At 46.3% G+C, this 72,089-nt stretch overlaps 2 protein-coding genes across 3 annotated transcripts; both read left to right on the top strand.

Moving 5' to 3' along the window:
* The first annotated feature begins 23,125 nt into the window (after positions 1-23,125).
* Positions 23,126-44,819, top strand: LOC120941694 (antibacterial peptide PMAP-37-like). 2 transcript variants are annotated; one of them, XM_040355250.1, is made up of 5 exons: positions 23,237-23,437; positions 38,254-38,355; positions 38,894-38,965; positions 43,150-43,827; positions 43,862-44,819. In XM_040355250.1, exons 4-5 carry the CDS (start codon positions 43,578-43,580, stop codon positions 44,236-44,238), a joined length of 627 nt encoding a protein of 208 aa, XP_040211184.1. In that variant the 5' UTR covers positions 23,237-23,437; positions 38,254-38,355; positions 38,894-38,965; positions 43,150-43,577; the 3' UTR covers positions 44,239-44,819. The 2 variants fall into 2 exon arrangements, with proteins under 2 accessions (XP_040211183.1, XP_040211184.1); XM_040355249.1 differs by having other exon boundaries at positions 23,126-23,437; positions 43,150-44,819.
* A 6,240-nt stretch (positions 44,820-51,059) lies between these two features.
* LOC120941693 lies at positions 51,060-69,724 on the top strand. The gene is made up of 4 exons (XM_040355248.1): positions 51,060-51,381; positions 57,289-57,390; positions 62,064-62,144; positions 69,357-69,724. The coding sequence occupies exons 1-4, from the start codon at positions 51,175-51,177 to the stop codon at positions 69,612-69,614; spliced, it is 648 nt and encodes a 215-aa protein (XP_040211182.1). The 5' UTR covers positions 51,060-51,174; the 3' UTR covers positions 69,615-69,724.
* The last annotated feature ends 2,365 nt before the right edge of the window (positions 69,725-72,089 follow it).

Raw genomic sequence — 72,089 nt, 5'->3', positions numbered from 1 at the left:
GCGCCCCCCTGTGGTTAACTCCCAAACTGCAACTGTCATTTTCACAATAAACAATGCAATTTAAATGCATTTTTTGCTGTGAAAATGACAATGGTCCCAAAAATGTGTCAAAATTGTCCAAAGTGTCCGCCATAATGTCGCAGTCACGAAAAAAATCGCTGATCGCCGCCATTAGTAGTAAACAAAATAATAATAATAGAACTATCCCCTATTTTGTAAACGCTATAAATTTTGCACAAACCAATCGATAAACGCTTATTGCGATTTTTTTTTACCAAAAATAGGTAGAAGAATACGTATCGGCCTAAACTGAGGAAAAAAAAATTATATATGTTTTTGGGGGATATTTATTATAGCAAAAAGTAAAAAATATTGAATTTTTTTAGAAATTGTCGCTCTATTTTTGTTTATAGCGCAAAAAATAAAAACCGCAGAGGTGATCAAATACCACCAAAAGAAATCTCTATTTGTGGGGAAAAAAGGACGCCAATTTTGTTTGGGAGCCACGTCGCACGACCGCGCAATTGTCTGTTAAAGCGACGCAGTGCCGAATTGTAAAAACCCCTTGGGTCATTTAGCAGCATATTGGTCCGGTCCTTAAGTGGTTAAAGTAGTTCAATAAAACCTATTCTTAAATAAAAAAAAAAAAAATAAGTCCCCTAATTAGTAGGGATGAGGGGTCATCCAGGAGGCATTTCCCAACCCCTTGATGACGTCTCATATGACGAAAACGCGTTGGGTGGAGCTTAGCTGTCACACCATTGCACGTGCCCGCTCTGCCAAGTGGATGCTGTTTCTCAATGCTCAGTATCTTTCTATTTAATAGAGTTTATACAAAATACTAAAAAAAAGAACCCAAAGAAAAACATTCAGAAAAACAAGGATTTTGTTCTGCTTTTCGTCAATTGTAAAAGGATTACATTTCTAGGGACACATTTAAAAAAAACTGAGACTTTTTTGGACATTAGAGATGGTATACCTGGTAGTAATGTTATGTACGGTGTAAACTTGGATTACTAGTATAATCCGTTCCAGGAGAATGCTCGTAATCCAAAGCACTCGCATATCAAAGCGAGTTTCCCCATAGAAATCAATGGAAACTAAAATAGTTTGTTCTGCAATACCGCATGTGGCCAGAGGTGGGGGGGGCACCGGAGAGCCTTGGAAACACTCGGAAAGGTCTAGTGACAGCTCGGCTGAACTCGGAAAACCTTGGAAAAGCTCAGGAACTACTCTGGGGCTCCCCCCCCCACCTCAGGCCAAATGCGGTACTGCACACCGATGTGGCTTGAATCCTGCTTGTTTTGCGAGACAACACTCGCAAATCGAGTCAGAATTTTTGCTCGTATTGCGAAAAAGCTTGTTACCCGCGTTACTCGCAATCCAAGGTTTCAGTGGGGTAGATTCAGAGAGCAATTACGCCTGCGTATCCATAGATACGCAGCGTAATTGCTAAGTAGCGCCGGCGTATCTACTTTCTGTATTAAGAAAGATAGATACGCCGACTGTAGCCTAAGATACGACTGGCATAAGTCTCTTACGCCGTCGTATCTTAGGGTGCATTCTGACGCTGGCCGCTAGGTGGTGCACCCGTAGTTGTCAGCGTAGAGTATGCAAATTGCATACTTACGCCGATTCACAAACGTACGCGCGGCCGGCGCTCGTTTTTTACGTCGTTTGCGTACGTCGTTTTCGCCGTAAGGCTGCTCCTGCTATTAGGAGGCGCAGCCAATGGTAAGTATGGACGTCGTTCCCGTGTCGCGATTTTCAAATTTTGCGTCGTTTGCATAACTCGTTCGTGAATGGCGCTGGACGCCATTTACGTTCACGTTGAAGCCAATGACGTCCTTGCGACGTCATTTACCGCAATGCACGTCGGGAAATTTTCCCGACGGAGCATGCGCAGTACGTTCGGCACGGGAACGCGCCTAATTTAAATGATCCACGCCCCCTAAGGGATCATTTAAATTACGCGCGCTTACGCCAGACCCTTTTTACGATACGCCGCCGCAAATTACGGAGCAAATGCTTCGTGAATGCAGCGTAGCTCCAGTAATTTACGGAGGCGTAGCGTAAAAACGATACGCTGCGCCGCCGTATCAGTGCGCGCCCCTACCTGAATCTGGGCCACTGTATACTGTATATTGTATGTCGGTGATGTAAAACATTTAATGATATGTGCTTGTACAGATCTGGGGTCACCTCCAGCCCTGACCACACTTTCTGTCCCCGTGTCTAAGATTCCGACCCACCAGGATAGTCCCAGACCCCCAAAAAAAGGCCAACAAAACCAAATCAAGGAGTAAGAACTTCTATAGATGTCTATGACATATATTTACTCTCTTATTATGCCTTTATATAATTATAATTGTATGGTGATGTAATAATATGTAATTCTATTGTATAATATTATGATGATAATGTGGTATTGTTGGAAGGCACCGTGATTTAATATCGTATTTCTGGAGTTTCACTTCCTGGTTGGTGCAGCCAAATAATTTTAGTATTTTTTTACAGGTATGTAAATCACAACTCTATATCCTCGTACGCTGCAAAAAAATAATGCGGTGATTTAATCCCGTGTGATCTTTTTACATTAATTATTGCCTGTGTTACTTTTAGATACACTGAGAGATTATTCAAAGCGAATTAACATTTTGTTCCGTGAGTGTTGCCTATTGTGCGTGGATCTATTTACAATATATACTGTATATACTTTGTTCCAAACATAATAGGTTACATACACCTTCTATTGTGTAACTAAGGACTCCCTTCTATTGTGTAACTAAGGACTCCCTTCTATTGTGTCTTGTGACCCCAGACTCCCTTCTATTGTGTTCTATAACCCGGGACTCCCTTCTATTGTGTCTTGTGACCCCAGACTCCCTTCTATTGTGTTCTATAACCCGGGACTCCCTTCTATTGTGTTGGGTAAATAAGGACTCCCTTCTATTGTGTCTTGTGACCCCAGACTCCCTTCTATTGTGTTCTATAACCCGGGAACCCTCTTCTATTGAGTTGTGTAACTAAGGACTCCCCTCTATTGGGTTTCCATAACCTGGGATTCCCTTCTATTGTGATGTGTAACCTAGGACTCCCTTCTATTGTGTTCTTTAACCCTGGACTCCCTTCCATTGTGTTGGGTAACTAAGGACTCCCTTCTATTGTGTCTTGTGACCCCAGACTCCCTTCTATTGTGTTCTATAGCCCGGGACTCCCTTCTATTATGTTGGGTAACTAAGGACTCCCTTCTATTGTGTTGGGTAACTAAGGACTCCATTCTATTGTGTTCTATAACCCAGGACTCCCTTCTATTGTGTTTTATAACCCAGGACTCCCTTCTATTGTGTTTTATAACCCAGGACTCCCTTCTATTGTGTTCTATAACCCAGGACTCCCTTCTATTGTGTTCTATAACCCAGGACTCCCTTCTATTGTGTTTTATAACCCGGGACTCCCTTCTATTGTGTTGTGTAACTAAGGACTCCCCTCTATTGGGTTTCCATAACCTGGGACTCCCTTATATTGTGTTCTATATCCCAGGACCCTCTTCTATTGTGTTGTGTAACTAAGGACTCCCCTCTATTGGGTTTCCCTAACCCAGGACCCCCTTCTATTGTGATGTGTAACCTAGGACTCCCTTCTAGTGTGTTCTATAACCCGGGACTCCCTTCTATTGTGTTGTGTAACTAAGGACTCCCCTCTATTGGGTTTCCATAACCTGGGACTCCCTTCTATTGTGTTCTATATCCCAGGACCCTCTTCTATTGTGTTGTGTAACTAAGGACTCCCCTCTATTGGGTTTCCCTAACCCAGGACCCCCTTCTATTGTGATGTGTAACCTAGGACTCCCTTCTAGTGTGTTCTTTAACCCCGGACTCCCTTCTATTGTGTTGTGTAACTAAGGACTCCCTTCTATTGTGTTCTATAACCCAGGACCCTCTTCTATTGTGTTGTGTAACTAAGGACTCCCTTATATTGTGTTCTATAACCCAGGACTCCCTTCTATTGTGTCTTATGACCCAAGACTCCCTTCTATTGTGTTTTTATAACCCGGGACTCCATTATATTGTGTTGTGTAACTAAGGACTCCCCTTTATTGTGTTTCCATAACCCAGGACTACCTTCTATTGTGTTATGTAACCTAGGACTCCCTTCTATTGTGTTTTTTAACCCTGGACTCCCTTATATTGTGTTGTGTAACCAAGGAACCTCTTCTATTGTGTTCTATAACCCAGGACTCCCTTCTATTGTGTTGTATAATCTATAGGTCACACAACACAATAGAAGTGAGTCATATGACTCACTTCTATTGTGTTGTGTAACCTATGACTACCATCTATTGTGTTCTATAACCTGGGACTCCCTTCTTTTGTGTTTTGTAACCCGGGCAGGGCCGCTGACAAGCCAGTACAACTGGCCCTGTTGTAGCGGGCCCCGGCCAGCAGGGGCCCGGATGGTAACACCCTTTAAAAAAAATGACAACCTAGGACTCCCTTCTATTGTGTTCTTTTACCCTGGACTCCCTTCCATTGTGTTGGGTAACTAAGGACTCCCTTCTATTGTGTCTTGTGACCCCAGACTCCCTTCTATTGTGTTCTATAGCCCGGGACTCCCTTCTATTATGTTGGGTAACTAAGGACTCCCTTCTATTGTGTTGGGTAACTAAGGACTCCATTCTATTGTGTTCTATAACCCAGGACTCCCTTCTATTGTGTCTTATAAACCAGGACTCCCTTCTATTGTGTTTTATAACCCAGGACTCCCTTCTATTGTGTCTTATAACCCAGGACTCCCTTCTATTGTGTTCTATAACCCGGGACTCCCTTTTATTGTGTTGTGTAACTAAGGACTCCCCTCTATTGGGTTTCCATAACCTGGGACTCCCTTCTATTGTGATGTGTAACCTAGGACTCCCTTCTAGTGTGTTCTTTAACCCCGGACTCCCTTCTATTGTGTTGTGTAACTAAGGACTCCCTTCTATTGTGTTCTATAACCCAGGACCCTCTTCTATTGTGTTGTGTAACTAAGGACTCCCTTATATTGTGTTCTATAACCCAGGACTCCCTTCTATTGTGTCTTATGACCCAAGACTCCCTTCTATTGTGTTTTTATAACCCGGGACTCCATTATATTGTGTTGTGTAACTAAGGACTCCCCTTTATTGTGTTTCCATAACCCAGGACTACCTTCTATTGTGTTATGTAACCTAGGACTCCCTTCTATTGTGTTTTTTAACCCTGGACTCCCTTATATTGTGTTGTGTAACCAAGGAACCTCTTCTATTGTGTTCTATAACCCAGGACTCCCTTCTATTGTGTTGTATAATCTATAGGTCACACAACACAATAGAAGTGAGTCATATGACTCACTTCTATTGTGTTGTGTAACCTATGACTCCCATCTATTGTGTTCTATAACCTGGGACTCCCTTCTTTTGTGTTTTGTAACCCGGGCAGGGCCGCTGACAAGCCAGTACAACTGGCCCTGTTGTAGCGGGCCCCGGCCAGCAGGGGCCCGGATGGTAACACCCTTTAAAAAAAATGACAACCTAGGACTCCCTTCTATTGTGTTCTTTTACCCTGGACTCCCTTCCATTGTGTTGGGTAACTAAGGACTCCCTTCTATTGTGTCTTGTGACCCCAGACTCCCTTCTATTGTGTTCTATAGCCCGGGACTCCCTTCTATTATGTTGGGTAACTAAGGACTCCCTTCTATTGTGTTGGGTAACTAAGGACTCCATTCTATTGTGTTCTATAACCCAGGACTCCCTTCTATTGTGTCTTATAAACCAGGACTCCCTTCTATTGTGTTTTATAACCCAGGACTCCCTTCTATTGTGTCTTATAACCCAGGACTCCCTTCTATTGTGTTCTATAACCCGGGACTCCCTTCTATTGTGTTGTGTAACTAAGGACTCCCCTCTATTGGGTTTCCATAACCTGGGACTCCCTTCTATTGTGATGTGTAACCTAGGACTCCCTTCTAGTGTGTTCTTTAACCCCGGACTCCCTTCTATTGTGTTGTGTAACTAAGGACTCCCTTCTATTGTGTTCTATAACCCAGGACCCTCTTCTATTGTGTTGTGTAACTAAGGACTCCCTTATATTGTGTTCTATAACCCAGGACTCCCTTCTATTGTGTCTTATGACCCAAGACTCCCTTCTATTGTGTTTTTATAACCCGTGACTCCATTATATTGTGTTGTGTAACTAAGGACTCCCCTTTATTGTGTTTCCATAACCCAGGACTCCCTTCTATTGTGTTATGTAACCTAGGACTCCCTTCTATTGTGTTTTTTAACCCTGGACTCCCTTATATTGTGTTGTGTAACCAAGGAACCTCTTCTATTGTGTTCTATAACCCAGGACTCCCTTCTATTGTGTTGTATAATCTATAGGTCACACAACACAATAGAAGTGAGTCATATGACTCACTTCTATTGTGTTGTGTAACCTATGACTCCCATCTATTGTGTTCTATAACCTGGGACTCCCTTCTTTTGTGTTTTGTAACCCGGGCATGGCCGCTGACAAGCCAGTACAACTGGCCCTGTTGTAGCGGGCCCCGGCCAGCAGGGGCCCGGATGGCAACCCCCTTTAAAAAAAATGGCAACTCCCCTTTTTTTTATGTATTTTTTATAAACAATATATATATTATTTTTTTATATATTTTTGTTTTATTTTTTATTAAAGGGCCATTTTTTTTTTTTTTTAGAGGTCCGGAGGTCCCCAGGGCCCCGGATGGCAACCCCCCTTTATTTATTTTTTATAAAAAATATATATTTTTTATAATATATATGTTTTTTATTTTTTTATTAAAGGGCCAATTTTTTTCCTTAGGGGTACGGGGGTCCCCAGGGGCCCGGAGATCCCCAGGGCCCGGGATGAAAACACCCCTTTTTGTAAAAAATAAATAAATACATTTTTATATATTTTTTTATTTCATATATATATATATATATATATATATATATATATATATATACATATATATATATTTTTTTTATTATTATTATTATTATTATTATTATTATTAAAGGGCCCAGAGATCCCCAGGGCCCCGGATGGCAACCCCCCTTTTTTTATAATTTTTTTATTATAATAATTTTTTTTTTATATATATATATATATATATATATATATATATATATATATATATATATATATATAAATATATATATATATAAAAAAACAAAACAAAAAAAAAGAATTATTATAATAAAAAAAATTATAAAAAAAGGGGGGTTGCCATCCGGGGCCCTGGGGATCTCTGGGCCCTTTAATAATAATAATAATAACCAAGGAACCTCTTCTTGTGTGTGTATATATATATGAAATAAAAAAATATATAAAAATGTATATGTGGCAAACCCCCCCTTTTTTTTATTTTTATTAAAGGGCCCAGAGGTCCCCAGGGCCCTGGGTGGCAACCCCCCCTTTTTTTTATAAATGTTTATTTATTTTATATATTTTTTTATTAAAGGGGCCAGAGGTCCCGGATGGCAACCCCCCTTTTTTGTAATTTCTTCTTATAAAAAAAATAATAATAATTTGTAAAGGGCCCCCCTCCCGCTTCTCAATTTCAGACGGCAGCAGCCCCCCCCCCCCGGTTCTCTGCTCCAGGGGGCCCATGAATGAAGCTGTGTAAGGGGCCCCATAATTCCTGATGGCGGCCCTGAACCCGGGACTCGTTTTATTTATGTTGTGTTACCCAAGGACTGCCTTCTATTGTGTTGTGTAATCCAGCACTGCCTTCTATTTTGTTATGTAACTGTGGGCTCCCTTCTTTTCTGTTGTGTAACATGGGACTGCCTTCTATTTTGTCTGATACCCCAACACACACAGGAGTCACTTTGGGTGGGGAGGGGGGTTGTGGAACTCAGCTTACCCTGGAGATCAATGGAAACTCTGTGTCCAGCTTCCCCGACTCCTCTTATGTGTACATCACCCTGTGTCTCAAATAGGGGCACAGGGTGAATGAGAACCCCACTATGATCTGTGCTAGTCAGACTCAATGTTGTATATATGTAGGGATGAGCTTCGAGTTCGAGTCGAACTCATGTTCGACTCGAACATTGCCTGTTCACCTGTTCGGCAAACAGCGAACAATTAGGGGTGTTTGCGGCAAATTCGAAAAGCCGCAGAACACCCTGTTAAAGTCTATGGGAGAAATCTAAAGTGCTCATTTTAAAGGCTAATATGCAATATATTGTCATAAAAAGTGTTTGGGGACCTGGGTCCTGTCCTGGGGGACATGTATCAATGCAAAAAAAGTTCGGGAGCAGTGAATTTAATAATGCTAAAAGTGAAACAATAAAAGTGAAATATTCCTTTAAATTTTGTACCTGGGGGGGGGGGGTGTAAAGTTAGCATGTGAAATAGCGCATGTTTCCCGAACATAGAACTGTCCCTGCACAAAGTGTCATTTCTGAAAGGAAAAAAAGTCTTTTAAAACCGGACTTGCGGCTATAATGAATTGTCAGCTCTGGCAATTCAGAGAGAATTCATTCATAAAAAAAAAAAAAAAAGCGTGGGGGTCCCCCCAAATTCCATTACCAGGCACTTCAGGTCTGGAATGGATATTAAGGGGAACTTCGCCGTAATTTTTTTTAAAAAAATTACGTGGGGTTCCCCCCAAATATCCATTTCAGACCCTTTGGGTCTGGTGTGGATTTTAAGGCGAATTCCACCCCAAATTTAAAAAAAAATGGCGTGGAGTTCCCCCAAAAATTCACACCAGACCCCTTATCCAAACACGTTAACCTGGACGGCCGCAGAAAAGAGGGGGGGACAGAGTGCGGCCCCCTCTCTCGTGAACCGTACCAGGCCACATGACCTCAACACAACGGCGGATCCGGGGGGGGGCAACAGGGCAATTGCCCCCCCCCCCCCGAGGCAATTATGTCACATTGGCTTTAAAAAAAAAAAAAAAAAATTTTTTTTTTTACCATTTTTTTTAAACTACTTTGTGGCAACGGTGGATCCAGGGGGGGGCAACATGGCAATTGCTCCCCCCCCCCGAGGCAATCATGTCATATTGGCTTTTAAACTGCTTTGTGGTGCCTGCAGCTCCCGCTGCCAAGTCTCTCACTCTCTCTCCCTCTCTCATCACCAGGGCTGGTAGGCTGCCTGTCCTGAGGCTGCTTTGAGCTGTAGCTGACTGCAGCGCTCCCCTCTCTCCTGCGTGTATGACATCGGGCATCTCTGGCTGTGTGTGAGAGCTGGGTCTGTGTTCGGCTTTGCTGCCTGTGCTAGATCTGCTCGTGTGATAGTAGATGGAGATGGGACACTGATTAAATCAGTGTTTTGTCAATCACACAAGCCCATCTAGGGGGGCACTTTGCTAGAGCCGAACACAGACCTACAGCTCCTGTTTGTTTCATGACACACGTCGGGAGAGGAGATACCTGCTGTGTGTGATCGAGGAAATGCCATGGTGAGTGCCATGCACAGTGTGGCTGCATTAATAGACAAAAGTGGGGCTGCATTCATATACAAAAGTGGGACTGCATTCATAGACAAAAGTGGGACTGCATTCATAGACAAAAGTGGGACTGCATTTATATACAAAAGTGGGACTGCATTTATATACAAAAGTGGGACTGCATTAATATACAAAAGTGGAGCTGCGTTCATATATACAGTGGGGCTGCATTCATATATACAGTGGGGCTGCATTCATATGTACAGTGAGGCTGCAATGATGGGCACTGATGAGGCTGCATTGATCTCTTGTACCATGTCTTCAGTCTCTGACCATCTCTTGTACCATGTCTCCAGTCTCTGACAATCCCTTGTACAATGACCATCCCTTGTACCATGTCTGCAGTCTCTGACCATCCCTTGTACCATGTCTGCAGTCTCTGACCATCCCTTGTACCATGTCTGCAGTCTCTGACCATCTCTTGTACCATGTCTGCAGTCTGACCATCCCTTGTACCATGTCTGCAGTCTCTGACCATCTCTTGTACCATATCTGCAGTCTCTGACCATCTCTTGTACCATGTTTGCAGTCTGACCATCCCTTGTACCATGTCTGCAGTCTCTGACCATCTCTTGTACCATGACCATCCCTTGTACCATGTCTGCAGTCTCTGACCATCTCTTGTACCATGACCATCCCTTGTACCATGTCTGGAGTCTCTGACCACCTCTTGTACCATGTCTGCAGTCTCTGACCATCCCTTGTACCATGTCTGCAGTCTCTGACCATCTCTTGTACCATGTCTGCAGTCTCTGACCATCCCTTGTACCATGTTTGCAGTCTCTGACCATCTCTTGTACCATATCTGCAGTCTCTGACCATCTCTTGTACCATGTCTGCAGTCTCTGACCATCTCTTGTACCATGTCTGCAGTCTCTGACCATCCCTTGTACCATGTCTGCAGTCTCTGACCATCTCTTGTACCATGTCTGCAGTCTCTGACCATCCCTTGTACCATGACCATCCCTTGTACCACATCTGCAGTCTCTGACCATCCCTTGTACCATGTCTGCAGTCTCTGACCATCTCTTGTACCATGTCTGCAGTCTCTGACCATCTCTTGTACCATGTCTGCAGTCTCTGACCATCCCTTGTACCGTATCTGCAGTCTCTGACCATCTCTTGTACCATGTCTGTAGTCTCTGACCATCTCTTGCACCATGTCTGCAGTCTCTGACCATCTCTTGTACCATGTCTGTAGTCTCTGACCATCTCTTGCACCATGTCTGCAGTCTCTGACCATCTCTTGTACCACGTCTGCAGTGTCTGACCATCTCTTGTACCATGTCTGCAGTCCCTGACAATCGTCTACAAACTATGGGATAGATTTATGGCATTTATATTTCAATTTTTTTTACTAGTAATGGCGGCGATCATTGATTTTTTAGCGGTACTGCAACATTGCAGCGGACACACCAGACACCTAATTGAGTTCTGTAAGCAACACCTTATTTTCTGGCAGTGCCCCTCCCGAGACTAGACTCTGGATCCGCCCTTGCCTCAACATGGGGAGGATGTTGATGGGGACGGGGCCTCATCCTCACAACCCTTGACCGGTGGTTGTGGGGGTCTGCGGGCAGGGGGCTTATCAGAATCTGGAAGACCCCTTTAACAAAGGGGACCCCAGATCCTGGCCCCCCCTATGTGAATTGGTTATGGGGTACATTGTACCCCTACCATTTCACGAAGGAAGTGTAAATAGTTGGAAAAAACACACACACACACCGTAGAAAAAAGTCATTTATTAATAAAAAAAGGAAAAAAAATCCAGCGGTGGTAATCTACTCGGTCCCAGCTCCCTGCTCCAACGTTGTCTGTATCCAGCGACGGTCGGTGATCTCCGGTCCAACGATGAGAAGATCCATCCATCCAGAGCGCAGCCACGCCGACCTCCTCTCTCCGCTGGACACAGCCCAGCAAATGACGCGGCTGAAGCTGTGACATTTCTTATATAGGGGAGGCGGGGCCACCCGTCACGTGACCCCGCACCCTCTGACGCACCCTCTGCTACGTCACTGTGGAAGCCCAGTCTTTCCCTTTGCTGGGCTTCCCCAGTGACGTAGCAGAGGGTGCGCCAGAGGGTGCGGGGTCACGTGACGGGTGGCCCCGCCTCCCCTATATAAGAAATGTCACAGCTTCAGCCGCGTCATTCGCTGGACTGTGTCCAGCGAGAGAGGAGGTCGGCGTGGCTGCGCTCTGGATGGATGGTCGGATAAGGGGTCTGGTGTGAATTTTGGGGGGAACTCCACGCCATTTTTTTTTTATTTGGGGTGGAGTTCCCCTTAAAATCCACACCAGACCTGAAGGGTCTGGAATGGATATTTGGGGGGACCCCGCACATCATTTTTTTTTTAATTGACGGCGGGGTTCCCCTTAATATCCATTCCAGACCTGAAGGGCCTGGTAATGGAATTTGGGGGGACCCCCACGCTATTTTTTTTTTTATGAATGAATTCTCTCTGAATTGCCAGAGCCGACAATTCATTATAGCCGCAAAGCCGGTTTTAAAATACTTTTTTTCCTTTCAGAAATGACACTTTGTGCAGGGACAGTTCTATGTACGGGAAACATGCGCTTTTTCACATGCTAACTTTACACCCCCCCTAGGTACGAAATTTAAAGTAATATTACACTTTTATTGTTTCACTTTTAGCATTATTAAATTCACTGCTCCCGAAAAAACTGCCGTTTTTAAAACTTTTTTTTGCATTGATACATGTCCCCTGGGGCAGGACCCGGGTCCCCAAACACTTTTTAGGACAATAACTTGCATATTAGCCTTTAAAATTAGCACTTTAGATTTCAAATGTTCGAGTCCCATAGACTTTAACGGGGTTCTAAAGTTCACACAAACATTTGGTGTGTTCGCAAGTTCTGGTGCGAACCGAACAGGGGGGTGTTCGGCTCATCCCTAATGTATATATTGTATATTGTCTCATGCTGTTGTGGACTCTTTGCTGTGATAGTTTGGGGTGTGACTGTATTCTATTGTTCTATTGTGGGTGTCTGCTACAAATATTATGGGATGTGTGTGTTTGCTGTGAGGAAAGAGGGAGGGGGACTCCTCCAGCAGCCCCCCTGCTGATAAGACTGTTTACTGATGAGAAGTTTGAATACACCTGACCTGTGTGTCTATTGTTATTGGACAGTTTAACCCGCCCTGTTTCCAAGAGTGGGGGAGTTTCTGAGTTATTTATCTGTTGTGTCCATGTGTGATAATAAATGAGTTTTGTTGTTTGCCACTCTACTCTGGTGTTGTCTGGTGACTGGGTGAGCTAAGGGGTCTTGGATAGTGCTAGTTCTGGACAGAGAAAGCATTGACGGCGGACATAAACCCGGAGATACTCAGTGTATGCGCATGTGCCGACGTCAATCGACACATGTGTACTGAAGAAACGGCTCACTCGTGCCGTTTCTTCAGCTCCTGTGCTTTTACCAAAGTGACCTCATCGCGCATGCGTGGGAGTGACGTAATCGCGCATGCGCGGGAGTGACGTAATCGCGCATGCGCGGGAGTGACGTCATTGCGGCCCTGGCTAATCACAGCGCTAGAGCCCACAAACCCATAAGTAACATTCCAGAGAGATGTCGCCTGTCACAGCGGTGTACGGGGACCACTGCAACAGCATCGTTCTAAAGTAAGTATTTCATAATGAGCTAGCATGCGGTCCATACTAGCTCATTATGCCTTTGTCTTGCTGTTTTTTCTCTCTACCACTTTAAACTGGCTGCTCTGTATGTAGCTTCTGACAGGCTGCGCAAAGGAGACCCATATCTCTGGAACCATAGGTCCCAGCAGCCCCAGTGGTGGGGTAGGACGTCAGCTACCTACTTCCCAAATTTGGGGTCTCTGTGACCCCAGGTCACTGAGCTATGATCCTTAAAGCTTGGTCGTTTTTTATTTTGTTGTTTTAATTATTTTTACCCGTTCTCCAACAAACCGAGCGGGATCTGGGAAAGGTAAGGGTTTCAGGGTGGGGAGAGTCACTAAGTGGAGATGCACTTAGGGTTAAAGTTCTTAGGTCAAAGGTCAGTTAGGGTTAGGGTTGGAACTTAGGGTCAGAACTTAGGGTTAGGGTTAGAACTTAGGGTTAGGGTTGGAACTTAGGGTTAGAACTTAGGGTTAGGGTTAGAACTTAGGGTTAGGGTTGGAACTTAGGGTTAGAACTTAGGGTTAGGGTTAGAACTTAGGGTTAGGGTTGGAACTTAGGGTTAGGGTTGATTTTCTGATATCTGGGAAAGGTAGGGGTTTTTAGGGTAAGGAGAGTCACTAAGTGGAGCTGCCCTTAGGGTTAGGGTTAAAGTTCATAAGTCAAAGGTCAATTAGAGTTAGGGTTAGAACTTAGGGTTAGGGTTGGAACTTAGGGTTAGGGTTGATTTTCTGACAAACCGATCTGGGAAAGGTAGGGGTTTTTAGGGTCGGGAGAGTCACTAAGTGGAGATGCACTTAGGGTTAAAGTTCATAGGTCAAAGGTCAGTTAGGGTTAGGGTTGGAACTTAGGGTTAGGGTTAGAACTTAGGGTTGGGGTTGACTTTCTGACAAACCGAGCGGGATCTGGGAAAGGTAGAGGTTTTAGGGTGGGAAGAGTCACAAAGTGGAGATGCACTTAGGCCGCGTACACACGATCAGTCCATCCGATGAGAAGGGTCCGATTAACCGATGAAGCTGACTGATGGTCTGATGTGCCTACACACTATCGGTTAAAAAAACGATCGTGTCAGAACGCGGTGACGTAAAACACACGATGTGCTGAAAAAAAATAAAGTTCAATGCTTCCAAGCATGCGTCGACTTGATTCTGAGCAGGCGCGGCTTTTTGATCGATGCTTTTGCATGCTAACGATTGGTTTTGACCTATCGGTTAGGCGTCCATCGGTTAAATTTTAAAGCAAATTCTCTTTTTTTTTTGACCGAAGGATAACTGACCGATGGGGCCACACGCGATCGGTTTGGATCGATGAAACGGTCCTTCAGTCCGTTTTCATCGGTTTTGACCGATCGTGTGTACGCGGCCTTAGGGTTAGGGTTAAAGGTCAAAGGTCAGTTAGGGTTAGCCGTTAGGGTTAGGGTTAGGTTTAGGGTTAGGGGGTTAGGGTTAGGGTTAGGATTAGGGTTAGGGTTAGGTTTAGGGTTAGGGTTAGAGGGTTAGGGTTAGGATTAGGGTTAGGTTTAGGGTTAGGGTTAGAGGGTTAGGGTTAGGATTAGGGTTAGGGTTAGGTTTAGGGTTAGGGTTAGAGGGTTAGGGTTAGGGCTACGGTTAGGGCTATGACTAGGGTTTGGTTTAGGGCTAGGGTTTGGGGGTTAGGGTCAGGGTTAGGGTTTGGGTTAGAGTTTGGGTTAGGGTTTCCCCTAATAATAAGGCTAGGACTCAGGAATTGGAATAGGGACCACCCCCAGAGGTCAAAGGTCAGAAAGCGGGTTCCCAGAGGTCAATGGTCACAAGTTTTGGCTGACCCACCACCACCAAAGTGTACCGCTTAACCCAAATAAGTCGGGGAATAAACAAGTCGGGGAAAGTGCTTAGCTCGCGATTCATAGAAGCTCTGCCTCCCCTGACTGCACGTCCCTGATGTACGGCCAGCCTAAGGGTCAGCTTCAACAAATTCAAAAAAAATTTCTGTTACAGGTCAGAGGTCGCACTGCATTTTGATTCCTCGCGCTGTAATATGAGGAATGAAATCCTGAGAGTGACAATGAGAATCGGTGTGTCTCAGGTATGTCTCAGGTGTGTCTCAGGTGTGTCTCAGGTGTCACCTTCCCAGGGAGGGAGTGACCCGTCTGTGTACATTGTATACGCATGGTTACCTCCGACAATCCCGCCTGACGCGTTGTGTACCCAGCAGATCATTCCCGGCTCAGGTTGGGTGTCTGAGGTTTGTCTCTCTATCTGGGATTTTCAGTAAAAGGACTCCCAGGTGTCGGGACATTCGATATCCTTCAGGACAAACACAGCTGCGGCTTAAAGGGGATTTAAGAACAAGAACAGCAGTGGGCCGTGCCTGTTTAACCACTTGCCTACTGGCCAGTTTTACCCCCCCCCCCTCTTTTCAAGCCCAGGCCAATTTTCAGCTTTCAGCGCTGTCACACTTTGAATGACAATTGCGCGGTCATGCTACACTGTACACATATAAGATTTTTTTTTTTTTTTTTGTTTATTTTTGTTAGGAAAGAGGCCCACATGGGCCGCAACAGTAACAATCAAGGCATAAGAAGAAAAATACGGGTACATATATACAAGCATGACACTGCTAATCAATCAGGGATGGAACAGGCAGCGCAGCAACACAGCCAGGCACGTATAGACAATATACAACATCATGGGCTAGATTCAGATACATTTCCGCAGGCGTAGCGTATCTCAGATACACTACGCCGCCGTAAGTTCGAGCGGCAGGTCCTGTATTCACAAAGAAGTTGCGCTGTAACTTACGGCGGCGCAGTGTAACTGAGCCGGCGTAAGCCCGCCTAATTCAAAATAGGCTGGTTGGGGGCGTGTTCTATGCAAAATACTAGTGACCCCACGTATCTGACGTTTCTAACGTGGACGTATCCCAGTGCGCATGCTCCAAATGACGTCGGCAAATCGTCAATGCTTTCGACGTGAGCGTAAATTATGGCCAGCCCCATTCACGGACGAGTTACACAGACGACGTAAAATTTGAAAAATTTGACGCGGTCCCGACGTCCATACTTAACATTGGCTGCGCCATCTTTTTGGTGGTTTATCTTTACGCCTGAAAACCCCTTACGTAAACGGCGTATCTTTACTGCGATGGCCGGGCGTACGTTCGTGAATAGGCGTATCTAGCAGATTTACATATTCTAGGCGTAAAAATCAGCGTACACGCCCCTAGCGGCCAGCGTAAATATGCAGTTAAGATACGACGGCGCAGGAGACTTACGCCGGTCGTATCTTAGCAACATTTAAGCGTATCTCAGTTTGAGCATACGCTTAAACTTGCGACGGCGCGGATTCGGACTTACGATGGCGTATCTACTGATACGCCCGTCGTAAGTCTTTATGAATCTGGCCCCATGTGTTCCCACTTTGCCTCCGATGTATCCCATATATGGTCATGGTCCGGTGTTCTGTAGTGTGGCTAGAGCTGATGTCGTTCTCCCCTCTCGGGGGACCTTGCTTGTGCCATCACAGTGGCGTCACTAGGGTTGGTTTCACCCGGTGCGGTAAAACATGGTGTCTCCCCCCTCTGTCTAGGCTGCCCAGCACCAAGCAGGCAGCGCACGGGCATGGGGCGCACCCCAAACCAGCCCCTGTAAATGATAGGGCAGTATAGTGGCAGGTTAGGGTAGTATAGAGTGGTATAGTGGCAGGTTGGTGTAGTGGGGTGGTATAGGACAGGTTAAGGTGGTATAGGGCATGTTGGGGTGATATAGGGTAGTTTGGGGTGGTATAGGGCAAGTTAGGGTTGCATAGGGCAGGTTGGGGTGGTATAGGGCAAGTTAGGGTGGTACAGGGCAGGTTGGGGTGATATAGTGCAAGTTAGGGTGGCATAGGGCAAGTTGGGATGGCATGGGAAAGGTTGGGGTGGTACAGGGCAAGTTAGGGTGGCATTGGGCAGGTTAGGGTGGTATAGGGCAAGTTATGGTGGCATAGGGCAGATTGGGGTGGTACAGGGCAAGTTAAGGTGGCACAGGGCAAGTTGGGGTGGCATGGGAAAGTTTGGGGTGGTACAGGGCAGGCTGGGGTGGTACAGGGCAGGCTGTGGTGGCACAGGGCAGGCTGGGTGGTACAGGGCAGGCTGGGGTGGTACAGGGCAGGCTGGGGTGGTACAGGGCTGTTTGGGGGGTACAGGGCAGGCTGGGGTGGTAAAGGGCTGTTTGGGGTGGTACAGGGCAGGCTGGGTGATACAGGGCAGGCTGGGGTGGTACAGGGCAGGCTGGGATTGCACAGGGCAGGCTGGGCATGTCAGCTAAAAAAAAAAAACGGGATGGTGTCACCCCTCTAGCGGGTGTCACCCGGTGCGGACCGCACCCCCCGCACCCCCCTAGCAACGCCTCTGGCCATCAGGGTGATGAGGTAGGATAATGCAGTCCCGTGGGCTCCGTCCTCCGTCTTTTACTCTGTTTTACATGACTCCCCAGCGTGGGAGCCAGCGAAAAGGAGGAAGGAAAGAAAGAGAAAAGAGGAAGAGAGAAGAAGAAGGAGAGAAAAAAAAAGAGGGAAAGAAAAAGACAAAAAAAAAGGGGGGAGAGGTAGTCTAGAAGCGTAGAGAAGGGAGAGATCGGGGGGAGGATGGGGTGGGAGGGTTGTGGGTGCATGTGCCAACAAGCATGACACACCTGGATACCTTGCTCCTCGGGGTAGAGTCATTAGTCGACTCAGGTCTGACGACAAGACGCAGGGAGCGGCGCACGGGGTCCGCCGCGGTCACACAGCAGCGGAAGTACGCCGCAGTGCTTGGCCCTCATCTGAGAATATGAAGATGTTCCACAATTGCCAGGTTTCGGAAAATGTCTCTTGTCTATTTTGCGCCGTCGGGATGAGATCCTCCATGGCCCAGATTCTCAAAGGGCTTACGACGGCGCAACGCCATGTACGCCGTCGTAAGTCCTAATCTGGGCCGTCGTATCTATGCGACTGATTCTTAGAATCAGTTACGCATAGATATCCATTAGATCCGACAGGCGTAAGGCTCTTACGCTGTCGGATCTTAAATGCAATTTTTTTTTGTCCGCTAGGTGTCGCCTCCGTCGTTTTCCCCCGTCGAGTATGCAAATTAGCTAGATACACGAATTCTCGAACGTACGCGCGGTCGACGCAGTGAAGTTACGACGTTTACGTTAGGTTTGCGCGGCGTAAAGTTGCCCCTGCTATATGAGGGGCAACCAATGTTAAGTATGGTCGTCGTTCCCACGTTGAAATTTATAAATTTACGTTGTTTGCGTAAGTCGTCCGTGAATGGGGCTGGACGCCATTTACGTTCACGTCGAAACCAATGACGTCCTTGCGACGTCATTTGGAGCAATGCACCCTGGGATATTTTCTGGACGGCGCATTCGCAGTACGTTCGGCGCGTGAACGCGCTTAATTTAAATGCTCCACGCCCCCTACCCGCCTAATTTGAATTAGGCGGGCTTGCGCTGGGTGATTTACGCTACGCCGCGCAACTTTACAGGCAAGTCCTTTGTGAATAAAGCACTTGCCTGTAAAACTTGCGGCGGCGTAACGTAAATGAGATACGTTACGCCCGCGGAGTTTTACGCCCATCTACGAGAATCTGGGCCCATATGTTTAATGTCTTCCACTTTTTGGAGCCACTGAGCAATAGTGGGTGGTAGAGTGGACTTCCAGTAAAGTGGGATGCACGCTTTGGCAACGTCCAGTAGGTGGCGAATCACAGACTTTTTGTAGGCCCCATCTGGAAATGTGGATGCATGGAGTAGGAAGAACGCCGGGTCGTTGGGGATGGCGCGGTCCGTGAATTTCTGTATCGTTTCCCCCGACCACCCTCCAGAAGTGTGCTAGTCGGGGGCATGACCAGAAAATGTGAATTAGGGTTCCCCTGTCTTCTAGGCAACGCCGGCAAAGGTTCCACCGCACCCCCATTCTAATATCCTTCCAGACAGTTCCACCACCCCACCATTCTAATATCCTTCCAGACAGTTCTACCACTCCACCATTCTAATATCCTTCCAGACAGTTCTACCACCCACCATTCTAATATCCTTCCAGACAGTTCCACCACCCCACCATTCTAATATCCTTCCAGACAGTTCCACCACACCACCATTCTAATATCCTTCCAGACAGTTCCACCACACCACCATTCTAATATCCTTCCAGACAGTTCTACCACCCCACCATTCTAATATCCTTCCAGACAGTTCCACCACACCACCATTCTAATATCCTTCCAGACAGTTCTACCACCCCACCATTCTAATATCCTTCCAGACAGTTCCACCACTCACCATTCTAATATCCGTCCAGACAGTTCCACCACACCACCATTCTAATATCCTTCCAGACAGTTCCACCACCCCACCATTCTAATATCCTTCCAGACAGTTCCACCACCCCACCATTCTAATATCCTTCCAGACAGTTCCACCACATCACCATTCTAATATCCTTCCAGACAGTTCTACCACCCCACCATTCTAATATCCTTCCAGACAGTTCTACCGCCCCACCATTCTAATATCCTTCCAGACAGTTCCACCACATCACCATTCTAATATCCTTCCAGACAGTTCTACCACCCCACCATTCTAATATCCTTCCAGACAGTTCCACCACCCCACCATTCTAATATCCTTCCAGACAGTTCTACCACCCACCATTCTAATATCCTTCCAGACATTTCTATCACCCCACCATTCTAATATCCTTCCAGACATTTCTATCACCCCACCATTCTAATATCCTTCCAGACAGTTCTACCACACCACCATTCTAATATCCTTCCAGACAGTTCCACCACCCCACCATTCTAATATCCTTCCAGACAGTTCCACCACCCCACCATTCTAATATCCTTCCAGACATTTCTACCACCCCACCATTCTAATATCCTTCCAGACAGTTCCACCACCCCACCATTCTAATATCCTTCCAGACATTTCTATCACCCCACCATTCTAATATCCTTCCAGACAGTTCTACCACCCCACCATTCTAATATCCTTCCAGACAGTTCTATCACCCCACCATTCTAATATCCTTCCAGACAGTTCTATCACCCCACCATTCTAATATCCTTCCAGACATTTCTATCACCCCACCATTCTAATATCCTTCCAGACAGTTCTACCACCCCACCATTCTAATATCCTTCCAGACATTTCTACCACCCCACCATTCTAATATCCTTCCAGACAATTCCACCACCCCACCATTCTAATATCCTTCCAGACAGTTCTACCACCCCACCATTCTAATATCCTTCCAGACATTTCTACCACCCCACCATTCTAATATCCTTCCAGACAGTTCCACCACCCCACCATTCTAATATCCTTCCAGACAGTTCCACCACACCACTATTCTAATATCCTTCCAGACAGTTCTACCACCCCACCATTCTAATATCCTTCCAGACAGTTCCACCACCCCACCATTCTAATATCCTTCCAGACAGTTCCACCACCCCACCATTCTAATATCCTTCCAGACATTTCTACCACCCCACCATTCTAATATCCTTCCAGACAATTCCACCACCCCACCATTCTAATATCTTCCAGACAGTTCTACCACCCCACCATTCTAATATCCTTCCAGACAGTTCCACCACCCCATTCTAATATCCTTCCAGACAGTTCCACCACCCCACCATTCTAATATCCTTCCAGACAGTTCCACCACACCACCATTCTAATATACTTCCAGACAGTTCCACCACACCACCATTCTAATATCCTTCCAGACATTTCTACCACCCACCATTCTAATATCCTTCCAGACAGTTCCACCACCCCACCATTCTAATATCCTTCCAGACAGTTCCACCACACCACCATTCTAATATCCTTCCAGACAGTTCTACCACCCCACCATTCTAATTTCCTTCCAGACAGTTCTACCACCCCACCATTCTAATATCCTTCCAGACAGTTCCACCACCCCTCCATTCTAATATCCTTCCAGACAGTTCCACCACACCACCATTCTAATATCCTTCCAGACAGTTCCACCACACCACCATTCTAATATCCTTCCAGACAGTTCTACCACCCCACCATTCTAATTTCCTTCCAGACAGTTCTACCACCCCACCATTCTAATATCCTTCCAGACAGTTCCACCACCCCACCATTCTAATATCCTTCCAGACAGTTCCACCACACCCCCATTCTAATATCCTTCCAGACATTTCTACCCCACTATTCTAATATCCTTCCAGACAGTTCCACCACCCCACCATTCTAATATCCTTCCAGACAGTTCCACCACCCCACCATTCTAATATCCTTCCAGACAGTTCCACCACCCCTCCATTCTAATATCCTTCCAGACAGTTCCACCCCACCATTCTAATATCCTTCCAGACAGTTCTACCACCCCACCATTCTAATTTCCTTCCAGACAGTTCTACCACCCCACCATTCTAATATCCTTCCAGACAGTTCCACCACCCCACCATTCTAATATCCTTCCAGACAGTTCTATCACCCCACCATTCTAATATCCTTCCAGACATTTCTACCCCACTATTCTAATATCCTTCCAGACAGTTCCACCACACCACCATTCTAATATCCTTCCAGATAGTTCCACCACACCCCCATTCTAATATCCTTCCAGACATTTCTACCCCACTATTCTAATATCCTTCCAGACAGTTCCACCACACCACCATTCTAATATCCTTCCAGACAGTTCCACCACCCCACTATTCTAATATCTTTCCAGACAGTTCCACCACACCACCATTCTAATATCCTTCCAGATAGCGCCACCACACCCTCATTCTAACATTCTTCCAGATAGCACCACCGCAACACCGTTCTAATATCCTTCCAGGCAACACCACCCCACCATTCTAATATCCTTCCAGACAGTTCTACCACCCCACCATTCTAATATCCTTCCAGACAGTTCTACCACCCCACCATTCTAATATCCTTCCAGACATTTCTACCACCCCACCATTCTAATATCCTTCCAGACAATTCCACCACCCCACCATTCTAATATCCTTCCAGACAGTTCTACCACCCCACCATTCTAATATCCTTCCAGACAGTTCTATCACCCCACCATTCTAATATCTTTCTAGATAGTGCCACCACACCCTCATTCTAATATCCTTCCAGACATTTCTATCACCCCACCATTCTAATATCCTTCCAGACAGTTCTACCACCCCACCATTCTAATATCCTTCCAGACAGTTCCACCACCCCACCATTCTAATATCCTTCCAGACATTTCTACCACACCCTCATTCTAATATCCTTCCAGACAGTTCTATCACCCCACCATTCTAATATCTTTCTAGATAGTGCCACCACACCCTCATTCTAGCATTCTTCAAGATAGCACCACCGCAACACCGTTCAAATATCCTTCCAGGCAACACCACCAAGCCACCATTCTAATATCCTTCCTGGGTGAATCAGCAGAGCTGGGGGTTACTACTAAGTGGGAAATCAGCAATGTTGGGGTACTACTGTAGGGAGCATCAGCAGAGCTGGGGGTACTACTGAGCAGGAGATCAGTAAAATTGGAGTTACTACTACTACTAGTGAAGGAGGGTACTACAAAGCCTTAGATCTTCTAAACAGGGGGTGCTAATGAGCTGGGGACCTGCTGAATGGGGGTACTACTAAGCTGGGGTTTTACTGGGCCCCTTTAAAACAAATAGAAAATCAACACACACAGGGCATTTGCCAAGCTTCATTAAAGCTTCAAAAAAGCATCAAACATGATGTAAAGTGATGAAGGTGCTTTAAGGTCGAAGACGTGTAAATGAGCCCTTTAGTGATGCAACTTTTCTGTAGATTCTATAGATGGTTTTGTGGTTTAGCATTAGCCGGTTCACCGACACACCATACCCATGGCTGCCCTCCGGATCAGGCGTAGATCGGTGCCAAGCACGCACAGGTGAGGGATCAGCGTGTTTTGTTAATCTCTAAGCTCCGTGTCTTTGTTGGGTACATTGACGACGTCTCGCTCAGATTGCTGTGAATGGAAGGAGATTTGTTGGTACCGGTAGAAGGGGGCTGGAGTGACAAACAAAACAAGACGCCTCGCAGTGCCAACCATCACAGCGGGCGCAGAGCGGAGACCGTGAAGATGGCAGCCGTCCTCTGGGCACTCATAGCACTAGGTCTGGGTCCGGTCATCGATTCGGCACCGTTACCGTGGGCCGCGCTTGCCGCCGGTCACTCTGAACTGATATCGGAGGCCGTCGCCAATTACAACAAAGGATCCGACTCGGAGTTTGTGTTCACATTGCTTGCGGATGAGGATGGAGGGAAGACGGTGAGTACGGTGGTCACTGACATACTGACCATACCTTTACAGGCAGCAAATTTCCCCTCCTAACATAAATCCCCCCCCCCCAATCATCCTTCCTAGCACAAATCCCCCCAATCATCCCTCCTAGCACAAATCCCCCCAATCACCCCTCCTAGCACAAATCCCCCCTATCATCCCTCCTAGCACAAATCCCCCCTATCGTCCTTCCTAGCACAAATCCCCCCAATCATCCCTCCTAGCACAAATCCCCCCTATCGTCCTTCCTAGCACAAATCCCCCCAATCATCCCTACTAGCACAAATCCCCCCAATAATCCCTCCTAGCACAACCCCCCCCCCCCAAATTCCCCACCCTAGCACAAATCCCCCCAATCATCCCTCCTAGCACAAATCCCCTCGAAATTTCCCCATCCTAGCACAAATCCCCCCGATCATCCCTCCTAGCACAAAATCCCCCAAATTTCTCCTTCTAGCACAAATCCCTCCAATCATCCCCCCTAGCATAAATCCCACCAAATCTTCCCATGCTAACACAAATCCCCTCAATCATTCCTCCTAGCACAAATCCCCCCAATCATCCCTCCTAGCACAAATCCCCCCAATCATCCTCCTAGCACAAATCCCCCCAATCATCCTTCCTAGCACAAATCCCCCCAATCATCCCTCCTAGCACAAATCCCCCCAATCATCCCTCCTAGCACAAATCCCCCCAAATTTCTCCTTCTAGCACAAATCCCCCAAATTCCCCCATTCTAGCACAAATCCCCCCAATCATCCCTACTAGCACAACCCCCCCCCCCCCAATTCCCCACCCTAGCACAAATCCCCCCAATCATCCTTCCTAGCACAAATCCCCCCAATCATCCCTCCTAGCACAAATCCCCCCAATCATCCCTCCTAGCACAAATCCCCCCAAATTTCTCCTTCTAGCACAAATCCCCCAAATTCCCCCATTCTAGCACAAATCCCCCCAATCATCCCTACTAGCACAACCCCCCCCCCCCCCAATTCCCCACCCTAGCACAAATCCCCCCAATCATCCTTCCTAGCACAAATCCCCCCAATCATCCCTCCTAGCACAAATCCCCCCAATCATCCCTTCTAGCACAAATCCCCCCAATCACCCCCCCTAGCACAAATCCCCCCAAATGTCCCCATCTTAACACAAATCCCCCCAATCATCCCCATAGCACTCATCCCCCCTAGCACAAATCCCCCCCAAATTTCCCCATCCTAGCACAAATTCCCCTGATCATCCCTCCTAGCACAACCCCCCCCCCTCCAAATTCCCCTTCCTAGCACAAATCCTCCCAATCATCCCCCCTAGGGCAAATTCCCCCAGATCTCCCCATCCTATCACAAATCCCCCCAAAATTCCCCATCCTAGCACAAATGCCCCCAATCATCCCTCCTAGCACAAATCCCCCCAATCATCCCTCCTAGCACAAATCCCCTAAAATATCCCCATGCTAACACAAATCCCCCCAAACATCCATCCTAGCGCAAATCCCCGCAAATTCCCCCATCCTAGCACAAATCCCCTTAAATCTCCCCATGCTAACCCAAATCCCCCCAATCACCCCCCCCCCCCTAGCACAAATCCCCCCAATCATCCCTCCTAGCACAAATCCCCCCAAATGTCCCCATCTTAACCCAAATCCCCCCAATCATCCCTCCTAGCACAAATCCCCCCAATCATCCCCCCTAGCACAAATCCCCCCAAATGTCCCCATCTTAACACAAATCCCCCCAATCATCCCCATAGCACAAATCCCCCCTAGCACAAGTCCCCCCAATCATCCCTCCTAGCACAAATCCCCTCAAATGTCCCCATGCTAACCCAAATCCCCCCAATCATCCCTCCTAGCACAAATCCCCCCAAGCATCCCCCCTAGCACAAGTCCCCCCAATCATCCCTCCTAGCACAAATCCCCCCAATCATCCCTCCTAGCACAAATCCCCTCAAATGTCCCCATGCTAACCCAAATCCCCCCAATCATCCCTCCTAGCACAAATCCCCCCAATCATCCCCCCTAGCACAAATCCCCCCAAATTTCTCCTTCTAGCACAAATCCCCCAAATTCCCCCATTCTAGCACAAATCCCCCCAATCATCCCTACTAGCACATCCCCCCCCCCCAATTCCCCACCCTAGCACAAATCCCCCCAATCATCCTTCCTAGCACAAATCCCCCCAATCATCCCTTCTAGCACAAATCCCCCCAATCATCCCTCCTAGCACAAATCCCCCCAATCATCCCCCCTAGCACAAATCCCCCCAAATGTCCCCATCTTAACACAAATCCCCCCAATCATCCCCATAGCACTCATCCCCCCTAGCACAAATCCCCCCCAAATTTCCCCATCCTAGCACAAATTCCCCTGATCATCCCTCCTAGCACAACCCCCCCCCCCTCCAAATTCCCCTTCCTAGCACAAATCCTCCCAATCATCCCCCCTAGGGCAAATTCCCCCAGATCTCCCCATCCTATCACAAATCCCCCCAAAATTCCCCATCCTAGCACAAATGCCCCCAATCATCCCTCCTAGCACAAATCCCCCCAATCATCCCTCCTAGCACAAATCCCCTAAAATATCCCCATGCTAACACAAATCCCCCCAAACATCCAACCTAGCGCAAATCCCCGCAAATTCCCCCATCCTAGCACAAATCCCCTTAAATCTCCCCATGCTAACCCAAATCCCCCCAATCCCCCCCCCCCCTAGCACAAATCCCCCCAATCATCCCTCCTAGCACAAATCCCCCCAAATGTCCCCATCTTAACCCAAATCCCCCCAATCATCCCTCCTAGCACAAATCCCCCCAATCATCCCCCCTAGCACAAATCCCCCCAAATGTCCCCATCTTAACACAAATCCCCCCAATCATCCCCATAGCACAAATCCCCCCTAGCACAAGTCCCCCCAATCATCCCTCCTAGCACAAATCCCCTCAAATGTCCCCATGCTAACCCAAATCCCCCCAATCATCCCTCCTAGCACAAATCCCCCCAATCATCCCCCCTAGCACAAATCCCCCCAAATTTCTCCTTCTAGCACAAATCCCCCAAATTCCCCCATTCTAGCACAAATCCCCCCAATCATCCCTACTAGCACAACCCCCCCCCCCCAATTCCCCACCCTAGCACAAATCCCCCCAATCATCCTTCCTAGCACAAATCCCCCCAATCATCCCTCCTAGCACAAATCCCCCCAATCATCCCTCCTAGCACAAATCCCCCCAATCATCCCTCCTAGCACAAATCCCCCCAAATGTCCCCATCTTAACACAAATCCCCCCAATCATCCCCATAGCACAAATCCCCCCCAAATTTCCCCATCCTAGCACAAATTCCCCTGATCATCCCTCCTAGCACAACCCCCCCCCTCCAAATTCCCCTTCCTAGCACAAATCCTCCCAATCATCCCCCCTAGGGCAAATTCCCCCAGATCTCCCCATCCTATCACAAATCCCCCCAAAATTCCCCATCCTAGCACAAATGCCCCCAATCATCCCTCCTAGCACAAATCCCCCCAATCATCCCTCCTAGCACAAATCCCCCCAATCATCCCTCCTAGCACAAATCCCCCCAATCATCCCTCCTAGCACAAATCCCCCCAATCATCCCTCCTAGCACAAATCCCCCCAATCATCCCTCCTAGCACAAATCCCCTAAAATATCCCCATGCTAACACAAATCCCCCCAAACATCCATCCTAGCGCAAATCCCCGCAAATTCCCCCATCCTAGCACAAATCCCCTTAAATCTCCCCATGCTAACCCAAATCCCCCCAACCCCCCCCCCCCCTAGCACAAATCCCCTCAATCATCCCTCCTAGTGCAAATCCTCCTCCCTAAATCCCCCTTCCTAACACAAATCCCCCCCCCCCAAAAAAAATGTCCTTTTCAGCACAAATACCGCTAAATCCCCCCCCCCCCCCACCCTCCTAACATGAATCTCACCAAATGTACCCTGATAAAGCACAAGCCCCCCTTCATAACACAAATCCCCCCCCCAAAAAAACTTTTTTTTTACCTGGCACTGAAATGGTTTCCTCTGATTTCACTGCACACTGTGAGCTTCTCACCATGTGCATTAGAAGCTTCAGCAAGTCAGACAGAGCCCCGCCCCATTTTTCCTGGCTGGAGGACGTCCAGCATCATCTAGACTTTTCCTCCCTTCAATCGCTCGCCCCTTTTATTCGTTGGAATGCCGATCTTTCCATCATAGAGGTTCAGCATCACATGTGGGCGTTATCTAGGGAGGTCCGCATGCGAATACAACCTTCCTAGGAACGCCCACTCCTCCAGACTGACACCCACCCACCAAGGTGTTGTGCTATTTGCATAACTCCTCCCATGATCCCGCCCACTGCTTGAATCAGGACCGAGGAGGGCTCCTGAGAGGAGTCCCGGGATGTTTTAAGGAAGCTCTGCACAGTATCCTGCCGGCCCCTCCCACCAGCCATGATCTCCCCGCATTGCGTAGAGACCTACCGCACCCTGCCGGCTCCTCCCACCAGCCATGATCTCCCTGCATTGCATAGAGACCTACCGCACCCTTTCCGGCCCCTCCCATCAGCCATGATCTCCCTGCATTGCATAGAGACCTACCGCACCCTGCCGGCTCCTCCCACCAGCCATGATCTCCCTGCATTGCATAGAGACCTACCGCACCCTGCCGGCTCCTCCCACCAGCCATGATCTCCCTGCATTGCATAGAGACCTACCGCACCCTGCCGGCTCCTCCCACCAGCCATGATCTCCCTGCATTGCATAGAGACCTACCGCACCCTTTCCGGCCCCTCCCATCAGCCATGATCTCCCTGCATTGCATAGAGACCTACAGCCCCCTGCCAGGCCCCTCCCACCAGCCATGATCTGCCTGCATTGCATAGAGACCTACCGCACCCTTTCCGGCCCCTCCCACCAGCCATGATCTCCCTGCATTGCATAGAGACCTACCGCACCCTGCCGGCTCCTCCCACCAGCCATGATCTCCCTGCATTGCATAGAGACCTACCGCACCCTTTCCGGCCCCTCCCACCAGCCATGAACTCCCCGCATTGCATAGAGACCTACAGCACCATGCCAGGCCCCTCCCACCAGCCATGATCTCCCTGCATTGCATAGAGACCTACAGCCCCCTGCCAGGCCCCTCCCACCAGCCATGATCTCCCTGCATTGCATAGAGACCTACAGCACCCTGCCAGGCCCCTCCCTCCCTTGATCCCGACCCCTTACCACGTGATCAGCTGTCAGCCAATGACGGCGGATCATGTGTTGTAAACAGAAACTCGGTAATTGGTAAAAAAAAGCCGATCACCGGTTTATGTGAGAAGGACATCGGTCCCGCACACAGAATGCCCACCAGTGTCAGCTGCCAGTGCCCACTGTGCCACCTACCAGTGCCACCTATCAGTACCCACCAGTGCCAGCTACCAGTGCCACCTATCAGTACCCACCAGTGCCAGCTACCAGTGCCACCTATCAGTACCCACCAGTGCCAGCTACCAGTGCCACCTATCAGTACCCACCAGTGCCAGCTACCAGTGCCCACAGTGCCACCTACCAGTGCCTACAGTGCCACCCATCAATGCCCATTAGTGTTTCATAATCAGTGCCAAAGATCAGTGTCACCTACCAGTGCCCCCCATCAGTTATCATCAGTGCCACCTATCAGTGCCCTTTAGTGTCACCCATCCATGCCAACCATCAGTGCCACCCATCAGTACCCACCAGTGCCAGCTACCAGTCCCACCTATCAGTACCCACTAGTGCCAGCTACCAGTGCCCACAGTGCCACCCATCAATGCCCATCAGTGCCACCCATCAATGCCCATGAGTGTTTCATAATCAGTGCCAAAGATCAGTGTCACCTACCAGTGCCTACCAGTGCCCCCCATCAGTGACCATCAGTGCCCTTTAGTGTCACCCATCCGTGCCAACCATCAGTGCCACTCATCAGTACCCACCAGTGCCAGATACCAGTGCCACCTATCAGTACCCACCAGTGCCAGCTACCAGTGCCCACAGTGCCACCCATCAATGCCCATCAGTGCCACCCATCAATGCCCATCAGTGTTTCATAATCAGTGCCAAAGATCAGTGTCACCTACCAGTGCCTACCAGTGCCCCCATCAGTGATCATCAGTGCCCTTTAGTGTCACTCATCCGTGCCAACCATCAGTGCCACCCATCAGTACCCACCAGTGCCAAATACAAGTGCCACCTATCAGTACCCACCAGTGCCAGCTACCAGTGCCCACAGTGCCACCTACCAGTGCCTACAGTGCCACCCATCAATGGCCATCAGTGTTTCATAATCAATGCCAAAGATCAGAGTCACCTACCAGTGCCCCCCATCAGTGATCATCAGTGCCACCTATCAGTGCCTTTTAGTGTCACCCATCCGTGCCAACCATCAGTGCCACCCATCAGTACCCACCAGTGCCAGCTACCAGTGCCACCTATCAGTACCCACTAGTACCAGCTACCAGTGCCTACAGTGCCACATACCAGTGCCCACAGTGCCTCCCATCAATGCCCACCAGTGCCACCCATCAATGCCCATCAGTGTTTCATAATCAGTGCCAAAGATCAGTGTCACCTACCAGTGCCTACCAGTGCCCCCCATCAGTGATCATCAGTGCAGTTTAGTGTCACCCATCCGTGCCAACCATCAGTGCCACCCATCAGTACCCACCAGTGCCAGATACCAGTGTCACCTATCAGTACCCACCAGTGCAAGCTACCAGTGCCCACAGTGCCACCTACCAGTGCCCACAGTGCCACCCAGAAAGCCCACCAGTGTCAGCTGCCAGTGCCCACTGTGCCACCTACCAGTGCACCTATTAGTACCCACCAGTGCCAGCAACCAGTGCCATGTATCAGTACCCACCAGTGCCAGATACCAGTGCCACCTATAAGTACCCACCAGTGCCAGCTACCAGTGCCCACAGTGCCACCTATCAATGCCCACCAGTGCCATTCATCAATGCCCATCAGTGTCTCATAATCAGTGCCAAAATCAGTGTCACCTACCAGTGCCCCCTCAGTGATCATCAGTGCCACCTATCAGTGCCCTTCAGTGCCACCCATCAGTGCCACCTCTCAGTTCCACCTATCAGTGCCCATTAGTGCTGCCTTATCAGTGCCCATCAGTGCCAACCATCAGTGCCACCTCTCAGTGCCCATTAGTGCTGCCTTATGAGTGCCCATCAGTGCCAACCATCAGTGCCACCTCTCAGTGCCACCTATCAGTGCTCATAAGTGCAGCTTCATCAGTGAGGGAGAAAAATGTTATAACAAACTATGAAACAGTTTGTTTGTTTTTCCAAATTTTCAGTCCTTTTTTGTTTTATTTAGCTAAAAATAAAAAATCAGCAGCAATTAAATATCACCAATAGAAATCTCTCTATCTGTGGGGAAAAAATGATAAAAATGTCCGATGTGTACAACGTAGCATGACCGTGTAATTGTCATTCAAAGAGTGACAGCGCTGAAAGCTGAGAATTGTCCTGGGCAGGAAGGGGGTGAAAGTTCCCGGTAAGCAAGTGGTTAACGATCACAAAGCTGCGGTCATTTGACGTCTCCCGTATCCGGCCCGGAGTTCCCCTTTAACAACAATTAACCACGTAACGCCCGCCGCACGCCTATTTACGTCCACAGAATGGCACGTACAGGCAGATGGGCGTATATATACGTCCCTGCATTCTAGCGGGTCGGGGGTCTGATCGGGACCCCCCCCCCCCCGCTGCGTGCGGCGGTCGGATTCCCGCGGGCAGCGATCCGTGATGACGGCGCGGCTATTCGTTTATAGCCGCTCCGTCGCGATCGCTCCCCGGAGCTGAAGAACGGGGAGAGCCGTATGTAAACACGGCTTCCCCGTGCTTCACTGTGGCGGCGTATCGATCGTGTCATCCCTTTTATAGGGGAGACTCGATCGATGGCGTCAGTCCTACAGCCACACCCCCCTACAGTTGTAAACACACACTAGGTGAACCCTAACTCCTACAGCGCCCCCTGTGGTTATCTCCCAAACTGCAACTGTCATTTTCACAATAAACAATGCAACTTAAATGCATTTTTTGCTGTGAAAATTACAATGGTCCCAAAAATGTGTCAAAATTGTCCGAAGTGTCCGCCATAATGTCGCAGTCACGAAAAAAAAACGCTGATCGCCGCCATTAGTAGTAAAACAATTATTTTTTATAAAAATGCAATAAAACTATCCCCTATTTTGTAAACGCTATAAATTTTGCGCAAACCAATCGATAAACGCTTATTGCGATTTTTTTTTACCAAAAATAGGTAGAAGAATACGTATCGCCCTAAACTGAGGAAATTTTTTTTATATATATTTTTGGGGGATATTTATTACAGCAAAAAGTAAAAAATATTGAATTTTTTTCAAAATTGTCGCTCTATTTTTGTTTATAGCGCAAAAAATAAAAACCGCAGAGGTGATCAAATACCACCAAAAGAAAGCTCTATTTGTGGGGAAAAAAGGACGCCAATTTTGTTTGGGAGCCACGTCGCACGACCGCGCAATTGTCTGTTAAAGCGACGCAGTGCCGAATTGTAAAAACGCCTTTGGGCATTTAGCAGCATATTGGTCCGGTCCTTAAGTGGTTAATAACGACGTTTCGCTTTCAGACAATAGAGATTGTCGCCGGTTGCATCACAGGAGGTTTTGTAACATTTGGCGCTTCACACATAACTCGGGAGAAGTGACCTGAACCGCCTTTCTCTAAAAAAAATATATATATATATTTCATCACCCCGATTGTGACGCAACAAAAAAAAACGAACGTCATTCGGTGGTTTTTCCCAGATTGAACGTTTCCTGATCCGAGTTCCTCATTCTGGGGAAGTGATCAGATAATAATCTGCGACGGGCGCAATTCTGACGAAATCACGAGGATCTTACTATTTACTATACAAGTTATTTTGTATAATTTTGTATCATTTTGTATCATTTTGTATCAATGGGGTAGATTCAGGTAGCTTTTACGGCGGCGTATCTCCAGATACGCCACCGTAATTTCAAATCTGCGCCGTCGTATCTTTACGCCGATTCTCAAAGGCAGATACGCTCAAAAAATAGGCTTCCTCCGCCGACGTAACTTGAATTCGACGGCGTATAATTGTGTGCAATATTACGTTGGCCGCTAGGGGCGCTTCCGTTGTTTTCAGCGTAGAATATGCAAATTACCTAGATTCGCCGATTCACAAACATACGTACGGCCGGCGCAATTTAATTACGTTGTTTATGTTAGGCTTTTTCGGCGTAAGGTTGCTCCTGCTATTAGGAGGCGCAGCCAATGTTAAGTATGGACGTCGTTCCCGCTTCGAAATTTGAATTTTTTACGTTGTTTGCGTAAGTCGTTCGCGAATAGGGCTGGACGTAATTTACGTTCACGTCGAAACCAATACGCCGTTGCGGCGTACTTGGGAGCAATGCACAGTGGGATATGTACACGGACGGCGCATGCGCCGTTCGTAAAACACGTCAATCACGTCAGGTCTTCATACATTAGCATAAAACACGCCCCCCCTTCCACATTTGAATTACGCGGGCTTACGCCGGCCCCATTTACGCTACGCCGCCGCAGCTTACGGAGCAAGTGCTTTGTGAATACTGCACTTGCTCCTGTAAGTTACGGCGGCGTAGCGTAAAGACGATACGCTGCGCCGCCGTAAGAAGAAGCGCAGGTACATGAATCTAGCCCAATGTGTATTATTTTGTATCATTTTGTATCAATTTGTATTATTTTGTATCATTTTGTATCAATTTGTATTATTTTGTATCATTTTGTATCTATAACAACCCACTGAATTGCTCGCCATACATTCTTCAATAACTTACAATTTTATTTTCCAATCAATCTGTTCTGATTGAAACAATCAACATCCAATCAATAACCCCTTTCCATTGATATGTCACACACACACAGGGCAATACGATTTCAATCCATAGATGAGATACGATTGTAAGTCGATCGATCGCATCTCTGTTCCGTTTTTGTCTATTTTAATGGGGAAAATTAACCACTTCAGCCCCCGGAGGATTTGGCTGCCCAATGACCAGGGGCCACTTTTTTTGCGATTCGGCTCTGCGTCGCCATTAACTGACAATTGCGCAGGCAAGGAAGCTCCATTAGCATTGCTGGTTGTCTTGTAATACCAACGGCCACCACAAGAGAGTGCCAGATTCCAGAAAGATTCCAGAAAGAAGCAGAGGCCTGCAGAGGCCTGCAGAAGGCTGCATAGCCGCGACCTCAATTACCGGGCCGGCGCAGCCAACGTGATCGTACAAGGGAGACAGGTTAGCCCAGCTGTGCCGCCCCAGGTTGCTAATTCTAGTCGCAATTGCGACCTGGCGCCCGTGGGGGTTTGTCGAGCCTTGACTTAAGCCCCGGACCGTTTTGCTGGTCAATGACCGGGGGGCCACTTTTTTTTGCGATTCGGTGCCGCGTCGCTTCAACAGACAATTGCGCGGTCATGCAAAGTGACTCCCAAACAAAACTGGCGTCCTTTTTTTCCCCACAATTAGAGATTTCCTTTGGTGGTATTTGATCACCTCTGCGGTTTTTATTTTTTTGCGCTATAAACCAAAAGATAGCAACAATTAAATAAAAACGGCGGGTCCCGCGGGCGCAGTCACGGAGCTTGTGGCAGGGGCGCGAGCGCGCGGGCCTGCACGGCGCCAAATTGAAATCAACGTTTAGGCTAGGTTCACATCACGATTTTTCCATCCGAAAAACGGACCGTTAAATCGGATGGAATCGTATCTGTCAAAATCGTATGTAATCGTATGTCAAAAAAAATCGGATCCTGATTTTAAATAATGTAGGTTTTTTTTTTTTTTTTTTAGAACAAGGTTTCCTTTTCTGTAGCATAATATACAATAAACTGGTTCCCAACAAATCCGTTCCTAGTAATTTGTGTTGTCTCGCATTAGTAACATTATATCAAACAACAGTCATTGATTTTTTTTTACAGACTTGTGCGATCTGATGTATAAATTCACTGAATAATTTCACTTTGCTTGTTTTTTTTATAAAAAATAAATTAAGAATATATATCCCTCTACCCTCTGCTTATACATTTCCCAAAGTTCCCAAAACTTACATTGAGCTATCACCCTATTGGCTGTAAATGAGAAGATGTTGCCTTTGGAATAAGTACAATTTCAATAAACATTGTAACATTGTATTTTGTTGCATGTCTCTTCTGCAATAAAAGCCTGCTTGCTCGCTGTTTGTCACAGTGTACTTTAAATGTACTTGCTTCTAAAGTAACATTTTTGGAGGATTTAATATCGGAACTACTGAAACAGCTTCAAAATCCTTACGGCTGATCACTGTATTTTAATTACAAAAAAGAACATTTGGAGATAGATAACCATAAAAGTCTGCTGTTGTCAAATGAAGTAAAAATCCGATTATTGTAATTGTATTTTTAGGCTGCATTCACACCTGAGCGTCGGTCGTTTTTTTGGGCGTTTTTTTCTGGCGTTTTGTCGCGCGTACTTGCGCGTTTGCATACAGCGTCGTGCGACGTTTTTGTACTTCGGCGTTATTTATTTTAGCCAATAGGAAAAATTATCATCTTTTCATCACTTGTTGCTATGATGGTAGATTTTTTTAATCTTCTGCATGGGCGACAAGTTCTATTTATTAAAGCGACGAAACGCCCGTAGCAAACGCCCGTTGTCGCGCGATACGCTCAATTCGCGCGTTTCCCATTACTTTCTATGGGGAAAAAAAACGCTCAAATACGCCCAAACTGCACGATACGCGCGACAAAAAAAGGTCCGGGACTTGTTTGAGCTTCGCGCGACAGGCGTTTGGGCGTTCAGGCGTTCAGGTGTGAACAGTCACCATAGGGAATAATGTTAATTCTCCCCTCTGGCGTTTGTGAGCAGTGCGCTTCAGGCGTAAAAACGCCTAGGTGTGAATGGGGCCTTAGGCTGCATTCACACCTAGGCGTAGGCAATAGCGTCGTTTTCCGGCGTTTTTTTTAGGCGTTTTTTTCGCGCGTATTCATGCTAATATGCGCGTTTGCATACAGCGTTGTCCGACGTTTTTGTACTTAGACGTTTTTTTTTTAGCCAATAGGAAAAACTATCATCTTTTCATCACTTGTTGCTATGTTGGTAGATTTTTTTAATCTTCTGCATGGGCGACAAGTTCTATTGACAAAACGCCCGTAGCAAACGCTTGTTGTCGCGCAATACACGCGTATCTGGCGTTTTACATTGATTTCAATGGAAAACCAAAAACGCTCAAATACGCGCATATCGCGCGTATTGCGCGACAAAAAAGGGTCCGGAACTTCTTTTGACTACAGGCGATGCGCGTTAGGCGCATCAGCGTGCAGATGTGAACCATCCCCATTGACTAACATTGTATTTTGTCCCTCTGGCGTTTGTTCGCGTCGCGCTACATGCGACAAAACGCGAAGGTGTGAATGGGGTCTTAAACGGAAAATGTAGTTCTGTGGCTGCAGGGAATACTGTATTAGCATGGCAAATGTTTTACCTTTATCGCAGCAGTTCTCTTTAGTACATTGGCGGCGTTAGCGGAGAATATCTTGTCACCCTGCGGACTTTTTGGGCACTTTTTGTGTGTTGAGAATCCGGCTGTGAACGGAGAGGGGGTCCTGTGTTTCCCACCATGAGTAGCCCGGAGGTGATGGTGACAGCAAGCGACAGGAGAACTCTTCTAGATCTCATTGTGCAGGTCATTGGGGACAGTAGCAGCAGCAGAGAAAGTGGAAAAGTCATTACCAGGCGCTACAACGATGGTCCTGCTTATTCTGCCGAACATGGCAATCATAGACTGTCCTCCAGGGAGAGATCAGCTTCATCTTCCCTGAGGGCTAGAAGAGTTCTCCTGTCGCTTGCTGTCACTTCACTTCTCCTGCTGTTCTCACGATTGTAGGTTTGAAATCGTATGGCAAACGGATCCATTCACTTCCATTGATTTTATTTAGGTCCCCAAGTGCATCCGATTTGATCCGCATCCGATTGTAATACGATTTCAAATCAGGACCAAAAATCGTGGGCAAACACGTTTTTTGATACGATTTTAAATCGTATCAAATCGTATGCGGATCAAATCGGATGCACTTGGGGACCTAAATTAATGAATGGCAGTGAATGGATCCGTTTTGCCATACAGATTTGGACGATTTAAAAGCAAAAATCGTGAGTAAAAAAAGGATGACAAAATCGTGGTGTGAATGCACCCTAAGGCATCGAATCGAATCGCCATAACTTTCCTTCAATTTAAATTCAGTTGCGATCAACCTCAGTCGATCGGCCAGGGAGGGATATTATTGATCGTTTAGCCTCAGTCGGCAGCAGAGAGAGGCTTTGTTTAGTGAATACGATCGGATTTCTGTCAGATTATGAGATGTGATCGATAAGTTACCATCATAGCTTAAAGTAGAGTTCCAGGCTGTATCTAATCTTAAATTTGCTCCCACCCCCATTCTAAGCCCTATTCCAGGGGTCTTGAACTAATATTCATGGGGTCCAGTTACTTATATTTATTTATATATATACATATATATATATATATATATATATATATATATATATATATATATATATATATATATATATATATATATATATATTCTGTATATTAATCTTTATTATTTATTTACTTTAATAATTATTTTATTTATTATTATTTTACATACTCTGGGGCAGATCCACAAAAGAATTACTTTTAAATTAATTAATTTTAAATTTCCCGCGTCGTATCTTTGTTTTGTATCCACAAAACAAGATACGACGGCATCTCGGGTCGATCCGACAGGCGTACGTCTTAGTACGCCGTCGGATCTAAGATGCAATTTTTCGGCGGCCGCTAGGTGGCGTTTCCGTCTAATTCCGCGTCGAGTATGATAATTAGCTAGTTACGGCGATCCACGAACGTACGTCCGGCCGGCGCATTTTTTTACGTCGTTTGCGTTCGGCTTTTTCCGGCGTATAGTTAAAGCTGCTGTTATGAGGCGTACTCAATGTTAAGTATGGCCGTCCTTCCCGCGTAGAATTTTGAAATTTTTACGTCGTTTGCGTAAGTCGTTCGCGAATAGGGATTGGCGTAGAATGACGTCACCGTCGGAAGCATTGGCTTGCTCCGGGTTAATTTCGAGCATGCGCACTGGGATACCCCCATGTATGTATAATTTTCATTTTTATTATTAATTTACGTATTTATCGATTTTATTTCTTTTTTAATTCATGTTTATTATTTATGTATTGATTTATTTTATTAATGATTTGTATTGTTTGTTTATTAGTTTCTTCCCTACACTTTTTTCAGTTATTTGACTCTATGTATATATATATATATATATATATATATATATATATATATATATATATATATATATATATATATATATATATATATATATTCTGTATATTCATTTTTATTATTTATTTACTTTATTAATTATTTTTTTACATATATGTATATATATATATATATATACTTTTAATTTTTTCTACTTATTTATGTATTTATCAATTACTTATTTAATTAATTATTTATTTTTAAATTCATGTTTATTATTTATGCATTGATTTATTTTGTGAATGATTTATATTGTTTATTTATTCTTTTCTTCCCTACACTTGTTTCAGTTATTTGACTATCTATCTATCTATCTATCTATCTATCTATCTATCTATCTATCTATCTATCTATCTATCTATATATATATATACAGATATATAGATATCCCCTCTTCCCTATGTGACCTTACACTGAGGATGTGATTCTCTGTTCCATACAGGAGCCCGAAGAACCAAACGACGTGAAATTCTCCATCAAGGAGACAGTTTGTCAAAAATCTGAATATAAAACGACTGAGAGATGTGACTATAAAGCCGGAGGGGTAAGTGTGGTGACTCCGCCCCTTCATGAACAACAATGACCTGACCTTCCCTCTCTCCACTTTAAATAAAGGATCCCCTTTTATCATTAAAAAGCCGTCATTGATCTCTAGTCGGTGACTTTGCATAGGCCAAAAAAATGGCATCGTCTGCTGCAGGCAGGGGGAAGCATTTCCTAAGTCTCCCCTCCCGCAGTGAACAAAATACACATTGTAACTTTGTCCTGCATAGGTATGAAGGGGGCCTTTGGGTTCATTCAGATACTCTTGTTGCACGTCTATTCTGTTAGACGCAGTAACACAGACATCGTGACACAATGCATTGCGGTGCAATCATCTTGCACTGCACAGTAGGATTCCACATGGACAACATAACAGATTGGCGGGGTAAACCTCCTGCATCCATCCAAAGCTGAAATATTATTGGTGGGTGGACTGACCCCTTAACAAACCTTAATAGTAATTAATAGTGTAATCCAAAAATAATTGTATTATACAGAACTTTAATTTACCAAATATTATCAATTGTATTCCCATGTAGGTGGAGAAAAGCTGCACGGCCTCGATGAAGGAAAATCACTTCACAGTCATCTGTACGAACATAGCAGACGGGGTGAGTGTGTCCCACAGGGAGGAGATCCACCAGGAGGAAGACACTGAGAGACTTTGTTAGGGTTAGTGGTAGAGAGATAGGGTTAGAGTTAGGGTTGGAGGGTTAGAGTTAGATCTAGAGGGTTAGGGTTGAAGGGTTAAGGTTAGAGGCTTAGGGTTAGGTCAAGAGGATTAGGGTTGAAGGGTTAAAGTTAGAGGGTTAGGGTCGAAGGGTTAAGGTTAGAGGGTTAGGGTTGAAGGGTTAAGGTTAGAGGCTTAGGGCTAGGTCTAGAGGATTAGGGTTGAAGGGTTAAAGTTAGAGGGTTAGGGTCGAAGGGTTAAGGTTAGAGGGTTAGGGTTGAAGGGTTAAGGTTAGAGGCTTAGGGCTAGGTCTAGAGGATTAGGGTTGAAGGGTTAAAGTTAGAGGGTTAGGGTTGAAGGGTTAAGGTTAGAGGCTTAGGGTTAGGTCAAGAGGATTAGGGTTGAAGGGTTAAAGTTAGAGGGTTAGGGTCGAAGGGTTAAGGTTAGAGGGTTAGGGTTAAAGTTAGAGGGTTAGGGTCGAAGGGTTAAGGTTAGAGGGTTAGGGTCGAAGGGTTAAGGTTAGAGGGTTAGGGTTGAAGGGTTAAGGTTAGAGGCTTAGGGCTAGGTCTAGAGGATTAGGGTTGAAGGGTTAAAGTTAGAGGGTTAGGGTCGAAGGGTTAAGGTTAGAGGATTAGGGCTAGGTCTAGAGGATTAGAGTTGAAGGGTTAAGGTTAGAAGGTTAGGGTTAGAGTTAGGTCTAGAGTGTTAGGGTTGAAGGGTTACGGTTAGAGGGTTAGGGTTAGGTGTAGAGTGTTAAGGTTAGAGGGTTATAGTTAAATATAGTGGGTAAAGCCCTGATGAGAACGGACCGATGGACCATTTTCATCGGTTAACCAATGAAGCTGACTGATGGTCCGTCGCGCCTAAACACCATCGGTTAAAAAAACGATCGTGTCAGAACGCGGTGACGTAAAACACACGACGTGCTGAAAAAAACGAAGTTCAATGCTTCCAAGCATGCGTCGACTTGATTCTGAGCATGAGCGGATTTTTAACCGATGGTTGTGCCCACAAACGATCGTTTTTTTCCCATCGGTTAGGAATCCATCGGTTAAATTCAAAGCAAGTTGGCTTTTTTTTAACCGATGGTTAAATAACCTATGGGGCCCACACACGATCGGTTTTGACCGATGAAAACGGTCCATCAGACCGTTGTCCTCTGGTTAACCTATCGTGTGTACGAGGCCTAAGAGTTAGATCTAGAGGGTTAGGGTTGAAGGGTTAAGGTTAGAGGCTTAGGGTTAGGTCTAGAGGATTAGGGTTGAAGGCTTAAAGTTAGAGGGTTAGGGTTGAAGGGTTAAGGTTAGAAGGTTAGGGCTAGAGTTAGGTCTAGAGTGTTAGGGTTGAAGAGTTACGGTTAGAGGGTTAGGGTTAGGTGTAGAGTGTTAGGGTTGAAGGGTTAAGGTTAGAGGGTTAAGGTTAGATCTAGAGGGTTAGGGTTGAAGGGTTAAGGTTAGAGGATTAGTTCTAGAGTGTTGGGGTTGAAGGGTTAGGGTTTTAGTTAGGTCTAGAGTGTTAGGATTGAAGGGTTAAGGTTAGAGGCTTAGGGTTAGGTCTAGAGGATCAGGGTTGAAGGGTTAAGGTTAGAAGTTTACGGTAAGACTTAGGTCTAGAGTGTTATTGTTGAAGGGTTACGGTTAGAGGGTTAGGGTTAGGTGTAGAGTGTTAGGGTTGAAGGGTTAAAGTTAGAGGGTTAGGGTTAGGTCTAGAGGGTTAGGGTTGAAGAGTTAAGGTTAGAAGGTTAGGGTTAGAGTTAGGTCTAGAGTGTTATTGTTGAAGGGTTACGGTTAGAGGGTTAGGGTTAGGTGTAGAGTGTTAGGGTTGAAGGGTTAAGGTTAGAGGGTTATAGTTAAATATAGTGGGTTAGGGTTGAAGGGTTAAAGTTAGAGGGTTAGGGTTAGATCTAGAGGGTTAGGGTTGAAGGGTTAAGGTTAGAGGATTAGTTCTAGAGTGTTAGGGTTAGGGTTTTAGTTAGGTCTAGAGTGTTAGGATTGAAGGGTTAAGGTTAGAGGGTTAGGGTTAGGTCTAGAGTGTTAGGGTTGAAGGGTTAAGGTTAGAGGTAAGGTTTCAAAGTTAAGGTAAGATTTGGGGTTAGGTTAGAGTTATAAAGGGTTAAGGTTAGAGTTAGGGTTAAAGGTTTAGAGTTAGGGTTTTAGGGTTAAGGGTAGAGTTAGGGATGGAGGGTTAAGGTTAGTGTTATAGGGTTAGAAATAGGTCTAGAGGGTTAGGATTGAAGGGTTAAGGTTAGAGGGTTAGGGTTAGAGGTAAGGTTTCAAAGTTAAGGTTAGATTTGGGGTTAGGTTAGAGTTAAAGGGTTAAGGTTAGAGTTAGGGTTAAGGGTAGTGATAGGGATGGAGGGTTAAGGTTAGAGTTAAAGGGTTAAGGTTAGAGTTAGGGTTAGGGTTATAGTTAGGGTTGCAGGGTTAAGGTTAGAGTTAGGGTTAGAGTTTTAGGGTTAGGGTTATAGTTAGGGCTGAGGGTTAAGGCCAGGGTTAATTAGGTAGGGTTAGAGTTATGGCTGGAGGGATAAGGTTAGTGTTAGGGTTGGGGGTTAAGGTTAGAGTTATAGGGATAGAGTTAGGTCTTGAGGGTTAGGATTGAAGGGTTAAGGTTAAAGGGTTAGGGTTAGAGGTAAGGTTTCAAAGTTAAGGTTAGATTTGGGGTTAGGTTAGAGTTAAAGGGTTAAGGTTAGAGTTAGGGTTAAGGGTAGTGATAGGGATGGAGGGTTAAGGTTAGAGTTAAAGGGTTAAGGTTAGAGTTAGGGTTAGGGTTATAGTTAGGGTTGCAGGGTTAAGGTTAGAGTTAGGGTTAGAGTTTTAGGGTTAGGGTTATAGTTAGGGCTGAGGGTTAAGGCCAGGGTTAATTAGGTAGGGTTAGAGTTATGGCTGGAGGGATAAGGTTAGTGTTAGGGTTGGGGGTTAAGGTTAGAGTTATAGGGATAGAGTTAGGTCTTGAGGGTTAGGATTGAAGGGTTAAGGTTAAAGGGTTAGGGTTAGAGGTAAGGTTTCAAAGTTAAGGTTAGATTTGGGGTTAGGTTAGAGTTAAAGGGTTAGGGTTAGAGTTAGGGTTTTGGGGTTAAGGGTAGAGCTAGGGATGGAGGGTTAAGGTTAGAGTTATAGGGTTAGAGTTAGAGTTTTAGGGTTAAGGTTAGTTGGGGTTATAGTTAGGGTTGCAGGGTTAAGGTTAGAGTTAGGGTTAGAGTTTTAGGGTTAGGGTTATAGTTAGGGCTGGGGGTTAAGGTCAAGGTTAATTGGGTAGGGTTAGAGTTATGGCTGGAGGGATAAGGTTAGTGTTAGGGTTGGGGGTTAAGGTTAGAGTTAGGGCTAGGTTTTGAGTCAGGGTTGGAGGGTTAAGGTTTGAGTCAATGTTAGAGGGGTAGGTCTAGAGCTAGAGGGTCAAAGTTAGAGTTAGGATTAGGGCTAGGGTTAGAGTTAGGGTTGTAGGCAGGGGTGGCCAAGATCCCAGGCGCATGAATTAAAGTGGCAGGTTTTCTTTTGAAGCATCTGATTAGAGCCGGAGCCCCCCCCCAAAAAAAAATTACCACTAGATGCCACTGAGACTAACCTTATCCCTCCAGCCATAACTCTAACCCTACCCAATTAACCCTGACCTTAACCCCCAGCCCTAACTATAACCCTAACCCTAAAACTAAGGTTAGAGTTAGGGTTAGAGCTAGGGTTAGAGTTAGGGTTAAGGTTGAAGTGAGGGTTAGAGTTAGGGTTTGCATTAGAGTTGGGTTGGAAGGTTAAGGATGGAGTTAGGGTTATAGTTAGGTTTGGAGGTTTAGGACTAGTGTTAGGGTTATAAAGTTAGAATTAGGATTAGAGGGTTGGCGTTAGAGGATCAGGGTTAGGGTTAGGTCCCTTAATGGACAGCGCTCAAAAGTGGTTGGACAGAAATGAAATGTACTGCACACAAAACGATCGGATTGTATAATTATGGTTCACCAACAAATATACAGCGATAGGATCCAAATAAAGGATCAAGTAGCCCCCCAAGAGATATAATACACTATCAGGGGGGTTCAACTCTCCAGAATCCACAAACCCTGAGATATCAGTTTTGGGCGGAGTGACCCTTTACTAAAACGTTGACAAATATTCTCTTGTGTTCCCGTGTGACCAGAATAATAAAGATGGAGGACTTGTCGCAAAGTCTTCAGAAGGAGAGCGGGGCCACCATAAAGGACCTTCTCGTGAGCGCACCGTCATCATTACAGAAAAGCGAGTGATTCCAGAGGAGGAGGAAAAGTCCCCGGAGGATGAGGATGACGATTACGACCTGCCAGACACAGTGATAGAATTCCACGACGACCGTCAGGAGGGCGACGGGGCGGATCGCCGATCAGAGAGCCAAGAACGGAGGGTGTTCCATGGGGACATCTTGGGAAGGCTTCTGTGCCTGAGCTGTATCATTGACATATTCCCCAGAAAGTAAACGGGGGGGGGGGGGGACTACAGAGCACCGGTCTACCCAAATTTATATATTTCAGTTATTGGTGGAGTCTGGTGGGTGGGGCCACATGTTGGCTTCTTTCATCTCTTTTGCCCAAAATGGACCGTTCTTCCCATTGGAGGAAAGAGCACAACCGTCCGTTCACACATCTAGCTTTATATTCCTTCCGTCACTCCCACAGGGGGCTGTTCAGTGATTTCAGTGACCTCATCTCATTATCTACTATAGAAGGCGGGCTTTATGACCTCATCTCATTATCTACTATAGAAGGCGGGCTTTATGACCTCATCTCATTATCTACTATAGAAGGCGGGCTTTATGACCTCATCTCATTATCTACTATAGAAGGCGGGCTTTATGATCTCATTATCTACTATAGAAGGCGGGCTTTATGACCTCAGCTCATTATCTACTATAGAAGGCGGGCTTTATGACATCATCTCATTATCTACTATAGAAGGCGGGCTTTATGACCTCATCTCATTATCTACTATAGAAGGCGGGCTTTATGACCTCATCTCATTATCTACTATAGAAGGCGGGCTTTATGACCTCAGCTCATTATCTACTATAGAAGGCGGGCTTTATGACATCATCTCATTATCTACTATAGAAGGCGGGCTTTATGACCTCATCTCATTATCTACTATAGAAGGCGGGCTTTATGACCTCATCTCATTATCTACTATAGAAGGCAGGCTTTATGACCTCATCTCATTATCTACTATAGAAGGCGGGCTTTATGACCTCATCTCATAATCTACTATAGAAGGCAGGCTTTATGACCTCATCTCATTATCTACTATAGAAGGCAGGCTTTATGACCTCATCTCATTATCTACTATAGAAGGCGGCTTTATGACCTCATCTCATTATCTACTATAGAAGGCGGGCTGTATGACCTCATCTCATTATCTACTATAGAAGGCAGGCTTTATGACCTCATCTCATTATCTACTATAGAAGGCGGGCTTTATGACCTCATCTCATTATCTACTATAGAAGGCGGGCTTTATGACATCATCTCATTATCTACTATAGAAAGCGGGCTTTATGACCTCATCTCCTTATCTACTATAGAAAGTGGAAATGAAGAAATTGAATTTGGGACTTTTAAGGCGCAGAATAAGATACAATAGTATCAAGTACGATATGTAAGAATTTTTTGATTTAAAGAGCTGAGGGCTGTAAATGACTGAACCGCCCCCTCTGGGAGTATCCCCTTTTATGTTAAAGTGTCTGCAAATCATAAATAAAAGTTTGAATATATAGGGGCAGATCCACAAAAGAATTACGCCGGCGTATCTTTTGAAACGCCGGCGTAATTTTAAATTTCCCGCGTCGTATCTTTGTTTTGTATCTACAAAACAAGATACGACGGCATCTGGGATCGAACCGACAGGCGTACGTCTTAGTACGTCGTCGGATCTTAGGTGCATTTTTTCCGCCGGCCGCTAGGTGGCGTTTTCGTTGAATTCCGCGTCGAGTATGCAAATTAGCTAGTTACGGCGATCCACGAACGTACGTCCGGCCGGCGCATTTATTTACGTCGTTTACTGCATATCCATGTGAACGAAGCCTAACAGAGCTCCCCTTGCTTGCTATTTTCCCAGAATAATGTATTCTGATATTCATAATAAAAATATTAATATTAACAATAGTATTTTTCCTGTATTGAGTTGTATTGTAATTGCACTGTCTGCCCTACTGTTGTAAAGCGCTGCGAAAACTGGCGGCGCTATATAAATCCTGTATAATAATAATAATCATAATAATAATCATAATAATAATGAAAAAATAATAATAATAATAATAATAATAGTAACACTAATGATAAAAATAACAAAAATAATATTAGTAATAATAATAAAAATAATAATAATAATAATAACAACAATAATAGTAGCAATAAAAATCTTAATAATAAAAATACTAACAACAATGTGGGATTTGGTTCTTAGTTGGTCTTTTAATTATATGTGCTTTCATTTATATGTTTTTGGTTTTATCCAAAGCTGTTTTGTATTGTATGTTTTCACCATGAATTGTCCATCTATGTGATTAAACTTTAATTATTTGTCTACATACCCTCTGTCTGTGATCCATTTCACCCACTTTTCTCAGGAAATATATTTTTTACTAGAACAACAGACATACAGTACTATGTAACAAAATTAATAATATTACTACTAATAATAATTATTAATATTATCATTAATATTAGCATAACAGTAATACTAATGCCCTGTACACACGATCGGTTCGTCTGATGAAAACGGACCGATGGATTTTTTCATCAGATATCCGATGAAGCTGGCTTTCATCTGTTGTGCCTACACACCGTCGGTTAAAATTCCGATCGTGTCAGAACGCGGTGAAAACTTTTTTTTTTGTCAGAACGCAGTGATGTAAAACACAACGACGTGCTGATAAAAATGAAGTTCAATGCTTCCGAGCATGCGTCAACTTGATTCTGAGCATGCGTGGATTTTTGACCGTTGGATTTCCCCCGCAGACGATCGTTTTTTTTTTCTATCGATTTTTTTAACCATACGAAAAATGTAAAACTGATGGGGCCCACACACGATTGGTTCGTCTGATGAAAACGGTCCATCGGTCCGCTTTCATCAGACGAACTGATCGTGTGTACAGGGCATCATAGTAATAATAATACTAAAAATAATAATATCAATAATAACAACAATATCAGTAATAATAATAATAATAATAATAATAATAATAATAATAATAATCTCCTTTTTCAGAATCATATGATGACCTTAATATTGTTCTGAATTTTTCTGATGCCATCATCTTGTCTGTGATTGATCTGTGTCATATCCACACACCTACGTTTTCTTGATAGAGATGTCTTTTTCTTACACTTGCTATTTTCCCAGAATAATGAATTCTGATATTTATAATAATAATAATAATAATAATAATAATAACAATAGTAATAAAAATAATAACAAAAATAATAATAGTAACAATAAAAATAATAACAACAACAATAACAAACATATTATTACTTTTGTTACATAGAATTACTACTACTACTAAAAATAATAATAATAATAATAATAATAATAATAATAACAATAAAACAATCTCCTTTATCAGAATGATATGATGACCTCAATATTGTTCTGAATTTTTCTGATGCGATCATCTTGTTCTTTGTTCTCCGTCATATCCATACACCTACGTTTTCTTTATAGAGATGTATTTTTCTTACACTTGCTATTTTCCCAGAATAATGTATTCTGATATTCATAATAATAGTAACAATAGTAATAAAAATAATAACAAAAATAATAATAGTAACAATAAAAATAATAAAAATAATAATAACAACATAAAAACAACAAACATATTATTACTTTTGTTACATAGTATTACTACTACTACTAAAAATAATAATAATAATAATAATAATAATAATAATAATAATAATAATAATAACAATAATAATAATAATTAATATTAATATTGGCATAACACTAGTATTTGTAATAATAATATTAATAATATAAACAAAATAATATCAGGCTTAACAGTCAAGTAACTGAACCTTCAATGAATTGTTAATGTAAGATCACTTTTCATGAAAAAGGCAAATGCTGATTTTATATTTGTATCTGTAAAATTTGAATAAAAACATTGGAATACAAACAATAATAATAATATCAATAATTACAACAATATCAGTAGCAATAATAATAATAATAATAATAATAATAATAATAATAATAATAACAATAAAACAATCTCCTTTATCACAATGATATGACGACCTCAATATTGTTCTGAATTTTTCTGATGCGGTTCTTTGTTTTCCGTCATATCCACACACCTACGTTTTCTTGATAGAGATGTATTTTTCTTACACTTGCTATGTTCCCAGAATAATGTATTCTGATATTCATAATAATAGTAACAATAGTAATAAAAATAATAACAAAAATAATAATAGTAACAATAAAAATAATAATAACAACAACAAACATATTATTACTTTTGTTACATAGTATTACTACTACTACTACCAAATATAATAACAACAATAATAATTATTAATATTATAATTAGCATAACACTAGTAATAGTAATAATAATATTTATGAAATAAAATAAATAATATCAATAATAACAACAACAATATCAGTCATAATCATAAAAAATAATAATAATCTCCTTTTTCAGAATCACATGATGACCTCAATATTGTTCTGAATTTTTCTGATGCAATCATCTTGTCCGTCGTGATCTGTGTCATATCCATACACCTAGGTTTTCTTGATAGAAATTTATTTTTCTTACACTTGCTATTTTCCAGAATAATGTATTCTGATATTCATAATAATAGTAACAATAGTAATAAAAAATAATAACAAAAATAATAATAGTAACAATAAAAATAATAACAACAACAAACATATTATTATTTTTGTTACATATTATTATTTTTAGTAGTAGTAGTAATACTAATTATTATTCATATTAATATTAGCATAACACTTTCCTTTTATACACTTCTGTATAAAGTTTGTATACAAATTTTTTTTCCTAATAAAAACTAATTTAAAAAAAAAATATTAGCATAACACTAGTATTAGTAATATTAATAAAATAAAATAAATATCAATAATAACAACAAACATATTATTACTTTTGTTACATAGTATTACTACTACTAAAAATAATAATAATTAGTATTCATATTAATAGTAGCATAACACTAGTATTAGTAATAATAATATTAATAATATCACTAATAACAATATCAGTCATAATAATAATAATAATAATAATAATAATAATAAAATCTCCTTTATCAGAATCACATGATGACCTCAACATTGTTCAGAATTTTTCTGACGCCATCGCCTTGTCCTTTGTTCTCTGTCATATCCACACACCTACTTTTTCATGATAGAAATGTCTTGTTTTTACGCTTTTCCTAGAAAATGTATGACACATCCCCTCCCCCCACTTCTCAGGGTGTCATGACTTTGGCCAGTTCTGGGAACTTTGTTACGATGACTGAACAAAATAAAAAGAAAACAGAGTAACCAAGGGGTAGATTCACAGAGATCTGCACGGGCGCAGCGTATTGGGAGATACGCTACGCCGCTGTAACTTACATTTTTAAGCTTCGAATCCTCAAATAATTCGCGCCGTAAGTTACGGCGGCGTAGTGTATCTCTCGCGGCGTAAGGGCGCCTAATTCAAATCGGCGATTAGGGGGGCGTGTTTCATTTAAATGAAGTGCGTCCCCGCGCCGAATGAACTGCGCATGCGCCGTCCCTAAATTTCCAGCCGTGCATTGCCCGAAATGACGTTGCAAGGACGTCATTTTTTTAAACTTAGACGTGACTTACGTCCATCCCGATTCACCTACGACTTACGCAAAAAAAAAAGAAAAAATTAAAATTTAGACGCGGGAACGACGGCCATACTGAACATGGCAAGTCTAACTACACGCGACGAAATGGCAGCTTTAACTATACGCCGGAAAAAGCCGAACGGAAACTACCTAAAAAAATGCGCCTGAGAGTCTGAGCGGGCGGTAGTTGCGGAACTTGCTGCGCCTGAGAGTCTGAGCGGGCAGTAGTTGCGGAACTTGCTGCGCCCGAGAGTCTGAGCGGGCGGTAGTTGCGGAACTTGCTGCGCCTGAGAGTCTGAGCGGGCGGTAGTTGCGGAACTTGCGGAGCCTGACATTCTGAGCGGGCGGTAGTTGCAGAACTTGTGGCGCCTGAGAGTCTGAGCAGGCGGTATTTGCGGAAATTGCTGCGCCTGAGCAGTAGTTGCAGAACTGGCGGCGCCTTAAAGTCTGAGCAGGCGGCTCTGCAGCGAGTTAGACAGTTACTCTCCAAGGCCTCCGACAGCTAACACTCCATCTCCAGCTTCCACCCGAACTCCACTGCCCCAGCTGAGCTGACCCAGAGAATTTGAGGGGGTGTCACGTGCCTGGATCGTGAGCCTGACGTGTAGAGGAGAGCCTCTCTTGCTGCACAGGCTTGCGAGCCCCTGAGGTTGAGACAGCAGCCACGGAAGCACAGTGACACAGGAGTGCCTAGGATCAGTCCAGTATCGGTGTGGCTGGAGATGCAGCAGGCAAACCGGTAGGCTGGGAAGACCAGAACGGTGGCAGACTGGATCGCAGATGGAAGCAGCAACTGGTGCGATTTGCAGAGCAGAATTGCAGCAGGCTGGAGGAACAGGTGAAAAGTCAGGCAGGCCGGGTCCGGAGACGCCCGTGCCCATCCGTGACGCCTATTCGTGCCAATCCGTGCCGCCTATCAGTGCCGCATATTAGTTCCCATCATCAGTGCCCATCAATGCCATCACATCAGTGCCACACCATCGGTGCCCATCAGTGCCGCCTTATCCAGTGCCCGTCAGTGCAGTACCATCAGTAAAGGAGAAAACGTACTTATTTACAATGGGGTAGATTCAGGTACGCCGCCGTAATTTCAAATCTGCGTCAGCGTTTCGTTACGCCGATTGACAAAGGCAGCTACGCTGTAAAAATAGGCTTCTTCCACCAACGTAACTTGATTGTGGCGGCGTAGAATTGTGTGCAATATCATTTCGACCCGCTAGGGGCGCTTCCGTTGTTGTCGGCGTAGAATATGCTAATTTCCTAGATATGCCGATTCACAAACATACGTGCGCCCGGCGTTCGTTTTTTATGTCGTTTGCGTTAAGGCTTTTTCGGCGTAAGGCTGCTCCTGCTATTAGGAGACGCAGCCGATGTTAAGTATGGACGTCGTTCCCGCGTCGCGATTTGAAAATTTGACGTCGTTTGCGTAAGTCGTCCCGTGAATGGCGCTGGACGCCATTTACGTTCACGTCGAAACCAATGACGTCCTTGCGACGTCATTTACCGCAATGCACGTCGGGAAATTTTAAGGGACGGCGCATGCGCAGTACGTTCGGCGCGGGAACGCGCCTAATTTAAATGATCCACGCCCCCTTACCGGATCATTTGAATTACGCGCGCTTACGCCGGCCCCTTTTACGCTACGCCTCTGCAACTTACGGAAGCAAGTGCTTCGTGAATACAGCGCTTGCTCCTGTAATTTACGGCGGCGTAGCGCAAAGACGATACGCTGCGCCGCCGTATCAGTGCGCGCCTTTACCTGAATCTACCCCATTGTTTTATAACAGAAACAAAAAAACATTTCGGTCATTTTTTTTTTTTTTTTTTGCAGAAAATAAAAACCGCAGAGGTGATCAAATACCATCAAAAGAAAGCTCTATTTGTGGGAACAAAATGATAACAATTTAGTTTGGGTACAGCGTAGCACGACCGCGCAATTGTCATTCAAAGTGCGACAGCGCTGAGAGCTAAAAATTGGTCTGGGCGGGAAGGTGTATAAGTGGAAGGGAAGGGGTTAACCAGCGGCTCTCGCAGGGGTAGCGCTGCGCTATGCAAACCTGCCGCCCTTCACACTGATAATATCTTTTTCCGGGTTTATTATTATTATTTACACAATTGTGCGTGCGAGACGAGAACTCCGCCTGACACCTCCTCGCCGCAAAGTCAATATTTCCTGTTGAGAAGTTTCCTGCAATTTCTTGAGTCCGGAGCCAAGACTCTGACATTGTGCAATATAAAGATCCGGGGACTGGCAATGCCGCCTTCACTCAAGGAGGGCGACGAGCGACTCTCCTGTCTGTCTGTGAATGAAGGATCGGGAGATGGGCGATCGCTTCCAGATCGGCGTCTTCTTCCAGGCAATGACCGTCTTGTATTCTGCATCCATCCCCCACCCATCGAGGAGACCCCCCAACCCCCAACTACTGGAAGATTCTATAAAACTCTTCAACGAGGGGCTGAACAATTCAAGTTTTCTCTACAATCTCCACAAGGTGAACCTACCCCCCCGTCAGGTAAGTAGTGAGGCGGCTCTTCGTCTTTTGTGTCCGGTGGGCAAAAACGCATCTTCTAGTGGAGCCGAGATCATTGACGTCTGTGCCGGGGCGGACTGACAACTCATGGGGCCCCCCGGGCAATAGGAGATTACGAGGCCCCCCGGGCAATAGGAGATTATGAGGCCCCCCGGGCAATAGGAGATTATGAGGCCCCCCGGGCAATAGGAGATTACGGGGCCCCAGGGCAATAGGAGATTACGGGGTCCAAGGGCAATAGGAGATTATGGGGCCCCCCGGCCAATAGGAGATTATGAGGCCCCCCGGGCAATAATAGATTATGGGCCCCCCGGCCAATAGGAGATTATGAGGCCCCCCGGGCAATAATAGATTATGGCCCCCCCGGGCAATAGGAGATTATGAGGCCCCCCGGCCAATAGGAGATTATGGGGCCCCCCGGCCAATAGGAGATTATGAGGCTCCCCGGGCAATAATAGATTATGGGCCCCCCGGCCAATAGGAGATTATGGGGCCCCCCGGGCAATAGGAGATTATGAGGCCCCCCGGCCAATAGGAGATTATGAGGCCCCCCGGGCAATAGGAGATTATGGGGTCCCCGGGCAATAGGAGATTATGAGGCCCCCCGGGCAATAGGAGATTATGGGCCCCCCGGCCAATAGGAGATTATGAGGCCCCCCGGGCAATAGGAGATTACGGGGCCCCAGGGCAATAGGAGATTACGGGGTCCAAGGGCAATAGGATATTATGGGGCCCCCGGCCAATAGGAGATTATGAGGCCCCCCGGGCAATAATAGATTATGGGCCCCCCGGCCAATAGGAGATTATGGGGCCCCCCGGCCAATAGGAGATTATGAGGCTCCCCGGGCAATAATAGATTATGGGCCCCCCGGCCAATAGGAGATTATGGGGCCCCCCGGGCAATAGGAGATTATGAGGCCCCCCGGCCAATAGGAGATTATGAGGCCCCCCGGGCAATAGGAGATTATGGGGTCCCCGGGCAATAGGAGATTATGAGGCCCCCCGGGCAATAGGAGATTATGGGCCCCCCGGCCAATAGGAGATTATGAGGCCCCCCGGGCAATAGGAGATTACGGGGCCCCAGGGCAATAGGAGATTACGGGGTCCAAGGGCAATAGGATATTATGGGGCCCCCGGCCAATAGGAGATTATGAGGCCCCCCGGGCAATAATAGATTATGGGCCCCCCGGCCAATAGGAGATTATGAGGCCCCCCGGGCAATAATAGATTATGGGCCCCCCGGGCAATAGGAGATTATGAGGCCCCCCGGCCAATAGGAGATTATGGGGCCCCCCGGCCAATAGGAGATTATGAGGCCCCCCGGGCAATAATAGATTATGGGCCCCCCGGCCAATAGGAGATTATGAGGCCCCCCGGCCAATAGGAGATTATGAGGCCCCCAGGCAATAGGAGATTATGGGGTCCCCCAGGCGATAGGAGATTATGGGGTCCCCGGGCAATAGGAGATTATGGGGTCCCCGGGCAATAGGAGATTATGAGGCCCCCCGGGCAATAGGAGATTATGGGCCCCCCGGCCAATAGGAGATTATGAGGCCCCCCGGGCAATAGGAGATTACGGGGCCCCAGGGCAATAGGAGATTACGGGGTCCAAGGGCAATAGGATATTATGGGGCCCCCGGCCAATAGGAGATTATGAGGCCCCCCGGGCAATAATAGATTATGGGCCCCCCGGCCAATAGGAGATTATGAGGCCCCCCGGGCAATAATAGATTATGGGCCCCCCGGGCAATAGGAGATTATGAGGCCCCCCGGCCAATAGGAGATTATGGGGCCCCCCGGCCAATAGGAGATTATGAGGCCCCCCGGGCAATAATAGATTATGGGCCCCCCGGCCAATAGGAGATTATGAGGCCCCCCGGCCAATAGGAGATTATGAGGCCCCCAGGCAATAGGAGATTATGGGGCCCCCGGGCAATAGGAGATTACGGGGCCCCAGGGCAATAGGAGATTATGGGGTCCCCAGGCAATAGGAGATTATGGGGCCCCCGGGCAATAGGAGATTACGGGGCCCCAGGGCAATAGGAGATTATGGGGTCCCCGGGCAATAGGAGATTACGGGGTCCAAGGGCAATAGGAGATTATGGGGCCCCCGGGCAATAGGAGATTATGAGGCCCCCCGGGCAATAGGAGATTATGAGGCCCCCCGGGCAATAGGAGATTATGGGGCCCCCGGGCAATAGGAGATTATGGGGCCCCCGGGCAATAGGAGATTATGGGGCCCCTAGGCAATAGGAGATTATGTGGCCCCCCGGCCAATAGGAGATTATGAGGCCCCCCGGGCAATAGGAGATTATGAGGCCCCCCGGGCAATAGATTATGGAGCCACACAGTATACACACACAGGGCAGCCATCGCAAATTTTTGGGCCCCTTACACTAGGGTGACCAGACGTCCCCGGTTTCCGGGGACAGTCCCCAGATTGAGGACGATGTCCCCGGGCCAAGTCTGTCCCCGGACTTGTCCCCGGATTTGATTTTAGCAGGGGCTGCAGTGATCCTGCATTTCTGGGTATTGGAGGAAATCATCGGCTCCGGTGGACTCGATGTCCATCGGTACCCGCCGATCGTTATGTACACAGGCAGAACGGTGGCCTGGCTATGTAAACAAGGCAGAATGCTGTTCTGTCGGTATGTAAAGCAGGTACAGGGATCTATGCCTTCCCTACAGGGGAAAAAGCATCTCCCCCACGGTAAGAAAACACTCGTTAGGCACACATTTAACCGTTTGATTGCCCTAGATGTTATCCCCTTCCCTGCAGCCACTGTGCCCATCAAATGCAGCCACTGTGCCCATCAAATGCTGCCAGTGTGCCCATCAATTGCTGCCACTGTGCCCCATCAATTGCTGCCACTGTGCCCATCAATTGTCGCTACTGTGCCCATGAATTCCTGCCACTGTGCCCATCAATTGCTGCCACTGTGCCCATCAATTGCTGCCACTGTGCCCATCAATTGTCGCTACTGTGCCCATAAATTTTCTCTAGTGTGCCCATCAATTTCTACCAGTGTGCCCCATCAATTGCTGCCACTGTGCCCCATCAATTGCTGCCACTGTGCCCCATCAATTGCTGCCACTGTGCCCCATCAATTGCTGCCACTGTGCCCCATCAATTGATGCCAGTGTGCCCATAAATTGCTGCCAGTTTGCCCATCAATTGCCGCTACTGTGCCCCATCAATTGCCGCCACTGTGCCCCATCAATTGCTGCCAGTGTGCCCATCAATTGCCGCTACTTTCGCTGTGCTATTGCGGTGCAATTCCTGTCCGAATCGCATGCAATTTCCACTGCTCCTGTGTGTATAGAAAGGAATTAAAGCGCCATCTAGTGGGCAGTTTAAAGAATGTTACAACTCACAGTACATATCTGGCCACATGTAAAATAATTTACATAGGTGTCCCGTTCCGCCGATCAGGGCCGCTGATAAGCCAGTACAACTGGCCCTGTTGTAGGGGGCCCCGGGCCAGCAGGGGCCCGGATGGCAACCCCCTTTAAAAAAAAAAAAAATTATTTTAGGGGTCCGGAGGTCCCCAGGGGCCCGGAGGCCCACAGGGTCCCAGATGACAACTCCCCTTTTTTTTATTTATTTTTTATAAAAAATATATATATTTTTTTTAATATATTTTTATTTAAATTTTTATTAAAGGGCCATTTTTTTTTTTAGAGGTCCGGGGGTCCACAGGGGTCCGAAGGCCCCCAGGGCCCCGGATGGCAACCCCCCTTTATTTTATTTATTTTTTATAAAAAAATATATATTTTTTCTAATATATATTTTTTTTTATTTTTTATTAAAGGGACAATTTTTTTTCTTAGGGGTACGGGGGTCCCCAGGGGCTCGGAGATCCCCAGGGCCCGGGATGAAAACACCCCTTTTTTTATAAAAAAATAAATACATTTTTATATATTTTTTTATTATATATATATATATATATATATATATATATATATATATATATATATATATTATTACTAAAGGTCCCCAGGGCCCCAGATGGCAATCCCCCTTTTTTTATAAATTCTTTTTGTTTCATATTATTTTATTTCATTTTTTTTCTTTTTATTCCTTATATATATATATATATATATATATATATATATATATATATATATATATATATTAAAGGGCTCATGAGGTCTCCATGTGGCAAACCCCCCTTTTCTTTAATAAATGTATTTTTTTTTTTTATTAAAGGGCCCAGAGGTCCCCAGGGCCCTGAATGGCAACCCCCCTTTTTTTTATAAATGTTTATTTATTTATTTTATATATTTTTTCATTTTTATTTTTTCATTTTTCATTTTTATTAATAATTTGTAAAGGGCCCCCCTCCGCTTCTCAATTCGCAGCAGCCCCCCCTCCCACTTCTCAATTTCAATTTAAGACAGCAGCCCCCCCCCCCCCCCCCCCCCCGTTCTCTGCTCCAGGTGCCTACCAATGCCGCCAATCCCATAACGTGCTGCAGAGACAGTTTCAAGGCAGGGCTAGGGGTGGAGCTAAAGGCGGGACCAGGGGTGGAGCTGAAGGGGGCCCCGTCAGGTAGGCTGTACGGGGCCCCATAATTTCTTAATAATGGTAGCAAATCAGGGCCCCTGGAGGGGCTCACAGGGCTGGAGGAGAAGTTCCGGGGCCCCGTGGGGTATAGGGAGGAAGTGATGTCAGCTTGGGGGGGCGGACCGACTCTACATCTCCTCCAGCCCTGTGAGCCCCTCCGGCGGCCGTGATCCGCTATCATCGGAGGACCGGGACACCTATGAAGATTTTTTTTTACATGTGCCCAGATAGGTACTGCGGGTTCTAACAATTTTTTTTTAAACTGCCCACTAGATGGCGCTGCCTTTAATCCCTTTCTATACACACACACAAACAGGGGGGTAGATTCAGAGAACAATTACGCCGGCGTATCCATAGATACGCCGCTTAATTGCTAAGCTGCGCCGGCGCATCTACTTTCTGTATTCAGAAAGCTAGATACGCCGACATTAGCATAAGATCCGACTGGCATAAGTCTCTTACGCCGTCGTATCTTAGGGTGCATTCTCACGCTGGCCGCTAGGTGGCGCTCCCGTAGTGAAATTCTATGTAGAATTTCATCGTAGAATATGCAAATTACCTACTTACGCCGATTCACAAACGTATGTGCGCCCGGCGTTCGTTTTTTACGTCGTTTGCGTTAAGGCTTTTTCGGCGTAACGTTGTTACTGATATTAGGAGGAGCAGCCAATGTTAAGTATGGACGTCGTTCCCGCTTCGAAAATTTGAATTTTTTTACGTCGTTTGCGTAAGTCGTTCGCGAATAGGGCTGGACGTAATTTACGTTCACGTCGAAACCAATACGTCGTTGCGCCGTACTTGGAAGCAATGCACACTGGGATATGTACACGGACGGCGCATGCAAAACGCGAATCACGTCAGGTCATCATAAATTTACATAAAACACGCCCCCCCTTCCACATTTGAAATACGCGCGCTTACGCCGGCCCCTTTTACGCTACGCCGCCGCAACTTACGGAGCAAGTGCTTTGTGAATACAGCACTTGCTCCTGTAAGTTACGGTGGCGTAGCGTAAAGACGATACGCTGCGCCGCCGTATCATTGCGCGCCCCTACCCGAATCTACCCCAGGAGCGGTAGCGGGGGAAATCGCATGCAATTCGAACAGAAATTGCTCCGCATTCCTGTTCAAATCGCATGCGATTCTATCTAGAATTGCACCCATTCACGTTTGTATTAACGCAAATGGCATCGGTTTGCGAGATTGGCAGCATTTGGGTACCGATACTCACGGGATGAGAGCTGAGATATTGGCGCTGTGAATTTGGATAAATAGACTGAATATAATAAAATAATATTTTTTATTTTTTTTATTTTCTATAGGCAGATTCCCATGAAAATAATTCACTAAGTTTTGTTATTAAAGAGACGGTTTGCCGGAAGTCAGAAGAGATCGCGGGGGAGTGTCCCTTTAAGGAGGGCGGGGTAAGTGAGACCGGAGATATCGGTTCGCACAACGCAGGGAAATGTAAATGGCGGAATTACCCTTCAAATAGGAATGTGTGAACCTTTCCAGAGTTTATTAGAAGAGAAAGTCTGAGAATTTGTGGTGCTGCCCCCTGCTGCATGTGCCCAGCAGACAGCAAGCGGGCGGGGCACAGTGGCTGCATATTATTAGCATAGAGGCTGCAATTGATGGGACACAGTTGTCTGGCTGGCTGAGGCATAGTGACTGCATATTGTGGGCACAGAAGCTACAACTGATGGGGCACAGTTGGCTGCATACGATGGGCACAGAGGTTGCACATGATGGGCACAGTTGGATGCATATTATGGGCACAGTTGGCTGCATATTATGGGCACAGTTGGCTGCATATGATGGGCACAGTTGGCTGCATATGATGGGCACAGTTGGCTGCATATGATGGGCACAGTGGCTGCATTTGATGGGCACAGTGGCTGCATTTGATGGGCACAGTGGCTGCATATGATGGGCACAGTGGCTGCATTTGATGGGCACAGTGGCTGCGTTTGATGGGCACAGTGGCTGCATATGATGGGCACAGTTGGCTGCATTTGATGGGCACAGTGGCTGCATATGATGGGCACAGTTGGCTGCATATGATGGGCACAGTTTCTGCATTTGATGAGCACAATTGGCTGCATTTGCTGGGCACAGTTGGCTGCATATGATGGGCACAGTGGCTGTATATGATGGGCACATTGGCTGTGTTTGATGGGCACAGTGGCTACTTTTGCTGGGCACAGTGGCTGCATTTGATGGGCACATTGGCTGCATTTGATGGGCACAGTGGCTGCATATGATGGGCACAGTGGCTGCATTTGATGGGCACAGTGGCTGCATTTGCTGGGCACAGTTGACTGCATATGATGGGCACAGTGGCTGCATTTGATGGGCACAGTTGGCTGCATTTGATGGGCACAGTGGCTGCATTTGATGGGCACAGTTGGCTGCATATGATGGGCACAGTGGCTGCATTTGATGGGCACAGTTGGCTGCATTTGCTGGGCACAGTTGGCTGCATATGATGGGCACAGTGGCTGCATTTGATGGGCACAGTGGCTGCATTTGATGGGAACAGTGGCTGCATTTGCTGGGCACAGTTGGCTGCATATGATGGGCACAGTGGCTGCATTTGATGGGCACAGTTGGCTGCATTTGATGGGCACAGTTGGCTGTATATGATGGGCACAGTGGCTGCATTTGATGGGCACAGTGGCTGCATTTGATGGGCACAGTGGCTGCATATGATGGGCACAGTGGCTGCATTTGATGGGCACAGTGGCTGCATATGATGGGCACAGTGGCTGCATTTGATGGGCACAGTGGCTGCATTTGATGGGCACAGTTGGCTGCATATGATGGGCACAGTGGCTGCATTTGATGAGCACAATTGGCTGCATTTGCTGGGCACAGTTGGCTGCATATGATGGGCACAGTGGCTGTATATGATGGGCACATTGGCTGTGTTTGATGGGTACAGTGGCTACTTTTGCTGGGCACAGTGGCTGCATTTGATGGGCACAGTGGCTGCATATGATGGGCACAGTGGCTGCATATGATGGGCACAGTGGCTGCATTTGATGGGCACAGTGGCTGCATTTGCTGGGCACAGTGGCTGCATATGATGGGCACAGTGGCTGCATTTGATGGGCACAGTTGGCTGCATATGATGGGCACAGTGGCTGCATTTGATGAGCACAATTGGCTGCATTTGCTGGGCACAGTGGCTGCATTTGATGAGCACAATTGGCTGCATATGATGGGCACAGTGGCTGCAATTTATGTTTTTCTTTCACAATTTTTCAGAAATGTTCAGTTCGTTTACTTCCCCCTAAAAATGTTGAGCACCAGCCGCCACTGCTGTGTGTGTTTGAAGGGTGGTGAGGAGGAGATGTCGCCTTCTCACCACTTGATTTAAACCCATGATTGTCGTGCAATGCACGTGATTGGGACACAATAGTACGGCAATTACAGGTTTAAGACTGGTGTGAGGAGGCAACACAGCCCGGGAATCTCTGATCCTCCCGTGTTGTTCAGGTAGATCCCCACCTCTTTAAGGTTGCCTACCCCATCCTAGAGTATAGAGGTGAGGAGAGACAATCTGGTCTCTCTTCACCTCTATGGGCAGCCGTGTAAACTGCCGGATCATTTCCAAGACTCACCGGTGAGAAGGGTAAGCCTGAGTAACACCAGCGAGCGGTGATAGGGGGGACAACCCCTCCTGCTACTTCTAAAAGCGATCCAGCGGCTAATCAGTTCCTTGGATCACTTTTATCAGAAAGGTTATCTGCAAGCTTCTAGAACCAAGGGGGAGGTACCAGAGACCTGCCCTGTGGAGCTCTGCAGCCTGATCTAAAGTGACCCAACTCAATTGCAGACTCACACAACTACCATGAGTCACAAAAATAAATTTACCTACACAGGTTGCACACTAGAGGGTGCTACATCTGCAATAAGCCAGGCTGAATCTAATCTCGAAAACAGGGTGGGGGCGAAACTAATGGGGAAAAACATATGACAAATACATACAAATGAAATGTATGAAACGTACAAAAAAACACAATGAAATAACTAGGCTGCAGTTGGCAATAAGTCCATGCTCACCAGCGATCAGGCCCGTCGGAACAGGACAGGCAAAACAAGCAACTGCTTGGGGCCCCGAGCTGGCCTGGGGCCCCAGCAGAGCACAGCCGCCGCCGCACCGCCGCTTCCTATAAGTGCTGCAGCCTGTATCGTGGCCGAGCTCCTTTCCTAATTCCTCCTGCAGTCCGGCCGGGTACCGTAACCGCGTGGTACAGGAGATTCAGTTTCCTGTTCCCGGCCGGACCGACAGGAAGTGCACACACTCAGTGCTCACTTCCTTTCTGTCCGGCCGGGAACAGCAAACTGAATCTTCTGCAGCGCGGTATGCGGTGTAAGGGGGGTAAAAAGAACATGGGGGGGAGCCGGGGAGGCAGTCAGAAGAAGTACTAGCTGATGTTCGGCAGCAGCAGCTGTATGCGGCGGTTTGCTGTAGGCAGCAGCTGTATGCGGTAGGGAGGGGGCAGCAGCTGTATGCAGCTGTATGCGGTAGGGAGGGGGGCAGCAGCTGTATGCAGCGGTATGCGGTAGGGAGGGGGGCAGCAGCTGTATGCAGCGGTATGCGGTAGGGAGGGGGCAGCAGCTGTATGCATCGGTATGCGGTAGGGAGGGGAGGGGGAGGGGGGAGTCAGTCAGAAGAAGTACTAGTCGATGTTCGGCAGCAGCAACCCCCCCCCCCCCGCTTATCTGGTTTATAGCAGAATAATTTTTTTTTACACTTGTCAACTTACCCCCCCTTCTCAACTTGAAACTCAGCAACACCCCCTCCCCCGCTTCTTGTTTGGGGCCCCCAAATTCCTGTAGGGGGATGTAAGTTTATTCCACAACACGTGCTGCAGATATGATGGCTGTTTTCCGCTCCTTCAAATCTTAAAACGAAGCCTGGCCTCCCAGGATGCACCTGTTCCCTTTTCTCAGACTGTAGGATAATGGGAGTTTTTATTAAAGCTGAACAGTTTCTATCTTCTGTAAAAAAAAAAAAACAGTGGGGCAGATTCAAGAAGCACTTGCGCCTGCGCAACCATAGGTTGCGCAGCGCAAGTGCTTACTTGCTCCGGTGTAACGAGTGCTCCTGATTCAGGAACCTCGTTACACCGACTGCAGCCTAGGATATGACAGACATAAGCCTCCTTATGCCTTCATATCTCAGGCTGCATTGTTGCGTTGGCCGCTGGGGGGCGCGGCCATTGTGATCGGCGTATAGTATGCAAATTGCATACTACCACCGATTCACAAAAGTTGCGCGGGCCCTGCGCACGCAAGGTACGGAGTTTCCGTACGGCAACTTTAGCGCAAGGTTGCTCCTGCTAATAGCAGGGGCAGCCAATGCTAAAGTATAGCCGCCCTTCCCGCTCGTGAAATTTAAATTTCACGTCGTTTACGTAAGTGATTCGTGAATGGCGCTGGACGCCATTCACGTTCACTTAGAAGCAAATGACGTCCTTGCGACGTCATTTGCCGCAATGCACGTCGGGAAAGTTTCCCGACGGAGCATGCGCTGTTCGCTCGGCGCGGGAGCGCGCCTAATTTAAATGATTCCCGCCCCCGGCGGGATCATTTACATTAGGCGCCCTTACGCAGGGCTAATTAGCATAGCGCCCGCGCAATTTACGGAGCTACTGCTCCGTGAATCGCGGGCAAATCGAAATATTTGCGTGGGCGCAGAGAAAAATCTTTGCTCTTTGCCCACGCAAATATTGCTCGGATCTACCTGAATCTGGGCCACTAAATTTATTTCCAGGCTCCATCTAGTGGCCAATTGTAATATTGCAATGAGAACAGTTTTAATGAATCTCCTGCTGGAGGCAGAACAAGGCGTGTTCACCGATTCCATCAGATCGAATCCAGATTGGTCGATCGCTAGTTGAAAAATGAAGGACATCTCTTAAAAGTTTTATCCTTTTTTTTTAACAATAGAACTGCTGAGAATTTGTTACCTTGTTGCAGACTTTGAATGAAGAGCTGTGTGCGTTGGGCCTGCATTTCATAGATTTGTAACCGTTTGCTGAATAATAATGACCCTAAACCTCCTCCGATGTGTGATTTATCTCAGGTGATGAAGAACTGCACGGCCGTGTATTCCGGACCCGGACAGGAGAAGGCGGAGCTCAGATGTCAGACATTGGACCCTCCAGTAAGTGTTCCCTTCTCTTCTTTCCATGGGTTCTCAGTATACTTCGTCCAATCATTGGGGACTCAATGGGGTCTGTTTATAAAAAAACATTCACACATCCATCACAAATATTCTCTGTAATCTGTGTATGCATACTTGCCAACTGTCCCGTTTTTAACGGGACAGTCCCGTCAAATAGAACCTAGTCCCGGCTAATTTAGCCTGCCGGGACTTGTCCCGGCTAGTGGGGAAGGCTTAGCGGGTTTCATGGCTGTGGGCTCTCCTGCGGAGGTCTCCATAGAAGCAGCTTCCCAAGCACCGGAACCTCGGCCCCCTGACCCCGAACACAGCACAGGAAGTGTTGGGGGAATCCTCCGGTCAGGGGGTCTTAGCTCCTCCCAGCCGCCAGGTGGCGCTGGAATCGTAAGCCGCTGGTCACACCGTGCCTTCACTCTACACTCTTAGGGCCTCCGGAACTGTGGGTGGCGCTGTGTATCAGGAAGTGAGGGAGAGTAATGTGAGTGGTGGAGGAGAGGGGGGTCACCGGGAGAAGATGGCTAGCAAAGTGATGTGTATGTGTAATTTCAAACATCATTAGCGCCATCTAGTGGCCATTGTTACGGAATCACGTCCCACACTCCGCTTGGGTGCTTCCGTCATATACCGCTTCCTCCCAGTCTGAATATAGATATCAGATATTCTAACCGCTTGCAACCAAGAACTAGGCAGTACTCGAGTTGGCTGCTGAAAATGAACTGTTTATTGAAACACGGGTACACAGGTAACCAGTGGTGGCTGGTGCTCAAAATTTGCGAAAACAAACTGAAAAAAAACATCAATTGCAGCCACTGTGCCCATCAAACGCCACCACTGTGCCCATCAAACGCAGCCACTGTGCCCATCAAACGCCACCACTGTGCCCATCAAATGCAGCCACTGTGTCCATCAAACGCAGCCGCTGTGCCCATCAAACGCAGCCACTGTGCCCATCAAACGCCACCACTGTGCCCATCAAATGCAGCCACTGTGCCCATCAAACGCAGCCACTGTGCCCATCAAATATATATTTTTTTTTAAAACGGGGGTTGCCATCTCAGGCCCTGGGGACCTCTGGGCCAGGGCCGTCTTAATAGCATCACCCTACAATGGAGATAGTGCAAGTAAACAGAAATCAAGTAGGTAAGAAGAGGTAGGGGATATCTAGGGTGAAGTGGGGGTAAGAGTGCTGGGGTGACATCTGGGATAAAGAGGGGCAACCCAGACTGCCCCAATTTAATTTTGGGGCAGCCCAGGGTCAAGGACAAGCTGCCTTGGGGAAAGGGCAGGGCCCCCCATGCAGCTGGGGCCCCCGGGAAGTGCCCAGGTGTGCCCTCTCATTAAGACAGCCCTGCTCTGGGCCCTTTAATAAAAAAAAAAATTATATATATATATATATATATATATATATATATATATATATATATATATATATATATATATACACAAATTATTATTATTTTTTTATAGAAAGAAATTACAAAATCAAGGGGGGTTGCCATCCGGGACCTCTGGGCCCTTTAATAATATTAATAAAAAAAGAATCCTCTGGGCCCTTTAATAAAAAAAATAAAAAATAATATATATATAAAAATAAATAAATAAACATTTATAAAAAATAAAAAAAACATTAAAAAAAGGGGGTTGCCATCCAGGGCCCTGGGGACCTCTGGGCCCTTTAATAATAATATTAAAAAAAAAATATATATATATATATATATATCTAAACATAAAAAAAGAAAACATTTATAAAAAAAAGGGGGGTTTGCAACATGGGGCCCTGGGGACCTCTGAGCCCTTTAATAAAATATATATATATATATATATATAAAAGAAAAAAAAAGAAATAAAATAATATAAAAAAATATATTATTTTTTATAAAAAAGGGGGTTGACATACGGGGCCCTGGGGACCTCTGGGCCCTTTAATAATAATAATAATAATAATAATAATAATAATAATAATAATAATTAAAGAAATAAAAAAAGGGTAACTTACACATACAGTAAGATGGGCCTGGGGAGCAGGACAAGGAGATTCCAGTGCTCTCCAAGAGAAGCTGGGTTCCACGAGCCCCTCGCCCAAAGTGACTCCCGTCACAGCCATAATGCTGCATTTTCCAGAGAGTGGTACTTAGGGGGGGAAAAAATAATTTTGGCCACTAGATGGAGCTGACGCTCTAGAAATAACACCCATTAGACGGATTACTGAGATTATTTGTGACAGCGGCTCAGGCATCCACACAGTTATTCCTTCTTATAATTAGCTGTCACCGGAGCAGGGGTCCCCATTGGAGGACACCCCGAAGTAATTACATTTTTGCCTCAATTTTTTCGTAAATAATTATGTAAATGTTGAGGGAATTAATAATTAATAATTCTGTACAGTGTCTATCTCAACTCATTTGCAAGCTCCCTTGTTAACACACAACACCTATCAGCCTGCACAGCACTCAGTTTGTAGCGCCCCCTTGTGGCGAGTTGTTAAGGCAGTTCCAGCACCAAGGTTCCTTACTAAAGATTGCCCTGGGGCCATGTGGGGAATCACACCCACTTTAATTAGGCGGTCACCTAAGGCCTTGCACTCACAGGGGCCTCGTGGCCGCCTGACTTACCCAAAGCGTTACCCCAGTTTTGAGGGACAGGGGACCTTACGCAGGCAGCGTTAAGAGCCATGACTCAGGAGCGGGGCCGCCAGCATCCCTAACAACCAGTGAATATCGGTGACACCGCCCCTTGTGATGTCAATGACCCAGCATGCCTTCAGTCGATGACGTCACAAGGGGGCAGGTTCAACAGGTTCACCCGCCCCTTAGTTATTAAAGAACAGGACCTGGGGGCCACCTTGTTAAAGGGGGCTTCCAGATTCTGAAAAGCCCCCCTGCCCGCAGACCCCCACAACCACCGGGCAGGGTTGTGGGGAAGAGGCTCTTGTCCTTGAATTATTTTTCCCATCATGGGCGTGAGTGGGGGCCCCATGTCAAGTTTTGCCTAAGGCCTCACAAAGCCGAGAGCCGCCTCTGATCACACCTCTCCGAAAGCCATTGGTTCTAGGCCTAGTTCACAGGTGTCCCGCTGAGCATGCGAGGTCCACGAGATTTGGGGGCCCAGGTCGCCCAGCACATCCACCCAATGGAACTTTCTTTCCACCGCCAGGCAGGTGGACCTTCCTTTGTAGTGAACAAGGCCCGCAACACGTTTACATCTGCTGTCTATTACCTAGATTCATAGACGCCGCCGCAACTTTAAGGCGGCGTAGCGTATCGTATTTACGCTACGCCGCCTTAAGTCAGAGAGGCAAGTGCTGTATTCACAAAGTACTTGCCTCCTAACTTACGGCGGCGTAGCGTAAATGCGGCAGGCGTAAGCGCGCCTAATTCAAATGAGGATGAGGGGGGAGTGTTTTATGTTAATTACTCGTGACCCGACGTGATTGACGTTTTTTTACGAACGGCGCATGCTTCGTCTGTGTACATATCCCAGTGTGCATTGCTCCAAAGTACGCCGCAAGGACGTATTGGTTTCGACGTGAACGTAAATTACGTCCAGCCTCATTCACGGACGACTTACGCAAACGACGTAAAATTTTCAAATTTCGATGCGGGAACGACGGCCATACTTAACATTGACTACACCTCCTAGGTGCAGCTTTATCTTTACGCGGCGTATCTCTTACGGAAACGGCGTATCTTTACTGCGACGGGCGCACGTACGTTCGTGAATCGGCGTATCTAGTCATTTACATATTCTACGCCGAACTCAACGGAAGCGCCACCTAGCGGCCAGCCTAAAAATTACACTTTAAGATACGACGGCGTAGGAGACTTACGCCGCTCGTATCTTAGCCTAATTTAAGCGTATCTGGTTTCCAGAATACGCTTAAATTAACGCCGGCGTAGATTCAGAGTTACGACGGCGTATCTACTGATACGCCGGCGTAACTCGCTATGAATCTGCCTATATATCTTTTATGGAGAATCAATTTTGGGAGATTTTAGAGAGCAAACACAGACCCGGATTCAGATAGGAGATACGACGGCGTATCTCCTGATACGACGGCCAGACTCAGAGATACGACGGCGTATCTATGCGCCTGATTCAGAGAATCAGTTACGCATAGATTTCCCTAAGATCCGACAGGTGTAAGTGTCTTACACCGTCGTATCCTAGGCTGCATTTTCAGGCTGGCCGCTAGGTGGCGCTTCCGTATGTTTACGCGAGGAATATGCTAATTAGGTAGATACGGCGATTCAGAAACGTACGTTCGGCCGGCGCAATTTTTTACGTCGTTTACGTTAGGCTTTTTTCGGCGTATAGTTACACCTGCTATATGAGGCGTAGCTAATGTTAAGTATGGACGTCGTTCCCGCGCCGAGTTTTGAAATTTTACGTCGTTTGCGTAAGTCGTTCGCGAATAGGGCTGGACGTCATTCCTCAGGAACCGGACAAAAATGTGCACAATGTATGAACAGCATTACTCCCTGTTGTGTCTCGGGGACAAGAGTGGTTTAGAAAAACACCTCATTATGGCCACTAGATGGAGCTAAGGAATAGTTATTATTTTTTTCCTATGATCCTCAGCTCCATCTAGTGGTCCATAATGAAATGGTTTACCAAACCACTCTTTTTTTTTTTTCCTATATTTTATTGTTTTTTAATCAATTTTATACAAACAAACATACTACAATTGCATACGTATCACATATATACCATATCAGAAACCGATTCTGCAATAAAAGGAATTTACAGAGCATTTCAGTTCCAAAATGTTTCCTTTTCTATATATACTGGGGTGGATTCAGCAAGCAATTACGCCTGCGTATCCATAGATACGCAGCGTAATTGCTAAGTAGCGCCGGCGTATCGACTTTCTGTATTCAGAAAGCTCGATACGCCGACTGTAGCCTAAGATACCACTGGCATAAGGCTCTTATGCCGTCGTATCTTAGGCTGCATCCTGACGCTGGCCGCTAGGTGGCGTTCCCGTAGTTGTCAGCGAAGAGTATGCAAATTGCATACTCACGCCGATTCACAACCGTACGCGCGCCCGGCGGTCATGTTTTACGTCGTTTGCGTTCGTCGCTTTCTGCGTAAGGCTGCTCCTGCTATTAGGAGGCGCAGCCAATGGTAAGTATACACGTTGTTCCTGCGTCGCGATTTTCGAAATTTACGTCGTTTGCGTAAGTGAATCGTGAATGGCGCTGGATGCCATTTACGTTCACGTCGAAGCAAATGACGTCCTTGCGACGTCATTTACCGCAATGCACGCCGGGAAATTTTCCCGACGGAGCATGCGCAGTACGTTTCGGCGCGGGAACGCGCCTAATTTAAATGATCCACGCCCCCTACGGGATCATTTAAATTACGCGCGCTTACGCCGGCCACTTTTACGAAACGCCGCCGCAAATTACTGAGCAAATGCTTCGTGAATGAAGCGTAGCTCAAGTAATTTACGGAGGCGTAGCGTAAAAACGGTACGCTGCGCCGCCGTAGTAGTGCGCTCCCCTACTTGAATCTACCCCACTGACGGTATAGATAATCTTCATCGTCCTTCCTATTTATCAAGCCGGCACAACAAAAAAACAAAAACAGAACAAAAAAAAAAAAAAACAAAAACAAAAACAGAGAAAAAAAATAAATAACAAAATATATATATATATATAAAACAAACAAAAAAAATATATAAACAAAAAAATAAAATAAAAAATATAATAATAAAAAAAAAATAAGGTTTCCGGAAGGTTTTACGTCTTTCGTGACCAGGCCATTTTTTGCTATTCAGCACTGCGGTACTTTAATTATTATGCAGCTTAAAGACCAGGCCACTTTGTTTTGCGAATTCGGCACTGAGTCGCTTTAACTGACAGTTGCGCGGCCGTGCGACGTGGCTCCCAAACAAAATTGACGTCCTTTTTTTCCCTGCAAATAGAGCTTTCTTTTGGTGGTATTTGATCACCTCTTCGGTTTTTATTTTTATGCGCTATATACAAAAATAGAGCGACAATTTTGAAAACAGTGCTATAATAAATATCCCCAAAAAACTTTTTTTTCCCTCAGTTTAGGCCGATATGCATTCTTCTACCTATTTTTGGTTAAAAGAAAAACAATTTCAGTGGTTGTTTTTAATGGGCACAGTGGTTGTGTTTAATGGGCACAGTGGCTGTGTTTGATGGCACAGTGGCTGTGTTTGATGGCGCAGTGGCTGTGTTAGATGTCACAGTGGCTGCGTTTGATAGGCACAGTGGCTGCGTTTGATGGCACAGTGGCTGTGTTTGATGGGCACAGTGGCTGTGTTTGATGGGCACAGTGGCTGCGTTTGATGGCACAGTGGCTGCGTTTGATGGCACAGTGGCTGCGTTTGATAGGCACAGTGGCTGCGTTTGATAGGCACAGTGGCTGCGTTTAATGGGCACAGTGGTTGAGTTTAATGGGCACAGTGGCTGTGTTTGATAGGCACAGTGGCTGTGTTTGATAGGCACAGTGGCTGTGTTTGATGGCACAGTGGCTGCGTTTAATGGGCACAGTGGCTACGTTTGATGGCACAGTGGCTGCGTTTGATAGGCACAGTGGCTGCGTTTGATAGGCACAGTGGCTGCGTTTGATGGGCACAGTGGCTGTGTTTGATAGGCACATTGGATGTGTTTGAAGGCACAGTGGCAGCTCTTTTCAGAAGTGCTTCGCTCCCCTCCCTCTGAGCCACGCTGTCTGAAGAACTTGACAGAGGTGGGTGGAGGCAGTTTACTATGAATGCTGGGGCGGCAGCGGCCTCTGACGTCACTGGTTGCTAGACACCGGGCGGCCGGTGATTCTAGCAACCAGTGCAGTCAAGTGAGAGAGTGCCACAGCTTTGGCGCTCCCTCATCTGCAGCAGCTTGCAGCGCCAGGGCTCCGTGCGCCCCGTGCGCCCACCCAGGATCGGCCAAGATTTTCACTTACAGCGGTTTAGACATTAATGGCTGTGTGTTGAGTTATTTTGAGGGGACGGCAAATTTACACTGTTATACAAGCTGTACACTCACTACACAACATTGTAGATACAAAGTGTCATTTCTTCAGTGTTGTCACATGAAAAGATACAAGAAAAGAGTTACAAAAATGTGACTGAGGGGTGTACTTACTTTTGTGAGATACTGTACTTGCACACATTTCATCCCAGGATTTTTTTTTAACACAGACTAATGTTCCTTCTCTGCACAGGGGTCCGGCCTCCCGCCAGCAACATCTGAAGGAGGTGATGAAAAAAAGTCCGGCCGGGGTCATCGCAAATTTATCAACTCCCGCAAAAAGAATGAAGGGACTTTCCGTGATGTCATCGACAGTGACATCACATCCAATAACATCGCGGGCTCGTGCCTCGAGTGCATATTCCACGACCTTCCCAACTCCCAAAACGCGATCGGAAGTTCTGGATTTTCTGTACTTTTATTATATATATTGTTGCAATCGATACTTTGATCATTATTATTGTAGATATTTGTAAGTTTGTAGCATATGGATCTCCTGAAAACTGTTTTATTGATTTTTTTTATTTGATCTAAAAAAATTAAATGTTATTATTACTATTATTATTATTCTGTTATATGGAAATAATTTGTTTGCAAATAACACAAAAGCAGAAGAAAATTACTTTTAGGACCTTTTTACACTTCCTTCGACTTTAACCGCGTCCGGACCGCCGCACGCCGATATACGTCGGCACTTTGAAGAGGGATATCTCTGTCGTGGCAGCAGCTTAGCTACCATAACCCTGGTATCTAGCTCTTTAGTGGGCGGTCCGGTTTCCGATAATGGTGGTCTCTGCGGCGGATTCGCTGCGAGATCACTTTTATCGGCGGTGGGAGAGGGCTCCCGACGCTTTTCGGTGCCATCAGTAGCGGCGGAGGCGATCAGGTCCTTCACGTGGCTGCGTATGGATACGAGTGAGGGGAAGATGGCCCCCACCCGTCTCCATACCATAGCAGGGCGGAAGCGACGTCACAACGTCACTTCCGCCCATAGCTCTTAAAGGGACATTTTTTTTTCTTAATCCTCTGCCTGATCAATGCCTGTCCTGACCTGTACCTGTCTTACTTCTCTGTCTGATCACTGCTTGGTCTGACCTGTACCTGTCTTACTTCTCTGCCTGAACACCACCTGTCCTGCTTGATCACTGCCTGTCTTGTCCTAACCTGTACCTGTCTTACTCCTCTGTCTGAGCACCACCTGTCCTGACCTGTACCTGTCTTACTTTCCTGTCTGAGCACCACCTGTCCTGACCTGTACTTGTCTTACTCCTCTGTCTGAGCACCACCTGTCCTGACCTGTACCTGTCTTACTATCCTGCCTGAGCACCACCTGTCCTGACCTGTACCTGTCTTACTATCCTGCCTGAGCACCACCTGTCCTGACCTGTACCTGTCTTACTCCTCTGTCTGAGCACCACCTGTCCTGACCTGTACTTGTCTTACTATGCTGCCTGAGCACCACCTGTCCTGACCTGTACCTGTCTTACGCCTCTGTCTGAGCACCGCCTGTCCTGACCTGTACCTGTCTTACTCCTCTGCCTGAGCACAACCTGTCCTGACCTGTACTTGTCTTACTATCCTGCCTGAGCACCACCTGTCCTGACTTGTACTTGTCTTACTATCCTGCCTGAGCACCACCTGTCCTGACCTGTACCTGTCTTACTCCTCTGCCTGAGCACCACCTGTCCTGACCAGTACCTGTCTTACTCCTCTGTCTGAGCACCACCTGTCCTGACCTGTACCTGTCTTACTCCTCTGTCTGAGCACCACCTGTCCTGACCTGTACCTGTCTTACTCCTCTGTCTGAGCACCACCTGTCCTGACCTGTACCTGTCTTACTCCTCTGCCAGAGCACCACCTGTCCTGACTTGTACCTGTCTTACTCCTCTGCCTGAGCATCACCTGTCCTGACCTGTACCTGTCTTACTCCTCTGCCTGAGCACCACCTGTCCTGACCTGTACCTGTCTTACTCCTCTGCCTGAGCACCACCTGTCCTGACCTGTACATGTCTTACTCCTCTGTCTGAGCACCACCTGTCCTGACCTGTACCTGTCTTACTCCTCTGCCTGAGCACCACCTGTCCTGACCTGTACTTGTCTTACTCCTCTGTCTGAGCATCACCTGTCCTGACCTGTACCTGTCTTACTATCCTGCCTGAGCACCACCTGTCCTGACCTGTACTTGTCTTACTCCTCTGTCTGAGCATCACCTGTCCTGACCTGTACTTGTCTTACTATCCTGTCTGAGCACCACCTGTCCTGACCTGTACTTGTCTTACTCCTCTGTCTGAGCATCACCTGTCCTGACCTGTACCTGTCTTACTATCCTGCCTGAGCACCACCTGTCCTGACCTGTACCTGTCTTACTCCTCTGCCTGAGCACCACCTGTCCTGACCTGTACCTGTCTTACTCCTCTGCCTGAGCACCACCTGTCCTGGCCTGTACCTGTCTTACTCCTCTGTCTGAGCACCACCTGTCCTGACCTGTACCTGTCTTACTCCTCTGCCTGAGCACCACCTGTCCTGACCTGTACCTGTCTTACTCCTCTGCCTGAGCACCACCTGTCCTGGCCTGTACCTGTCTTACTCCTCTGTCTGAGCAAAACCTGTCCTGACCTGTACCTGTCTTACTCCTCTGCCTGAGCACCACCTGTCCTGACCTGTACCTGTCTTACTCCTCTGCCTGAGCACCACCTGTCCTGACCTGTACCTGTCTTACTCCTCTGTCTGAGCACCACCTGTCCTGACCTGTACCTGTCTTACTCCTCTGCCTGAGCACCACCTGTCCTGACCTGTACTTGTCTTACTCCTCTGTCTGAGCATCACCTGTCCTGACCTGTACCTGTCTTACTATCCTGCCTGAGCACCACCTGTCCTGACCTGTACCTGTCTTACTATCCTGTCTGAGCACCACCTGTCCTGACCT

This window comes from Rana temporaria, chromosome 5 (genome assembly GCF_905171775.1).
Source record: "Rana temporaria chromosome 5, aRanTem1.1, whole genome shotgun sequence".
Taxonomy (NCBI): domain Eukaryota; kingdom Metazoa; phylum Chordata; class Amphibia; order Anura; family Ranidae; genus Rana; species Rana temporaria.
The sequence above is the reverse complement of the archived record's forward strand: the minus strand, read 5'-3'. Positions and strand labels throughout refer to the sequence as shown.

Coding starts and splice junctions, on each gene's coding strand:
- LOC120941694 (XM_040355249.1), top strand. CDS start 23,141: ATGGAAGGAGATTTGTTGGTACCGGTAGAAGGGGGCTGGAGTGACAAA. Junction 38,356..38,893: donor GTGACTATAAAGCCGGAGGG/GTAAGTGTGGTG, acceptor ATTCCCATGTAG/GTGGAGAAAAGCTGCACGGC. Junction 38,966..43,149: donor GTACGAACATAGCAGACGGG/GTGAGTGTGTCC, acceptor CCGTGTGACCAG/AATAATAAAGATGGAGGACT.
- LOC120941693 (XM_040355248.1), top strand. CDS start 51,175: ATGAAGGATCGGGAGATGGGCGATCGCTTCCAGATCGGCGTCTTCTTC. Junction 57,391..62,063: donor GTCCCTTTAAGGAGGGCGGG/GTAAGTGAGACC, acceptor GATTTATCTCAG/GTGATGAAGAACTGCACGGC. Junction 62,145..69,356: donor GTCAGACATTGGACCCTCCA/GTAAGTGTTCCC, acceptor TTCTCTGCACAG/GGGTCCGGCCTCCCGCCAGC.